The 62,017-nt window shown below is 36.3% G+C and overlaps 3 protein-coding genes across 7 annotated transcripts; 2 read left to right on the plus strand and 1 right to left on the minus strand.

Moving 5' to 3' along the window:
* Window positions 1-6,422: 6,422 nt before the first annotated feature.
* On the plus strand, window positions 6,423-9,135 carry PMCH (pro-melanin concentrating hormone). The gene is made up of 3 exons (XM_058190430.1): window positions 6,423-6,662; window positions 7,403-7,607; window positions 9,044-9,135. Exons 1-3 carry the CDS (start codon window positions 6,423-6,425, stop codon window positions 9,091-9,093), a joined length of 495 nt encoding a protein of 164 aa, XP_058046413.1. The 3' UTR covers window positions 9,094-9,135.
* Window positions 8,674-41,132, minus strand: PARPBP (PARP1 binding protein). 3 transcript variants are annotated; one of them, XM_058190429.1, is made up of 11 exons: window positions 41,068-41,132; window positions 34,646-34,799; window positions 30,950-31,174; window positions 30,111-30,221; window positions 29,086-29,256; window positions 26,610-26,764; window positions 18,516-18,699; window positions 17,554-17,723; window positions 15,243-15,321; window positions 13,271-13,433; window positions 8,674-9,723 (listed from the first exon to the last, which is right to left on the minus strand). In XM_058190429.1, exons 2-11 carry the CDS (start codon window positions 34,793-34,795, stop codon window positions 9,386-9,388), a joined length of 1,746 nt encoding a protein of 581 aa, XP_058046412.1. In that variant the 5' UTR covers window positions 34,796-34,799; window positions 41,068-41,132; the 3' UTR covers window positions 8,674-9,385. The 3 variants fall into 3 exon arrangements, with proteins under 3 accessions (XP_058046412.1, XP_058046411.1, XP_058046410.1); XM_058190428.1 differs by having other exon boundaries at window positions 40,999-41,113; XM_058190427.1 differs by lacking the exon at window positions 41,068-41,132 and adding an exon at window positions 35,720-35,798.
* A 57-nt stretch (window positions 41,133-41,189) lies between these two features.
* NUP37 (nucleoporin 37) lies at window positions 41,190-59,652 on the plus strand. 3 transcript variants are annotated; one of them, XM_058191224.1, is made up of 10 exons: window positions 41,190-41,258; window positions 42,846-43,031; window positions 43,760-43,884; window positions 46,574-46,646; window positions 48,602-48,693; window positions 51,982-52,072; window positions 53,517-53,698; window positions 54,448-54,498; window positions 56,853-56,946; window positions 58,633-59,652. In XM_058191224.1, exons 2-10 carry the CDS (start codon window positions 42,876-42,878, stop codon window positions 58,744-58,746), a joined length of 978 nt encoding a protein of 325 aa, XP_058047207.1. In that variant the 5' UTR covers window positions 41,190-41,258; window positions 42,846-42,875; the 3' UTR covers window positions 58,747-59,652. The 3 variants fall into 3 exon arrangements, with proteins under 3 accessions (XP_058047207.1, XP_058047209.1, XP_058047208.1); XM_058191226.1 differs by having other exon boundaries at window positions 41,240-41,379; XM_058191225.1 differs by lacking the exon at window positions 41,190-41,258 and adding an exon at window positions 41,365-41,504.
* Window positions 59,653-62,017: the final 2,365 nt, after the last annotated feature.

The raw sequence follows: 62,017 nt of genomic DNA on the forward strand, positions 1-62,017 counted from the left end.
ACAAGTTTTGCCAAAATCGGCATTTACTTCTAGTTTTTGGCAAAACTGTGCACACAGTGAACCAAATCATTGGTTCACTTAACAATCATGATGTTTGCTTAATGACCACGGAATTTGTTTTACAACCATGTTCACTTAACAACTATCACAAAAAGGTCACAAAATCAGGTTTTATCATAAATGGGCAGGCTCCATTTATAAATCGAGGACTACCTGTAAAGAATCAAATCCAAAGAAGGAGATCTGATTTTAGAAGTCCCTCCTAACACAGAAGCCTCTGATGCCAGAATTCTGCCACAGAGAAATGAAGGGTTTGGAAATTTCCTGGAAGTGTCCTTGTTGTTGCATAGTTGTACAGAATTAAAATAGTTTTCCCAGTCCTCAGATAGCCCTCCATTGGCACCAGATTTACACCAGCTCTAGAACTGGTATAGATGCCAGCAGGTGATTCCTAATAAAGAGAAGATGAAGGTAAGTACAAATATGCAGTTTTTCCCTTATTTACATTCTGCTGCTCTGTATAAAATGAATCCACCCCTTTGGATCCATTTTCTAAATGTTGGCCGGATTGTTTTATATTCACAATATACAGTGGTACCTTGGTACTTGACTGCTTTGTCAGGGTATGAAGAGTTAATAGCTGTAAGCTGATGAGAGGTTTGTAAGCAGAGGCAACCGGAAGCTGATGCAATGGAATGAGGCAGCAGCATTACTGCCACTTTAAGAAGCTGGTTAAGAAGCTGCCTATATAAGGGAAGCCATTAGAGGGCATTTCCTTCTCATGCATTCTCCTCATGTTCTCTCTCTGTGGTGTTATTATTGCTCTCCGTGTATCAGTAGCTGTATGATAAGATATTGAACCATGCATAAGTTTGTAAATATGTAACTTGATAAAACTACTGTTATTTATCTAAAGGCTCTGTGTGCTGTGTGTTGTGTTTTGCTCCTGTATTATCTCATAATACTAGTCACACTGCCTAAACTCTGACAGGTTGTGGGTCCAGCATGCTTCCGCTGAGCTTCAAAACTCGTCAAATTTGGTACTTGGTGCATTTTGACATAAAAATGTTATCCTGGTGCTCATGATTTCATTGGTACTCAACGGGCTGCAAAAGGAAGTGGGATACAGCTACAGAAGGCGGACAGTAAGTCAGCCATGCTGGAAAGTTTGCTGACATAGGAAAAGGGACAGATAGGAAGTCCTTCTTGGTTGAAACCAAGAGTTACATGATAAGTCACATGGTTTGTTTGGTACTTCTTTTTAGTACTCGTTTCACCTCCTGGAACCAATTAAGGATGAGTACCAAGATACCACTATACATTCAGTTGGTATCAGTGTTTCCTGATACTACATAAATAAAGCAGGGGTGAAATTTACTTACTTTCCTTACCGGCTCGGGAGTACACGAGCCACACGTGCAGGCTCCCCTGTTCCTCTGCCTCTCTGATGTCCTCTGGAGGCTCCGGAGTCCGCACATAACTCCCAGATGGCCCTGGCCCCATCTCTGCCTCTGACGCAGACCCCCACTTCTGAGCCTTCCCCAGCCTCCTCACTGTCCAACTCTGCTGCCAGCTCCGCAGGCTGCTGGCGGACCACAACAGCCTGTTTTGCCAAGTTCCTTCCAGACTGTGGCTTTCTGTTCTATATATTGATTTTATATGAAGATGATATTTTCTGAGATTCCAGAGCCATTCCATGGCTTTACATGGTTATACAATGAAAGGTCTCTTTATAATCAATGAGATATCTATCAACATCTTTTTACTTACATTTGGCTTTCTAAACCAGGGGTCACCAACCTTTCAGACCTCAGGGACCACTAAATTCATAATCTTAAATCCTGCGGACCACTAATATGAATTTTCTAGAAAGATAAATAGTATTTAGTGCAATATAAAAATGCAAATAAGTTTTCTATGGACCACCAAAATTTTCTCGTGGACCACCAGTGGTCCACGGACCACTAGTGGTGACCACTGTTCTAAACTATCTAGCGTGCATTAGCAATAATGTCTTTTGCCTTTCTAAAACTAGCTTGAACATCTAGAATTTTCTTTTCCATATAGGATTCCAATCTGTGTTGACTGATCCTGAGCATTATTTTGCTAGCATGTGAAATTAAGAATTTTGTACAATAATTTGCACACTCTACAACATAAATTCCCTTTCTTTGTGATTTATATGTAGACCGAACCCTTCCAATCTCTTGGCACATGTGTCAAGTAGCTTTCCAGCCTGGTAATGACCACAGTAGTAGTACTTGTATTTATAGGTAGTCTTTGACTTACGATCACAATTGAGCCTGGAATTATGATTATAAATTGTGCCGATCATTAAGCAAGTCATCACATGACCAACTTGGTTTTACATATTTTTAATGTTAAGTGGATGCAGTGGTTGTAAAGTGAACCCATCATTCGCAATTGGCAGTTTTTGGTGGGAACTGAAACGCCAATTTCCACCAAAGAAATTATAAATCACTGTCATGTAAATGTGATCTGGTTGCTAAGCATCCAAAATGCAATCACATGACTAAGGGGAAGAACGCATAAAAACTTCAGATCTAGGTCATAAGTAGCTTTCTTGGAATCCATCTTAACTTTTCATGGTCACGAAGCAATGATTTCCTATAGAGAATATCCCATTGAATCTTAGATCTTAGATGGTGACATCTTTAATATATAGAATTTCAGTATACTCCTTCCATCCTTGTTGGCTTTTTAAATCAGTGACCATCTTTCCATTATCATTCTTTAGCATATCAATTCAAGGTTGCAAGATATGAGCTCTTTTAGAAGACTTTCCTAGTTTTTCTGTGTATGCTGCCAGTTTCAGTGTCTTTATAGATGTTGTTAGATAACTGCTTCTCATCTAACAGCTGTCTGAAATTCTTTAAGTTCCTTCCTGAAACCTTTGTCATTCTTGGCTTTGATTTCTCTTTTCTTCTTGGCAATTTTTACCATTTGTTCTGACATCCAATTTGCTATCTTTGTATCTAGGTTTTTGGCAGTCCAAAAACCCTAACCCTTTTCATCCTCAACAATTTATTTGATTTCATTCCACAGTTTCTGTCCTATCACTGAGGTTCAGGACTTCAAAGAGATTCTGAAAGTCCTCTCTAAAATTAGTAAGGTATATGTTCAAAATGTTATCGTGGTAAATGGTCAGCATTCTTCTTTTGCTTTAGCTTATCTAGAGCATGGGTGTCAAACTCAAGGAGGCCTGGGGGCCAGATCTGGCCCACAGGGTACTTAGATCTTATGTGTGGCCCTCCCGAGCTCCGTTTTCACTGGCAGAGGGTTGAAGGATGCCGTGGAAGCTGAAAATGGAGCTTGGGAGCCTGTTTTCACTGGCAGAGCACTCGGGCCACCATAGGCACCTCCGATGCGAGTGACGTCGAGCTGGCTACAACCACCCTGACCCCCAAGGTGAAACACAACCCTGATTTGGCTTCAATTAAATAAAGTTTGACACCCCTGATCTAGAGCATGCACATGAACAGTTGGTAATCTATTTCACAATCCAGGTTCAGGCTTAAAATGTTTTATGATCCTTGTTTGTTGATTATGTGACATCAATTCAATGTTAACTCTTAGTGACCACATAAATATCCTCCATGATGATCTGTCACTAATCTGATCTTCTAAAGGCGCATCCATTGCCAATATGAGTCCTTCCACCAGCTTGTTTGGCAGCCTCTTCATTTTCTCCCCCCCCCCCCAGCCTCATTGAATAAGACCTTAAATATCTAATTTAATTACTAATCCTCTTTTGTTTTGATTCATTATTTGTGCAAACTGATGTGTACATTCATTGCCGAATATTTGATCGAAGCTTAGTGCAATTAATTCAAATGCCATTACTTTAATTACTCCTATATTCCTTGGCTTATTTTATTGTTTGATATCTTCTAATCTGTGACTAGTAGTTGTCCAAGGAGGAACTTGTAAAACAAACAATATCTTTGTCATATTTAAATATTGTACTCTCCAAACATCGGCAACAGTCAATGCAAAAAAAGAACACAACCAACTGAATAATAATGTGCCATCAAGTTGGTACTGACTCTTAGTGATCATAGAATAGAATAGAATAGAATAGAATAGAATAGAATAGAATAGAATAGAATAGAATAGAATAGAATTTTTATTGGCCAAGTGTGATTGGACACACGAATCATGTAGATAAATTCTAAATTTAGACTTATTCTAAATTTAGACTAAATTCTAAATTTAGACAAAGGACAATAAATAATCAAGACCTCAAAGGTATATCAAACATACCATAAACTTAAAAAGTCCAAAAGACAAACTTATGGGGGAAAGGCTAGATTATGAAAATACGTTTTTACGTCTTTCTTGAAGCAAACCAGAGAGGCAGTTATGCTAAGGAAATTTCACAATGCAGTCATTGCTACTGAAAATATCCAAGTGAGTTGCAGCCAAGCTTCCGAAATAAAAACTATGTGTTGCATAAAACGGGGTATTCTAAATGAAGATCAATATTTTTTAATTCTGTCCCAGAAATTCTCCTTCATGCTACCTTTTCTCATATTTATATCTTTGTGGAGCAAGGGGGGAACAATTCAACTCAGTCGAAGCTGCTTGAGAAAAAACATTACAAGCACAAAGCCAAGTTATTCCTCACTCGTGTCATTATTTCTATATTAAATCTGTCTCCTCTGAACACTTATGAGACAAAGACAGGCTTTGCAACTCCTGTTTGTTTAAATAATATTCTCTCCTAAGGAAGCAGGAATCATGGCATCTACTTCAAAATTAAAGCACAAGTGTGGCATATTTAAAATTATATCCGTGACCCCTTATTTTATGCACACCTATGAAACATTCGTAACTGGCTGACTAACCGCACTCAACGTGTAGTCCTCAAAGGAATTACATCCACATGGAGGGAAGTATGCAGTGGAATATCCCAAGGCTCTGTTTTAGGCCCAATACTCTTCAACATCTTCATCAATGACTTGGCCGAGGGGATAGATGGGGAACTCATCAAATTTGCAGATGACACCAAGCTGGCAGGAATAGCCAACATTCCAGAAGATAGGCTCAAGATACAGAAGGATCTTGACAGACTAGAACATTGGGCGCTATCTAACAAAATGAAATTCAACAGTGAAAAAAGTAAGGTTCTACATTTAGGCCAAAAAAACAAAATGCACAGGTACCATATATGTGGTACCTTGCTCAATAGTAGTAACTGTGAGAGGGATCTTGGAGCCCTAGTGGACAACCATTTAGTGTGTGTGCAGTGTGCAGCAGCTGCTAAAAAAGCCAACACAGTTCTGGGCTGCATAAACAGAGGGATAGAATCAAGATCACGTGAAGTGTTAATACCACTCTATAATGCCTTGGTAAGGCCACACTTGGAATATTGCATTCAGTTTTGGTCGCCACGATGTAAAAAAGATTTGGAGACTCTAGAAAGAGTGCAGAGAAGAGCAACAAAGATGATTAGAGGACTGGAGGCTAAAACATATGAAGAACGGTTGCAGGAACTGGGTATGCCTAATTTAATAAAAAGAAGGACTAGGGGAGACATGATAGCAGTGTTTCAATATCCCAGGGGTTGCCACAAAGAAGAGGGAGTCGGGCTGTTCTCCAAAGCACCTGAGGGTAGAACAAGAAGCAATGGGTGGAAACTGATCAAGGAAAGAAGCAACTTAGAACTAAGGAGAAATTTCCTGACAGTTAGAACAATTAATAAGTGGAACGACTTGCCTGCAGAAGTTGTGAATGCTCCAACACTGGAAATTTTTAAGAAGATGTTGGATAACCATCCGTCTGAGATGGTATAGGGTTTCCTGCCTGGGCAAGGGGTTGGACTAGAAGGCCTCCAAGGTCCCTTCCAACTCTGTTGTTGTTGTTGTCCCTTCCAACTAAGTTGTTGTTGTTGTTATTTTGTCTGGATAAGTAGGAAGAGGTTTGAATTAAATAAGAATTAATTGCTTAAGACTTTTCCTCACAGAGGCTTTTTCTCTTACTTCTCAAGAAGCCTTAGTTTTTAAAGCATGAATAATGAAGTTTTTCTGCCTTTCTTTTTCCACACATCCACAAACTAATTCTTTCCTGAGGCTGTGTGAAGTGGAATTTAAAGATTAACTTAGAACTCAGAGGAAAATGAACCCGTGGTACTTGATAAAGTAATCCAAATTATATAATGAATGTATTGAAAAGCAGCTCATCACCTATGGTTTGGAACAAAAGACATGTAATGATATACAAAAGGTCATCCTCTTTACTCATAGTTCTTTGAAAACTGTGTAAGTCATTGAAGTGGTATCTATTCACTTCGCAAGCTATATAATATCCTTTTCCCCGTCCATGTGCTATTTTCAAATTAGCCTCATTTAAGTAACGTTTAAAGTTTGTTCACCTCCATGCAAACATCTAAATGCTGGAGAATGTGTATCTCATCCCATGTATTACTATTGATTTTTTCTCTTTTGTCTCAAGGGCCTTTGCTTTCTGTTTCAAAGTCTATGAGAAAAGCAGAAGATAATATGCTGCTAAGCACATTCAGCCTTGGAAAGATAACACAGAAAGGTGACAAAGCTGGAAAGTCTCTGCCGGCATCTTCTTTTGAGCATTATAAAATGGAGGACAGCAGTTTTCTGGATGAAGACCATAATCCACATTTCTCAGTGAGTTTTCTCTTTAGCTATCATGTAACACAAATTAGCATGATGGACCATAAATTTAGAATATGCCAATATATAGAACCAGGGTGGTACATTGGTTAGAATGCAGTATTGCAGGCTAACTTTGCCGATTGCCAGCAGTTCAATCCTGACCAGCTCAAGGTTCACTCAGCCTTCCATCCTTCTGAGATCGGTAAAATGAGGACCCAAATTACTGTGGGCAATATGCTGGCTCTGTAAACTGCTGGTATATATGTCTAAGTGCTATTGCTATATAATTAAGTATGAAATGTGATTTGAAGTGGCTATCATCCTAAAATGAAGTGAACAGAATGCTGTGTTTTGAGTTATATTTGAAAATGTTAATATTGTATTTTCAATCTTAAGAGCTTAAATGAAATACATGTCTTTCAGCTTTAATTTAAAAACAAATCCTAATGTTGCGCTTACTAATTTCATTAATACTTAAATTTACAAAGAAAAAAAAATTTAAGGGAACCTTGGCATCATTACATTTAATTAAACAAATCAATGTTATTTAGCATTAGCATCCCTTGGATATGTATTAAGATGCCTTGCCTTGAAAAACCTCTTGATTTTAAACTAAAAATTAAACTTCAAGATAGCTTATGCTGCAATCAGAATATAACTCTTTTCTGAAAATGGCTCATTAGTGGGTTAAGGGTATTTTTATTTTGGAAATTTTGCATTATTTTCATCTCTACTTTTTCTTTGGAGTGCAGAATATAGGTTACAAACATCATGTCATAAACTACGGCCAGCCACAGAGCTTAAATGTTAACAAGCTTCCTTATTTTGAATTGGAGGGACCTATGACTTTTCCATCAAATGCTGAGGTTGAAAATATTGAATCAATACAAGAACGGCGTGAGACAGGAAGTGATGAAAACTCAGCTAACTTGCCTATCGGAAGAAGAGATTTTGATAGTAAGTTATATTTTGATGTTGTTGCAAAGCAGTAATATCACCTTAATTTGCTGAAATAATACTGTGGTAATTGTTGAAATGAATAAATGTAGCCACAAGTGATAAGCAGGAGCAATCTAGGTAGAGCTCCAGGCAAATTCTCAAATTTCTCAGCTGGTTATACTTCCTGATGTATGTGATTAGCTAATCTGCAGTGCAGGTAGTTCTTGACTTACAACAATTCATTTAGTGACCTTTCAAAGTTACAAAGGCTAACAATGTTACATATGACTGTTTTTCAGAGTTACGACCTTTGCAGCATCCCCATGATTGTGTGATCAAAATTCAGATGCTGGGCAATTGGTTCATATTTATGGCCATTGGTGTGTTCCAAAGTCACATGGTCACCTTTTCAGACTTTCTGACAAGCAAAGTCAATGGGGAAGCCTGATTCACTTAACAATCGGGTTACTAACTTATCAACTGCAGGAATTCACTGCAGTTAATTCGTAGCAAGAAAAGTCATAAAATGAGACAAAACTCACCAAATGTCTCTCTTAATAACAGAAATTTTGGGCTCAATTGTGGTCATCAATCAAGGACTACCTGTACTCCCAACTTTCACTTGCACATTGCAGTGGAGGCTCAAGAAGAGCCACATGGCTAGCCCTCCAGTTTTGCTTTCCACCTGCCTAACTTCTGTGGCACATGTTGCCCACCATTTCCTTTTGGGCAACTGTCCATAAGCTACAATAGCAGCTGAAACCCACTTTAATTTGCCAGCAATCCTCATGCTGCTGGGCCAGTTGTAAAAGTTGCAAGGAGCATCCAGCCAGAGAGAAAGAGAATTGGCAAACTGATGCCTCCAGGGTAGTTCTATTGTCCAGAAGTCTAAATATAACAGTTTTCCTAACTTGGTTTAGCAGGAGGGACCCAATCACTTCTCTCTCCTCTCCTGTGAGCTGCCTTTTTTCATCATCTTTTTCAATGCATTCACATAAAAGGTAGTCAAGTTACTCTACCAAACTCCTGAAGATTTGGAGTGCCTTAGAAACCAGCCAATTTTTTAATTCAAGCCTGCCTCGCCCATGTATATTCGATTGCATCTCTATGTAAGTACACAGATAAAACTATACTGAGCTACTGCTACCTTTTTATTATCAAAGGACAAATGTAGCACTCAATCATCAGAATATGCTTCTCTGAAAAAAGAAAGGTTATTTGTTTTCCTCAGTCTTTAAAAATTGTAGGTTTCACTCAGTCTTTTAAAGAGTGACTGGTTAAATGTAAGATATAAAAGATAGTATGTGTTCTAAATATTTATTAGAAAAAATGAGTTAAAATTTCAAATGAGTTAAAATTTACAACATGCCACTACAGATGACAATGTGGTTAAACTTGTTTATAAAAATACGTACTTGACAGTCAAAACCACAAATTTTTGGTGTTTTCTTTAGTGCTCAGATGTATGCTGGGAAGAGTGTATCGACCTTGTTGGCAAGCCTAAAACGACCCTGAAGTGCATTACTTGGAAGAGACAAACCCTTTCCTTGATAAGTCACAAAAATTGTAATTGTGGTTAAAATATTGCTATGTGTTTGTAAAGATTCTAAATATTTCTATGTCAAAATGCCACATGTTGAAACAAGTATAAAGTTACAGTGCATTATTAAACTGAGAATTCTGCATAAAACTTGATTTAATTTTGTAAGTATTGTATATATAAAACTTCTGCATAATCAGAATTGCAATGGGAATCTTAATATAGTCAATTTTTTGTCTTTTCAAGCCACTAACATTTACAACCTAAAGAACTGAGTCAGTTTCGCTTGTCCAGTAATAAGCTTATTTTTGCGTATAGCCTTTTTGGATTTACTGGTTTCTTTTAGTTTGCTGTCCAAACTATTTTGGCATTTCACTGCAGTCTTTGGTTTCTTATGGTATATATGCTGTGGTGTTTCATTTTCATTAGTAAATATGACATTTTCATTAGTTCTGTCCACCAGCTTCCTCTTTGGGTTCTTCTTCTCTGGATGGCAACTTAATTTTCCTATTTCTTTTCTTGTCCTTCCATTCTGACAAACACTTCCAGAACCAGTTCCGAGTGTAGTATTTTCAAGTGATGAAGTCAGGCTTTCTGGTGGTTAAGAAAACAAAACGTTTCATAAGGGGAAAAGAATACACTATTTTTAAATTTGTTTTTGCTGTACACTAGCCACCGCTGGTAATTTTCAAAAGAAAAAGTTCTTGTAAATTGAGTTAACAGTCTAATTAGTAGAGCTAATTAATTGAAAACAACATTATACAATCTGAGTCATCACCCTTGATATAAAAAATACTTCAGCAACCACTTTAGATAATAAACACAGATAGGTACAAGAAACCATTCATTTTAAAAGCACATGCAAATTATTGCAAAATATGAATAGGATTTTGATGCCGGGTCCAATCACCGAAAGGTATTATGTTTTACTGTTAAGGAGTCCCAAATGTACTTCATCAGCCACTTTGCTGGACAAATACAAAAAGTCAATCTCATAATGACGCAGGTGGCAGCAGATATTAATTCAGGAGAAAACAACAGCAAAGAGCCTTGGATACGTTCAAGATAAATGAACTGATAACTGCACAAGCTTTTATGATCATGGGAACTGCTACAGTGTATTGATGATCACTAAGTTCATATCCCAGATACTTTTTGCAGCACTTTCAATGAGGTTTCAGTCATTTACCTCTAAAAGCAAACACAGAAAATGACCTAAATACAACAAGCAATGTTATTTTCAAATCTTAAAAGTTTGATTGCCTCAGTGTTTCATGCTCTAGGTCAAGTACCGTATTTTTCAGAGTATAAGACGCACCGGACTATAAGATGCATCTACCTTTTTTGGTGAGAAAAACAAGAAAAAAAACAAGAAAACAGCAATTTTGCCTCATTGCAGCAAACAAGCAGCAGCCTGCTTTACTTTCATTTTCGTTTTCAGCATAGCTTAATTAGCGCAAGAAAAAAAAAATCTGCTCCCAGAAATTTACCTCCTTGCAGCAAGCAGCAGAGGCGCTCGCATCAATAGGCAATGGCAATCCCTGCAGCCCGGAACAGCTGAGAGTCGGGGACAATCAACTTGTGTTAATTAGGCTGTGCTGAACCTGAAATGGGCTGTTTCTTCTTGCTGCTTGCTGCAAGGAGGTAAATTGCTGGGAGGCAGAGGCCAAAGGGTGGGGTCCAGTGGGTGGGAGGGGCTACATTTGGTGTATAAGTTGTACCCAAATTTTCATCCCCTTTTAGGTGGGAAAAAGGTGCATCTTATACTCTGAAAAATATGGTAGTTGGATCTGCTTACAGTCTGTTTTAAAAGTAGTGCTACTTTATGTGCTCAGAGATGATTCTGCGTCAGGAAAGAATAGAGCAGGAAAACCTGTGAGTGACACAAGGATAAGTAGGCATACTTAGATCCAAAGTGAGCAAAGGTGCTTCAGGGCTGGTACTGACAACCTGACTGCATCTGTCAGTAACATCTTCCCTATGCTTACTTGGTAGCCATAAAAGTTCAGGAAAATACAAGTTTTGAGTTCTGGAGGCATTAAGGAGTCATGTAGTCAAAATCTGTCAGTGCTTCCTTAACTAAAACAAATTTTCTTGACCCAACATGGCTACCATGCAAAGTCTGGAAAAGATAAGAGTTCCAGGAAAAAACAGCCAACAGGTACAAGTGAGGTCATCATGTCAAACTCCAACTCCTCTTTCCTGTTTTGGATCCTAATATATAACACACAAGTTACTCAAGATAAAAGTAATGTTAACTGCAAAGAGTTTGAAAAAAGATCTGTCAACACAGGGTGTAATGGGGGGAGGGACTAACATATTTGACATTATACATTAGGAGAAAAAGATTAATTTTATATACACTTCTATATGTGTATAAAAAGGGGTTGCAGCCTGAACTGGATTTAATTAAAAAGAAATAGCGGACATGATGAACAACACAGAAGACGCTTCCATGATCACGTGGCTGACATGCTTATATGCCGAAGGCAAATGGAACACCATCCCACCAAAGTGGTACCTATTCTCTACTTGCATTTACATGCTTTCAAACGGCTAGGTTGGCAGCATGCACTTGCTGTATTGTCTTAAAGAAGATCAGGTGGTTTTTTTTTTCATGACAGCCACTTGATTCCCAGGAAAAAATTCATAGTTCCATCACTCTGGAGTTCCTCAACTCTACCTTGATGACCTAGATCATGAAGAATGATTCACTAGAAATACTATGCTCTATCTCTTTGCTCCTACATCAGTTACATGAACTCAAAGCAGATATTAAATTATGAGTTAGCATAATGGCCAAAAACATATCCAGCCCTCCAATCTAGGTTGATACAGAATGTAATCAGATCAAGTTCACCTGGTCCATCTATGTAAGAAGTTGTAATAACCCCATTGGCTTTCTCATTGTGCATGAAGATTTATTATGGCCCAACTTAATATTGACATGCACTACTACAAGACTAGAAGGAGATTGGTCAGTTGGCCTTAGTCAAAATAACTTAGAAGCACCTAACTAAAGTTCTTCTTAATTGACCTTAGTCTTTCCTGCAATGACATACTTCCACCTATCCTACATTACTCTCATTCTCTCTCTCTACTCTTGCCAAGGGCACATTGTGCTATCATCTACTGCCAATAATTAGCCCTTGAAAGACAACCAACCAACGAGCAAGTAACACTTCAGCAGCAATTAAAACAAAATGATCTGCCAGAGGTTTTGCCCTCTGGTGATCTCACCAACTATGTCCTTTCATTCCTGGAAAGTAAATCCTTTGTATTTTTTCTGCCTTATAATTGTTGAAGGTCAAAGAAAATGCCAGTGTCAACTCTCTAGAATAGCAGCAAGGTCTCTGTGGTGTATCTAGTAGGTAGAATGTAACAATCCAAAAACCGCAAACTGCCCTGACAAGCAAAAATTATTTTTCACAAAGATGGCATGTTTTGTGTTGCAAAATGGTAGTAAAGACCTAAATTTTAGAACTATGGGCGATTTCAAGACAATATTGCGGTTGTAAAGAAAGTATAGGAAATGACCAGGCCGAGCCCAAGAGAGGGATTAAACACATCATCAGTCTTAAATCCCTTCCCAAAAGAGATCTAAGACCAGCCCACTTTGAATTCCATTAACAACCTCTACATCAACATGCTCTTTGCTTTGACATTAGTAGTTCAGATTCTTGTAGAGATCATAGGCTTGCAATAAATTTTTGTATTTATTTGAACTGCCTGGTCTTCCTGATTTTCCCATGTTTGACATTAAGTTAAGTTGACAGAAGAAAAGACTGCTTACAGTTTTGGAAAAGCAGGACTTTTTAAATAAATGCAACAAAATAAAAAAAAATAACTAGATAAGTGTATGCTGACTACAAAGAGCTAATAGATTCAGAGACAACATAACATTGAGCATCAACAGTAGAGAAACACTTGGCAGGGAAAAATTGTTGCCATCATACCTTGCTTAGGGCTTCCTTTGGCATCTAACTAGCCATTGCAGGTGCCAAGATATATCAATCGAACTACTTCTACATTTGTATAGCAATTATTTGGGGGCTGTTCAATGAACTGATAGTATAAACATTCAACCTGGTCAATAAATGAGGGGGCAGGGAAGTAGAGAGATATTGCTGACTGAATTTACCTGAAGTTGATCTGTCTTCAGTGTGAGAAGCTGCTGTTTTTTGGAGTGCTGGATATACATTTGTTAGGACCAGAGATGAACTGAAGGGTTGATTCTTTGGCTTGATTCTTTGGTCATCTTTATAAGTGCAAGCAAACTGAGATCTAATTAAAGGTTGCTTCAACTAAAAAGGAAGTAGAGCAATATCAATTATAATGTATAAGTGATGAAGACAGGATTTGTATCCCACTGTGATAGCAAATAGCAAAACCCTGGCATTTTTTTTTCTTTTTTTAGTTCGCTTGCGGGAATAACTAATTGTATGCCTAAAATTACTATATAATCACTTGTATTTCACTTGAAAAAAATAACCACATTAAATGTGTTTTAGAAAGCTGCAGCCTTGTTTGGTTTTTGAAAGGACTTTCATAAGTTCATTAAAAAGAATCTTTTTTCCACTGTACGTAAACATACATGTATGCAAACAAACATAGGCCAGATATAACTATATTCACATACTGCACTAAATCAAGACTTCTTTAGTCAAGATTTACTGAATCAGCCACACTTGACACAACATTTATAAAGCACCATGACTGTATTCACGTAACAAACTAACACAAATCCATATTCACGTTATGCAGTAATTTGGTGTGATGCATTAACAAAGTCACAGACAGACACTCTTTCAGAAAAAAAGCAGGTAGTGCCAAGAAGAAAGGGAGGGTCTAGAGACAGAAGGGACACATTCATGCAAGGTGAGCCATTCTTGACTTAATTTAACAGGCGGGGGATTAAAAAGACTTAAATATATGTAAAAATATTGCAAATGTATTTATATTGTATTTTTTGTTACTGGTGCAATAAATAGATGAACAATGGGTGTAGCCTCTTAGGCACCAGTAGTTGAAGTAACTAATGTTCACTAAGAGGTTATATTACAGAAGTTAGCAAAAAATGGAATCGGAGCATTTCTAAACTGTAATCTTACAGAACCCACTGTAGTAGCAATATGGGAAATAAAGTTTTCCAGTTTATGTTTATTTTGAAGCCAAAAACAAGGGGGAAGCAGTAAGAGAAAAGCTTCTTGGCACACAAAAGCAAGGTCCCCTCCTCCAGCCCAATTTTCTGGTTTTGTCATAACACCTCCCTGCATTACTTGAGGTGGTGAAGGCAAATGCTCACAAGCTTAGGGGGAAAAGGGACTGACACCAGACTAGTCTTTAGAATAAAATTCAAAGGTACCAAACACTCCTGCTGAGAAACAAAAGGCTCTCAAGCCATTGCAATGTAAAGGCAGAGAAAATGTAAAGGAGAAAAAATGTAAAGGTAGAGGTGATGTATTCCTACCTTTTAAAAACAAACAAACCCAGAAAATAGAACAATAGCATCAACTTGGATCAAGTTGGATCAAACAGGATACACAGCCAGATGAGCTCATTCTACTTTATGGTAAGATTATGTTAACAGGAAATCTTGCAAATCTACATTTTCTCCCTCCCCCTCCCAGTTTCTTTTAACAGCCAAGAAACTAGGGAGGGTCCCTTCTGAGCTGCATTCCTGCTGTAGGCTAAATTGCCTTTTATAGCACTAGCAATTGCATTTAGACTTATATACCACTTCACAGTGCTTTACAGCCCCATCTAAGCGGTTTACAAAGTCAGCATATTGCCCCAAACAATCTGGATCCTCATTTTACACCACCTTGGAAGGCTGAGTCAACCTTGAGCCAGATGAGATTTAAACTGCCAAATTTCAGGCAGCCGAAAGTCAGCAAAAGTAGCCTGCAGTAGTACATTCTAACCACTTGCCACCGTGATTCAATTTTATCTGCCCATTCCCTTGGCTGTGTCTCTTCTCCCTATATCCAAAGATCAATCCCACGTACCATTGCAGGTAGTACGCCAGAATGCATAAACAACAAAGTTTAGATTTAAATAAATGCTTCATCTTGGAGGGAGGGGCAGGCAAGAGAGGTTCATGGTTAATCTACCTTAATTTTTTCACATACTGCCATTTGAATCCGCTGTCTCAGAGCTTTGGGAGAAGATCCCCTGGACTGTGTTGGAGATCTGTATTAATATTTAAACAAAATACAAGCAACTGTGGTAAGCATGAAATATGTTGGTTAGCCTTATATGATATGCGTGTATAGATTTAGAATCCTTGTTAATACTGTACATTAAATGAAGTACATGACCCTTTTATAAAGCAAAACCAACCAACCAACCAAAGAATTCTGAAATTCAGAACCTTTTGTCTGTCTGGTGTTTAATCCATTTTTAAGAAAGCCCATTTACTTAGATAAGGGGTCCCACTACAAAATGAAAGAGTCTGTAGGTGCTTAACCTCCATATGTGCATAGGAATTACTTTAACTACTTGTGACACCTTGATTGGGTCAACTAAAAATTAGAAATCTGGTTATTCTTTCTTTATTTCACTTTTTATGCTGTTCACAATTCAAATATATCTCCTTGCTTCTTCTATTGAATTTGTGTCTTATGGTCACGCCTAAGTTCTAAACTCAGAAAGGAAGAATCAGTTGCATTATAACTTTGCAGCTGGAATCATCTATTCAGTTCTTAGTAATATAAGATTAATTTTGCTCGGTAATTATTTTTAACATTCTGGTCATATCCTGAGGTCCTAAGTACCATATCTCATCCAATTTTCCTTTTTTAACAGCCACAACAGAATACTGACTGAGAACTGAATTTTGACAGATAGCATTCCAAAAATCTGATGTTTCCGATGCAGAATAACCTACTATTCTAAAGGTTACAGACTTTTGGGTTCACTGGTGACCTTAGCTCTCCATGTCCTCTCTTCTAACTCTCTGCAAACTATTAATTCTGACAAATGCAATCTTTCCCCAATTTTTGGCAGCTACTAAGCAAAGCAAAAAAAAAAGGGGGGGGGCGGGGAGGGAAGAATGGAATGATCAAAAAGAGAATGAAAGCCTGCTGAGCAAGGCTTGTGCAACTCTTTCCAACTTCTTAATAGCTGCCTGCTCTGGTCATTGACTGGGAGGGAAAAAAGAGGGGAGAGGTTGGAATTGAAGTGGCAACATTCCAAAAGGATCCCAATTTCCTTCTTACTCTCTGTGGAAGTGCAGTGGAGAAATTTTTAAGATTTTCATATCATTACCTCCAAATTTGAGCCCGTATGGTTCAGTTTTCAGGAAGTTATTGTATTATACATAAATCTAAACCTTCTTATATAATTCTTTCAAACATTCCACTAGGCTGGATAAAATAAACAAGGTAAGGAGCCAGAACATAGCTTCTGGGATTTTTTTTACCAGCTGCTTTATCAACAATAGTCACAGAAGACATCTATATTTTCAGTAATATGTTGCATCTGTTTGTGTATGTTTCTGCTCTCCAACTGTCTTGTGTCTGGGTTTTGTGCACACTAGAAAACACAAAGTGGGCGGCATATACAGACAGTTCTTGACTTAAGTCTGGTTGTCTCGCAACTATTTGAAGTTACAACAGATTTGAAAAGGGTACTAACAATCCAGTTATGAATTTCTGATGATCATCCCCTCCCAGAGTCACATGATCACATTTTGGATGCTTGGCAACTAGTCCACTTTTATCACCATTTGCAGTCACGTAACTGAGTTTTACAGTTTTCCAGCAAAAATGCCCCAATAGTGAACAATGAGTTTGCTTCATGATGGCAGCATTCACATTGTCATGTTAACAATCGCTGTAAAAAGGGTTGTAAAATCAGGTGTGGTCACATGACTGCTTAACGACCATCATGACTTACAACCGCAATTACAGGTTGAATTATGATTGTAAGTTGAGAGCTACCTGTACTCTGCTCAGGGTCATGTGACTGGGAAAAATGGGGAGGGGGCCTAGAATGAAGCAGTTACCAGCATTCCAAGCTCCTTGTCAGTTATCTCCTTCATAGAGATGAGTTGGGGATTATTTTCACGAAACTTTTTTCAACAGATCTGGCCCTTTTTGAAGCTCAATATTTCTTTTGCTGGCTCAGAGACCAAATTTTGTGGGTTCAATTTTTGGAGCGTTATCCCGCTGACGGACAGACAGAACATGTAGCATCACACATTCTACATAATTTCTTCTAATATTCTAAAGGGTTGGAAAAAATAAAATGAATGGTAGAAAGAGACATCGAAAAAGTGGAGTTATTCACTTTTGGTTCTGGCTTTTATCATCACTAGCATTATTATATATATAGTTTCCCAGATATTTTCTGCAAAAGAAAACAGTTTTCTTCACAAAACAAAGATTGAATCTTCCACATCATCATTATCCTTGAACTTACTTGAACAATAACATGGTAGAAGGAAATCCAAATTCTTCACATCCATATAACAAGAGAGCTTTGTTGCTGAAAGGAGGATGACTAGCTGCTTCATCTAAAACAGCCAATAAGGACTTCACAGTATCTCTGCCACAGTAAACAGTGTCATGGTTTATAGAATGTAGTTTTGGCTAAAAAGTAAAATAACTTTATTAGCTGTACTATAATGATAAGTTTATTAACTACACTGGACCACACTGAAGGAGTTTGATCACAGAATTCATATTAATTACATCCAATCCAAGCTTTGTAATCACATTCACATGATCCAAATTTTATCTTAAACCCTGAATTGAAATATCTGAAATATTATTCATATCTATTTTGGTGGGGTTTTTTTTAATAGTAGGCACATTTCTGTAGAAAACTATCTAATGCGGATTTATCAAATAAAACTTCCTCATGATAGAAATCTTCATTAATCATCTGGTTCTGTATACCTGAAAGCAAGGTGTATACAAACAGGGTAGAAGAAATAGTAAGGTGCACAGGCTAGTGTTTATACAAACAAAGAGGCAAAAAACTGACGTGAGATTCAAGCAAGGCAATAACATTTTCCCTAGGAAGAGTTAGCCAATCCTGTCAAGAAGAAATCAGCAGATAAATCACTTAACACAAGATAGGGAAGTCAAAATAAAAATGACCACTGCCAAAATATACTTGGAAGGGAAGGTGGGGAGCAAAAGAAGAATTTCCCAAAAATTAAACTAATTGTCAGCACTACATTAGAGGAGAAAGCTTTTTCTTCTCGTAGAAAATATTTGCTGATTTAAAATAAGAACGTTTTTAAAACACATTACCATTTCCAAGGTCATTCAAAGCAACTATTTTCTTCAACTAATGTACAAGAAATAATCAGGCCATTTAGAAAAAAAATCTCTGTTATATCAAGCCATTTAGAAGAACAAAAGGAGGCCCCTTACTCGGGCTGGACTGATTCCAGTAGCGCTGGCTGCCACAGCCTCATGCGGAAAACTGATAATACTTCTAATCCTCAAATCCAAATCTTGTACAACTTCGTCTGCTGCTTGACAGAAAGGATCCCTGCTGTTTCGGCCTTTTATCAACTGCATCTTGATTGTTGATAGGATTCGGCCTCCTGCATGTCTGAAAAACAGACCTAGGGGTCATTTCCATATTCATTTTGGCACTATCTTAAGATATTTAGTAAATTGAAAACAGAGAATATTCAGAGTTAATCAAAATTGCTCAGCAAACAGCTTTGATCTGTTAAATTGCACAGCATCTTTCAATGAGTAATCTGGTATTATGAATTGGGAGATTACAGAAGGAAGAAGTAAGGACAACAGACTCATACCTTGTTAACGCATTGTTCAAATAGCAAGGAAAATAGCCTGTTAAGGTTTTAATTACATTATCATAGATTAGCTCACATTATCCAAATCCTTAACCACTAAGATTTTGAAATCCTCTGCCTTGCTACATATCTGTTTCCCATCTATTTAGGAGCATATTAACTTATGAATAGTGTTTTCATAAAGACTGATAAACAGCATTTTAGACAGAATTGCAAGCACTTGGAAAGACAAAGTTTTGTAACTAATTACTTTCATAACATAAAATGCACCCTCCTAGAGATACATAAATTTCCAACAACCAGAAAACAGAAATCCAGTTGAAGTTACATAATAGCGTATTTGACTTTAAGTTGGAGTAATTAAAGGCGAAGAGATTTCATCTCCTTTCAATATATATTTTTGAAATTAGATAGTACATATACCGAATGAAAAAAAAAAGCCAAATCTCCTCTCCCATTTGTTAAAGGTGACAGGCTTTTGGCTAACATATTAGAAATTAGATATGTATTCTGAAAGCTTATTTCCACATTCTGGAAAACTTCCTTCCATTAGTCTAAGTCTGTTTCAAGTAAGAATAAAGGGAGAAGCCTTCCAAATTGTTAGTATTTTATCCCATTTGTGCCTTTTTATACGGTGGAAAAATTTAAACATAAGATATAAAATTGCCCCATTTTCTGAATCCTATGGTAATTCTTTGGAGATAACTACGTATAGATTTTTCTAGGCTACGTGGAAGCATCTTATAACCTTTATGTTGCCTGTTTCAAGGGAGACTTGTTACAGACCTAGTTTTCAGACTTTCTTGAACTGTACCAAATCTGTGCCCACTGTTCCAAGATCTCTATGACTTCATTCTCATTTCACTGTTTATTGTGTAAAGAGGGTAAGGTAGTGTACTTGGTCTCTCCATAGATTTTTATACGGTTTTATAAGTGTGACTATGAAGTCCCTAGGAATAAAGCCTGAGGTAAACAAACTGATGATGAAAATGGAATTTCCTCCCCAGAACAAATTCATTACCAACTTTTTCAAGAGGGGCACCAGTAATTTCAAATGGCTGCTTAGCACCTTATCATGGGTATGCTTCTCTAGGTAAGCCAAAAGCTAAATTAAACACTTCTCTTGGCAATCACAGAAAATATGATTATCAAATTTGCAGATGTCCCAAACATGGGGGATAGCAAACTCCACAGAGACACTAACAAGATTCAGGAGGACCCGAAAGCTAGTAAAATGGGCAAAGATTAGCAAAATAAATTTCAAGAATGACAAATGCAAAGTCCTACAGTAGGGTAGAAAAAAATTCAATAACACGAGTATTTTATTTATGAAGTTTATTTGTTGCCCGTCTCATATCCAATGACTATGGGTAGTTTATAGCATAAGTAAAAGTATAGATAAGAGGGACCATATTGGACAGCAATATGTGCCCAAAAGATCTGAGTATCTTGGTGAACCATAATCACAAGTGAATATAAGCCACAAACCAGCTAACCAACCAAGCAAACAACCCATTTGTAGACTGCATCAGCAAAAGTACACAGGTATTTTTGACTATTTTTCAGCACCATTCAAAATTATGATAGTTTGGGGGGAGGAAATCTACAGCATATTTAAAACCATTTATGGCCTTCAGAGCATCTATCCGTCACATAATCATCATTACAGTCAGTACTCATCTTCCAGTGTCTGACATATGGAGCTTTCCCCCCCTTTTTACAGAGCAGATTGATTGGAGAGAAAGGGGTTTCAAAAGAGTGAGCTGTTTGTTCTTCTACACATAGAGAGCAATGTGATTGTACCAGAGGTGGAAAAGGGCTAGGCAAATGAGAGATTGACTGCAAAAATCTCTTGCTTTTTTCCTCCTCTCCACCTGCTCCCTTACAGAGCAGAGGAATTGGAAAGAGATTTCATGAGAGCATTTTGGGGTGTTTTAACAGAGGATGTCTAGCTAAAACCATGGAGATGCTGCAGTAGTGGATACCTATATTGGAAAAGAGGTTGGATCTCCAAATTTGCCTTCCAATTCTTATATTTGATATTCCAAAAAAATAAAATGGTTATAAAAATATTAGATTTTTAAAAATCTGTCTTTTGTGTACACACAGTACCAGCAACATCAGTAAGCATATGGGCATCACTCTTGGCATCTGCCAGCTTCTTGATCCATCTGACTTTTTATCTAAAAATATTCATATTTTAAAAATAGGGAGGGACACCTGGGATGATAGGAACCATCCTGCAGGAATAGATCTAGACAGCATGCTGGTTCATCTGTCCTTTGTTAAGTCATTGTGTTCTTTAGGGCTATTGTTTTGTATATGGAAAAGCTGGCCAACTGTCATTTTGCAAGGTCACCTATTATGTGTTCTCCAGATTCCAAATAATGACCACAAAGCCCAAAAAGGACGAGGAGCCCTAATAGTCAAAGTAGAAGTCTTTTACTGAGTACGCTTTAATGATTAACTATGTTTTTGCACCATATAATCCAGTAAAGCCAAGATTTGACATCCTTGCCTTGAACGAATATGCCTGCTGTGAGCAGTTAATGTCTCAATTCTTATTTAATCTTTCTTCCCACAGTCTTCATTTCCAAGAAAAAAGTTCCCATTCCCCATCAGATATACATAACTTTAGCTGGACCAAAGAAAGGAAAACTTCATTCATTTTTTATATGAAGAAGCCAAAATAAAGTGCTGATCTACTATGTGAGGGATTAGTTTAGGACATTATGCCATGTCTTACTTCATTTTGCATTAAGGTATGCTATTAACAGGCAATCCTTCTAATACAGAACTACCTATGATTGTTAAATCCTACCAAGCTCAACAGGATTTGTTCCCAAGTAAGTATGCATTATACCGTGGCTGGAGACTGCTTTTATTAAGTGTTGAAATACTTTACCCAGTGTATTAAATGTGCTGCCTGTACGTTACATGAATGATTTAATCTGAAAAAAAAAAAAAGATTCCAAGGAGTTAACATTTGGGATTTTTTTCAATTCTTCCTCTCATCTGTACCATTTTAAGTTAAACTGCAAGTATCAGAGGAGAATGCTCCAAAATGGTATTTATGTTTCTGATCCAACCTTGGATGGGAATGATATATAGGAGCAATTCAATCCAGTTGTTCAGCATTCCAACCTGTGTAGCTATTATCCATCAAAGCAGGAAATAACCAAGTGTGGCATTTCACCACTCAATTCAAAACAGAGGGAAAAGAAAGGAGGAAAGGAAGTTTTAAAAAAGACTTATTCCTTCCTGGGAAGGCAGCTCCTCTGAAAGTCAGATCAATTTTTCAATTGCTGGATGCAAAAAAAAAAACCCGAAAGCCCCTTCACCCTCCTCATAGGACAATTTTCAGAGATCAGCTGTTTTAAAGCTTGTACTAGGAATACATTATTTAATAGTGGTGTGACAAAATTCCCTAAACAAACAAAACAGTTTAATGTTTGGGATCATTTTTAGTTTTTTGCCCTTGTTTGTACCAAGTCTATACAATATTCTTTTTTCTTCATTGAGTCAAAATTGACAACTGTTTGTTTATTATAGTAAAAAGTTAAAACAAACAGGGATTCCTGAGAAATTCTATAATGGCCTTGTAGAAGACACAGGGAATCCCCAAAATAATCCAATCTTTGAAGAATACAAATGTTTACTTGCCTCTGGCATACACATTTTATTTATGTATTTGAGAGAAAAGTAATTATTTTTCATTATTCAGTGAAAATGTTCATCAGCATGAACATTTTCCCCAGGAAAATTTCATAGATCCTTAATGAATTCAATAATTGGCTTTTAAATGTTATGTTGTAGATTTATATCCCTTTACAGATTACAGATTAACAGAATTGGAAGGGATCTTGTAGGTCATCTAGTCCAACCGCCCAAGCAGGAGACTCTACACCATTTCTGACAAATGGGAGTCCAATCTCTTCTTGAAAGTCTCCAGTGATGAAGCTCCCACAACTTCCGAAGGCAAGCTGTTCCACTGGTTGATTGTTCTCACTGTCAGAAAGTTCCTCCTCATTTCTAAGTTGAATCTCTCCTTGTTCAGTTTCCATCCATTATTCCTTGTCTGGTCTTCAGATGCTTTAGAAAATAGCTTGACCCCTTCCTCTCTGTGGCAGCCCCTCAAATATTCTCTTCACTAACTAGCCATGCCCAGTTCTTGTAACCGTTCTTCATATGTTTTAGTCTCAGACCCTCCCCATGCTCCCTCCGCTTTGGCACGGTGGGCCCAGTAGGCCAGCCAATTGGTGACCGTTGCTATAAACTGCAGGTATCTGGCTTGCCTATTTGTAGGCTTCTGACTTATGAAGAGCCCCACAACTTTTTTCCTGCCAAGTAGGTAATCACTCACTAAGTGGATAGCAAGGGAAACAGTTGCTTCTGTACTACACTACTATGATTAGAATTGCTGAATGGGGAAGAAGTAGCTCTTCCCTCACTTTGTCCTTTCTATAATTCAATAATATATATATATAGAATTTCTATAATTCTATATATATATGACTACTCAAATGTTGCTCAAATGATAACATTACGAGGCATTTAATCCATTTTCAGTCTAAACCCACGCATCTCTTTTGAACGTTATAAATTTAAAAAGTTAACTTTGTACAAACTACTAAGAAAAACTGTAAGTAGTAAATACACTGTTGCAATACTATAAATTACACAATATAAAATCCCGAGCTTTAGAAATCAAATTTTAGATGCCAAACAATTCCATGTGTTCAAATTATAATTTGAATTAAATTCTGTGACAAATTTACTTTTTAAAAAATATTTTACAAGTACAAAGGCAAATATGCATGTTCGAGGATAATGATGCAATATTGAATTTGGGTCTGCCACTGGGACCAGAGATTTTACTCTTTCGAGCTTTTTGGAGTGCATCTTCAGGGAATTTCTCTACTGGAATATGTGTTTTGGGCTGTTCTGTGAGTCGTGTTTATGTGGTGCCTTCCTATTGGCTGATTGGTGGGTTGAAGGCCGGTGATTAGCTGTCATTTCCTTGTGTTGCCAAATCCACAGCTCCTAAGTATTTGATATGTTGGTGTTAATTCAGCACTCCTGTTAACTGACAAGGGGCCCGTTTCCCAGGCTTCAATTATTTCCCTATCTTTGTGCCTGCATGGCCAACGATCTTTAGTTGCTGCAAAATTAAATGTGTGTCCTTGTTCATTGCAATGTGAGGCTATCAATGAGAGCGGGTCTCCTCGTCTGACCGCTCATTTGTATTCTTCTTCTTCTTCATGAGTCCAAAAGCTTAGAAGAGTAAATCTTTGATCCCAGTGACTGACCCAAATTCGATTTCGCCTAGTCCTTTTAGATAACTTAGACTTTATATATTTTAGATATAATAACCATAGTTTAATTAACCATTCTTCAAAAGGTGGAATCAAACGTATTTTTCCAATAAAAAGCATACAGAGTCCTTGCAGGTAGCAACAAATACAATGCCAGTGCAGTTCATTTTGAAGGGGTGTCTAAATTGGTAGCATTTAATAAAGGTATCTCTGGTTGCAGTTTTCAAAATTTGTTCCATTCTAGAGTGAATCATTTTCCAATATTTCAGGGTTTTACTATATTGTCATAACATATGAAAGGAGGATTCTCTCAGCTTGCTACATTTCCAATATTTTTTAAGGAAAATACTCATTTTAGCTATCAAAATCAGAATGGTACACTTTACAGTCAAACATCTTATACCATTTCTGATTATTATGTTCAAAGTAAATTTTATAGTGTTCTTCCATTAAAATTCATATTGTCGCATCAAGTATAACTTGAGTTATACTCACTAATAATTTATACATAACAGCAATAGCACTTAGACTTATATATCGCTTCACAGTGCTTTATAGCCCTCTCTAAGCACTTGGCAGAGTCAGCATATTGCCCCCAACAAGCTGGGTCCTCATTTTACTGACCTAGAAAGGATGGAAGGCTGAGTCAACCTTCACCTGGTGAGATTTGAACTGCCGAACAGCTGGTAGCCAGCAGTTAGCAGAAGTAGCCTGCAGTACTGCACTGTAACCACTGTACCACCACGGCTCTCTTATAATGCTTAGCATAAGTCAATAATATGTGTTATTAGGCTGTAAAATTGGACAGACTTCTCAATAGCCTTTCTTTTTACTGTCACACTGTTTATTTAGAGGCACTGAAACCAATTAAATGTGGCAGTATGCTGCATACTAACAGACTTGAAAGCATTTATCTTTGTCCTATTCTTAATAAAATCTTGAAATTCATACAAACTATTTTTCCACTGAGCAAATTTATTAGAGGCTTTGTCTTCATAAAAGCAAACATTTAGAACACAGCAGGAGGGGGAAAGCCCAGATTTATTATTCTCCTGTATATCCCAGGCATTCAGTAGTTTACTTAGTCTTTTTGCATAACAACTTCTAATTTGTGGATCCAGATACATATGAACAGTCTCTTGAAGATTGGAAGAGTAATTCATTACTTGTCTGTGCCAAGTAATAGCTTATCTTCAATAAATACAGGAATCATATGAAAAAGGGAAGTTTAGTCATGGTGAGAAATTCATTTCGACAGCTGTGATTATTCTTAACCATGAGAGATTTAACTTTTCCCATCTAGAAATATCTGTTGATATATTTTTCCAACTTTGTAAATAATTAATCTTAAATAAATATTTTTTTAAATATTTTATCTTTTTACCAAGAAAATTAAAGTCTGTTGTTTGATAGGAACATTGCTTTTCATCCTGTCAAATTCCATTCCAATGCATGGGTTTTTTTCTTTATAAATTCCACAACCTAAGGGTGAACCATTTTGCCATATCTGCATTGTTGGCTGAAGAATTCTGGGAGTTGAAGTTCACAAGCCAAGGTTGGAGACCCCTGTTCTAGAGCAACTGCACTTCACTAAATCTTACTGTATCAAGTGAGCAGATGCTACAAGATTCAGTTACAGTAACAATTTTTCCAGTTATTATCACCTTTTTTCTTACATTGGTTTTTGTATCTATAATATTAGAAGCATCACTTTTAACCTCCTATTGAATCCCAAAATCTCGTTTTCTTCATCTTCCATTTATCTGTTCTTACTTCCTGCACAAGGATCATCTATTTTGCCTAACTTCTTTCTACTAACAATATTACCTCTTATTCTACTAAGCTTTTCCCTCAAGTAATTAATTCTTGTTTAGCAATTTTTTCAGAATTAACGTTCACTTAATCTGCTTTCTACTGCCACATTACCACTTTTATCGTCTTAATTGTGCTTTATCAGTCTTTATTTTTCAACATTCCAAATATTCCAAACTATAAAATTATTAATCCCAGCATGGACTATTAACTATTAAACAATCTGATGATAGACTACTGTATGTTGAATCAATAACTACCTATAAGATAACATTAAGTTTGTAGCTGTTGCAATAATAGCTACTGTACTCTCTCTTACGCAGACAGTTTTAATAAGAACAATAATAAATTATAGAAAGAAAAACAAATAGTTGAAAGAGACCGAAACAATGAAAGCTTGATAGAAGTAAAAATAAAGTGCTGTTTTCCACATGAATTATTTCAATTGCATTAAAAAGGGCATCATATTGTGAGAATCAGATTTGCTTGATTTTTTAAAAGCTAATGAATAAAGATACATTTTAAGCTTTTTTAAAAATAATAGGTAAGTCTATGTATGAGAAAAGAATTACCTTGGATCCAGATCTTCACCAATAATTTCTTCTAATTTATCAATAAAGTGAATAAACTGAGAAAGCCCCTTCACATGAGTTCTTAAAGGATCAGTTGGTAAAGGAGCATATCCTTTTCCTCCAAGTTCTATGACACGTATAAATGAAGTTGCCATCTAACAAGAAACACATAATTTAGTTACAGTATGTAAAATGATAATAGAATAGTTTTTTAAAGGAATTCTTTACAAAAAGGCATAAAAACTTTTACTTAATAAAAATGCATTCATTCTATGTTAGAAATTTAAATAATGTTTTATTTTCTGTATGTAATCATAATATATCAAAGGTATGCCTTCTTTTGCTTTTAGGTTCTTAGATTTCAGTACAATGTTCTAGTTTTGCTGTGGCTCTGACAACAACAAGCAAAGATCAATGTTTCTAGGACTATATTAAAAGCAGTGGTCAAAGATGATATGAACACCAGCATTTTCTGACCCATTTTTTCCCCTTGTAACCTGCTGGGAAAAACCAGTGCATATGGAAGACATTTCCTTTCACATGGCAAATCTCAGCATGTATAAGTCTCCAGTTGGGACTACCCACAAGACTGTTGAATATCCGGCTCTGGGAATGAGTACTTTTTTAGCCTTGTTTCTTTTACTATTAAAACAATCCAGAGAGTTCTAGTGTATCCCAGCACACATACCCAATTTTTTTCTTCTTTCAATAGCAGTGCCCATACACATTGTACCAAATTGTTCAGAAATCCCCAGATTTCAAAAGGGGCCTACTGTACAATAGAAATTACTGTTGGAAAATAAAACATTCTACAAAATGTGGCTTGAATAGAGGATGCTCTGTATTACAGCCAAACAGCACAATCATATACAACTCAAAAATAACCACTAATTATGTTATTTTAGACTGTAACCTTATATTATTTTAAAATAATTGTGAAAAGCATGGCATTTCAGCTCATACTGAAAACTTGTAAGCATATTTGGTTATTAACTGATAGTTATATTTTGATCCCGAAATCACATGAGAAATTGAAGCTGGGGTACAATTAAATTCAAAAAATAGCAGGAAAGATTTCTTTTGGAATGTCTGGGGTGGGCAAGGAATTACTATTTTAAATCAGTTGATTTCTAATGGCTGCTTTAAAGTTCTTGAAAAATAATGCTTTAAGTCAATACTCTGACCAACCTCGAATATATACTTGGCCAAATGAATAACAAAAACACATATTAATTACAGAACAAGGATTTGTTGCTTTAGCAGTCACCAAGAGGCCTGCATCTTAGCTTCTTCAAGAGATGCAGCCACCAAGTTGGAAACCAGCAGTACTATTTTAAAAGCTACTAAAATGAAAGTTAGTATGAGTTATAAATTTGAATTGTGAAATGAAGAATTGGAATATCCACCTTTGAAGAAATAATGGGTCCAGATGTTAAAATAAGTAGCATAGTTCCTATCATTTAAAAATGAAATTAATTCATTGGAAAACATTATTACATTTTCATTGGAGACCTCAAAGGAATATTTAAAAAGGATTAGAACTTAAATTTCTTACACTGGCGAGAGAAGAAATGTGAGGATTCTTTAACTCATATTATTTTATTTCTATTCAGTTATAGATATAGTGGCTTCAAACCACTACATATGTTAATATAATTTAAGGAAGTAATGTTATAATTAGGTATCTCAGTGCAATGTTGAATTATATCCCTAAAACATGTCTCATTTATAGCTTTGGTTTATTTAGTCTCAAATGCAGCAAACATAGTAATTTCAAGTCACTTTAAAGAAAATCGAGAGAGTTGTTTGGTGTAGTGGTTTAAAGGGATCAGGCTAGAAATGGGGGAATGAATGATTTGTAGCCCTGCCTTAGGACCAAACCAGCTGGGTCATTCACTGTTTCTCCCAGGAAGCAGGCAATGGCCAACCATTTTCAAAATTCATGCCAAGAAAAAGGCAGGAACTTGTTCAGGCAGTTGCCAGCAATCAACACGGATTTGAAGGGACAGAACATTTGCACAGTATAAATATATCTATTTTTTAAAAAACCTCTATGTTCCAAAAATAAGATGACACAGTAAGCTATTAAATGGATTGGATTTAATTAAAGCTCAAGAATTGAATTAATTACGTAGTAAATTATAGTTATTATATACAATTACGTAATTTTAATTAATTTTTGTTATATGTTTTTATTTCAATCATTAGAGTAATATAGTATTTTCTTCATACTATCATCAATAAAATGTTGTTGGCAATGTAAATATTGATAGAGATAATACTATGAATAATACTATCAATTGTTTACTAAACTAATCTTTATATCTGCCTAAAATAATACTTTCTGTACATTTGCTTAATGTAGAAAAAGAATCCCAAATTAACTTCTGAGTGAAGGAATCAACTATCTAAGACTATTTTGTTACATGTCTTCAATGTCATCCCAAAGCAAAGCAAAGCAATATCTCATACATACCGGAAATATAGACATTTGTTTCTTCTGGGCAGCATGCTTTAGGTCAGTAAAAGCCTCTCTTCCAAGTCCTCTATCAGGAATGTTTAAAATGTGAGCAAAAGCCAAATCGTTTTTGGAATTAACCAGTAAAGTTAAATATGCAAACAAAGTTTTCTTCACCATCAATGGCAGCTATAATTAAAACACAATCCTATCATTTTTCTTCTAAAAAAATATCATGTAGCAATGTATTAGGAAACTTTCTTAATACAGTAAAATGTGATCCATATATTTTTCAAATTACTGACACTATTTTGAAAAAATGTATTTACATAATTGTTTATATTTCATATTTGTTAACTGCCCATCTTCCTTGGAGAAGCTCTCTGTGCAGAGCACAATATAATCAATAAAATTAAACATTAAAATCGAATAATTTAAGATTAAGGTTAAAAACTTTAAAATTATAAAACATAAATTTTTTTATAAAAGAATTCCAAGATGGGGGATTAGCAGTTGATAATATAGGCAGGGTGGGTCTCATGGGGCCAGCCAGCCCCACAGTTGTGTGGGCCCAGTGTCTCCCTCTCCCCCACATTTCTTCACAAACAAGTTTTTCGATAAGAATTAGCATAATAAGCATGCACTGACCACAGTTTTATATTATTCGTATACTTTTTTTTTACCTTTATCAATCTGGCATTTAGAACATTTGTATGGATCAATAGATAATGGATACTATTTCATTGCTAAATTGTTACTGATTCAAATGCCAGCAGATGTTCTGAAAACACTCCATTTTATTTCTGAACAAACTTTTAAAAACCATGTAATACAGAGTTTAAAGCAGGACCCCAAACAAGACTTGGGAGTTCAACAAGTCAAAAGAATAGGGCTTTGACACTAACCATTAAAATGGGAAAAATAGCTAGCATAATAATTAGCAAATTAAATATTTATTATAGTCATAGACCAGTATAATGTAATTATATTTCATAAGAAATTTTACAGTACTTAGGAAATAAAATAGAAGACACAAGTCTTACCTCTTCCTCATCGTGGTTTATTTTTCTCGTTGGTGTGGAGAGTGCGGAATTAGTAGAATTGTTCTCAGTTGTTAAATCTGCTGTTCCAGAAATAAATTCCAAAAATTGTACCTTTGGCAAAGAAGAGATTTCAGAATTATAGGTAGCTTGATAGTTACTTTTTAAAGGAAAGCAAGTTAGAAAACTTCACTTTCACATTTTTAAAATAGTGATAGGTGAATGTTTTTAAAAAAGTGTTGTCCATTTATATAAAAAATGAGAAAGAAATGCACTGTGCTTTGGGAAGGTTCTTGAAATCTACATAGCAGAACCAATGAACCCAATATAGGTAAAACTAGCATAGACTTTGCCTTTCCTCCTACATAATGTAACAGAATTTAAGAAGAGAGATTGTAACATTTATATATTACTCTGTGGATGTTCAAACATATATTAAATAAATAATAAATAAGTATTGATAAAAAAATAAATGATAAATAAATCCTTTGTTTATATAAGGCATCAGCATTAGTAACACTACAAAAATGCGGAGAATGGTCTAAATCACATAATCTGTAGTTTTGCAATTTCAAGATCATTGTGCTGGTAATTTAGCATCTTTTAAATATCTTTGTTCTGGCTACATTTCCTATCAGTCTTTTACATAAAATCACAAAAGATGTTATTGCACTTTACAAAAATTCCTATTAACCCACACCTAATAAGTTAGACATTACTGCTTTGACTATGGTTTGTTGAAAGTATTTCTTTACTGAAAGCTATAAAATTTCCCTGATTTATATTAGAAATAATTTTTATTTGATACCTGTACATTCAAATCAATAATGGCACATACTTACAGAGGGTATAGATTCAATTTGAAGTCCTAGTGTCTCACATTTTCTATATATATCTACAAGATCCATCATATTGCAGTGCTTTAAAAAGCTAGCATAGGTATTTCTGATGTCTGCATAATTTTCAGGAGCTTTTGCATTTTCAGGTAATATACCTAACTTGTCAGGAACAAAGTAATTCCAAGATAGTATCACTTCACTAAGAGATGCTTGAAACTCACCACAAAGCTATAAAAAAAGAAGAGTTATTCAGAATAACTGTGTACTGATGCTTAAAGTATCATCAGTCAAGATATAAAAATGTTTTACAAACTTAACTGGGTTGAAATTACAAAGCTATTGTATCAGGAAAATTTAACTGTAACTGATCACATTCTTATCATTTTATGACTTTTATAAAAGTGTTCTTCATTGTGAGATCAGCTAGCAATGACAATGAACCAAGCCACCCAGGTACACCTTCACGTGTATAATTTCTTTCTCTCTTTTGCTTTATTCTTGTGATATTCATGATAATTCATCATGATTCCTGCATCCACTGTATATTGCATCAATTTGACTGGATACATTTAATTATTGCAATGTTTCACATTCACTGTCTGTGAATAAAATATGCAGGAAATAGAAAACAAGGGAGCAAAAAAGCAGAGAAGATAATGGTTGTCATTTGTTATTCCTGTTGCTCTGATAAGTGGGTAGCCTCGGCTTTGCTCATCTTCTCATGCTTTCCACCAAGCAACTAAGGGTAAATAATTGAATTGTTAGGCAACTAAGCCATGGTTGTTGTGAGAAAGGTAAAGCAGGGAGATTTTTCCTGAAGGAAAAAGTTAGAAAGGAAATGTGACAGGTGAACATATGAAAGGATCAAATGTTTTTACACTATACTGGTTGTTGAATTACATTTATACGGTGTACTAATTGAATGATAATGACATTTACTAGGAACAGTAATACTACCTTTGAAAGTTACTGTGTGCTTATATTGTATTATCAAACAATAACTATGTTTCTCTGTTTGCTTCTTTAGCCCAACAGCACTTGGAGGAATTTTTGTCTAACAAAACATTCAACTTGTTTCAAGTTTTGCTCTGAAGTTGTATTTTTCCCATTAAAATAAAAACAACCTAAATGTAAGTTAGTCTGATTTATTATAAATTTCTGGATATTAAAGTGATTTGTTCCATATGGTATAAGATTGCAGATTAAAGATAGCGGAATGTATTTTTTCACTAATATTTCTGAAACCAGTTCTTCAAAATGCAACAGCTAGTTAAGTTCGAATATAATTCAGTCAAAATCTTTTCTCACAAGATGAGGAATTTTCAGGGCTTAACTTTGTTTATACTGGTATTATAAAAACAATTTAAATCCAAATAAAAATGCTGTCCAAATATCAGTTTTCATGATCAGGTGCCCACCATGACAGCATATTATTCATAGAAAGGACTATAAGAGTTTGTGGTAGAACTCAGAAAATATTTTGCTAGGACCAAATGCCAGCTGGCTAATTCATAAAGGAAGTTCATAAAGTTCAACAGCTTAAGACTGTGATAGACAACAAGAATATTGCATTTCACAAGGGTAAAATGAAGAAAAATCTACAATTCTTAAAGCTTTGCAGTTCTGACATTATTTTGTAGTAATCATATTTTTGTATCAAAGTTTAAAAATGAGTTTTTCCATAAAAGTAATATTATTATTTTTTGCATGACACTGATGAATGCCTTTTAAAAATGTAACTATGGAAAAATGATTAAATGCTTCTTTTACAGTTTTTCTTCCCAGCCCTTTTAACATTTGCAAAATCTGAATGTATTTTCTATATTAGTATTCTTTAGTGTTATCTTTCATAACATTTTCAATGCAGGTGCCTTTTTACAGTTGTAAAAGCTAGAGTTCTCTGCAGCTATATCTGTCCAATGGAACAGGACCTCCCCAGAAAAACGGATAGCATCAATCTTGTTAGACTTTCACAAGGCTAACAAGACCTAGATTTTCCCTCAGGCATTTGGGCCAACAGTTATATGATGTGTTTTTATGATATCGTTTTTTCTGGGGATTACTTTTTAACAAAGACTTCATGCATTTATATTGTTATGGTGGTTTTAATTTTTGTACACTGCTGTGAGATTTCCAGTTCTATAAACCATACATTTTTAAAAAATTCTTTTTTAAGTAAATTACCAGGTGATATTCTTTATTTGGAGTCTTTGGGACTTTTACTGAATATTTTAGATATATTTTGTGCATCACTTAGAGCAGGCATGTCCAGCCCACAATCTGTGGGCTGTATGTGGCCCGCGACTGCTAGAAATGTGGCTCCACAATATCATAAACTTTTTAACATTATTATACGATTTAGATACTTTTGCTATATTATATATTTTATACAGGGCCCAAGACAATTCCTCTTCACTCAATGAACCCCAGGCAAGCTATAATATTGGATACCCATAACCCAGAGTGTTTGTTATTCTTTAACAGATAAAATAAGCCAAAGATAGTTGAACATTTCTGTAACTGCACATGGTTAACTCCTATAATAGTCATATCATATTTTGTGAGGTAAAAGTAATGTTTATACTTGATTTTACAAACCCTGTAGTCAGATTAACAAGTCTAGCTTTTCAGTTTAAAACATACAATATTTTATATACATTATGTTGCGAAAAGAGGTGTAAACAAAGATATTTAAGTTGCATTTTGGAATTATAGATAAAGCTGAAAATGATTTACTTCCTACAAAGGGAAATAAGTTCCCTTATTTTTCCTCTGCTTAAAATTTTAGAGCATAAATTCCTTTGAGCATAAAATTTCTGTGGTTAATCTCAACAGAAAAAGTAAGTTTTCTTGGAAATGTTTGATGAGATACTTCATCTTTCAACTACATGCAGTTGAAGAGAGATTAAAGAAAAAACAATTCCAGTGTTAATAACAATTGTTTAATATATCCCTTTTCCTTTCACAGTGCAGATCATCATATAATGATTAAACCATCCAATATAAATTTTAAAAACCAAGCAAGTTACTGGGAGCAATTTAAAAAGTATTCTCGTTCTTGTGCACTGGTTGCCTCCAATGCTATGGCAGTCATATTTCTATCTAAAATCTGGAGGTTAATTGTGTTTCCCTTGGGAAGGTATTTCATAATTAGAACGCAACCACTAAAACATTCCTACTTGGACTGAAAGTGAATGACCAACCTAAAACCTACTGAGTTTCTACTACTTGCTTTGGGTCTCCCAGACATACTGTACATCTTAACTACCATATAACACCATCCCTCTATGTAACAGAAAACATGTTGTTCATTCAGATATTTGTGAGGTTTGAATGTGCATACTCACATTCTCTTATTTAAACAAAGAACTTATTATAGCAAATTTAGGAACTAGGGTTTGTTTGAAGCCTAAGTGATGCACAAGCTAAGATATTAAATTAACTCTTTATGAGGCAGCTAATCAAAGAAAATAACAAGATTTTGATGAATCCTTTAGTAGTTTTTCAGAAGTAAAATACTTTTCTATTCCCAAACATCAGAATAATGAACAAAATATTATTAAGATGCTCTTCAAACATGTTTCAGTGCAACAATACAACAATTTTATTATTACAGTCTTAGACTAGAGACCCATGTTTGGGTGATTTATGGACCCATTGACCTATTTTAAAAAGTCCCTGAAATCAATATATATTAACCTTTTTATTAATTTCAGCAACAGATAAGTGCAAAGCCATCAGCATACAATCTGCCCCACACACTGTAGTCCTTTCTGAATCTGAAAATAAGCGCCAATTTCTCCGGAAACATTTAATCATATTCCAAATGCTTTGCTGAAGAGGAGTCATTATCCTAAATGATAAAAAAAAATATGTTAAATCGTACAGGACAACTTGCAAATATTAAGAATTTACAGTGGCTTCTATAAGGAAGATAGCAGGAATGAAAGAAAATGCAAAAGTTCAAAATACAAAATTGGACAGGAAGCAAAACTAAAGACAACCTAAAATTGGTTATCAAGGTAACTATGTGGCAAAAAGATATCCTGGAAAAAAATACAAAATAGAATCCAGTCTGGGCACTGCAGTTCAAGATTTTTGAAAAACTGGCTTTGAAGTTAAATATTAAAGATGATAAAGTAGGATCTCTCACTTGGGTCTCTTCATATGCTTGGCCTATAATTCCCATCAATTGTAGTTAAAATAACCATTAGTCAGTCATCACTATGTTTAATATTCAGAAAATGAATCATAAGCAGAAAACAATGTAACTGAGAACAGGAAGCTTAATGATAAGACAGCACAGGGGAAAATAGTTTATACTTGACATATGATAAATAGAATCAGCATAGGAATTCAAAAAATTATAAACAAATTATTCCCTGCAAACTTATTTTATCATCTAAATTTATTATTTAAATAGGGCTCACTTTTAAAGTCTTAAGTGTTTAATTTATTTCTACTTATATATTGCAAGAGTCAGAAGAATTTCAGATAGTTTATTTCATAAAAGCATAAAAATAGCATAACCTAAAATTAATATAAAAACAGAGTTCTGCAATAATAAAATCTGTACAGCAGTAACCATTAATTTCCAATACCTAGTTTTCCAGGCATTTTCTTTACTTAATTTATATACCTCCCATTCTTAAAAGCTCTGGACAGTCAACAATTAAGATCAACATAAAAAGCACTCTCTCAAAAATAAGAAACCCACCTACACTATAAACAAAACTGACATTAAATTAAAAATATACAAAATCATGTGGTCACCATATTCCAGTCTTCGTTGATAACATTCCCTCTTTCTGTCTTAATTGTTCTTCTGAAAACTAGGAAGGCAGCAGCTGACTGGACCTTCCAAAATTCCAAATGGGACAGCAATTGAAAAAGCATACTTCTGAAGCCCATTAAATGACAATCTCATATTACCTCATAAAATTACAAGATCATGTTTTGTGAGATCATTAAGATTCTTTCAAATTTATGACATCTGAGGATGTGGACAGCAACCTCTATGAAAAGAGGTCAACCACTTATGGATTAAATAGATGCCTTTTTTGTCTTGTAAACATGGCCGAAGAGGGCATGAACTCGGCACGGAAGGTAAACATCTCCTTGAGAGAGAAAATAATGCCACAGGCCTTAAAGGAAGCAGTAGTTTCATCCAGAAGTCATCACTTGAACCTGTCCGTCTTAATTATACTTTAATTTTTTGAAGTGTGGCACAAGCATAAGATCTTATTTCAGCTTCCTTTTGCTTTACAAAGCTATGAAGGTCATACAGTTACTCTTTCATTATTGGCATAACTACAAATGGTCACTAAATGAGACAGTCACTAAACAAGGACTACCTGTAATGCATGCTATTGAAATGCTCACAAACATGTTGCTTTGTAATCTAATCTTCTCCAATCTTTTCATCTTTTTGATCCAAAATGGCGCTCTCTAATGGTTTCTTTACTTTTAATTATTCTCTGCTACTCACTACAGATTTCTTACTCACAAGACTATCTGCTGAGAATTAAGCAATGTTTCTTAAAGGAGCAGCTTTCTGTGATCTCACCCCACCCCTGTCTTTACAAACGCGGAGGAAATTCTAACACAGGAAGAGCCAATTTCCCTGGAGCTATGGATTACCAAGAAAACCAAATGGAGGAAACAGAGACAAGGTAAAAAGGCGGGAATTTTAAACAAGCTAAGGAATAGGGGAAATAGAACTGCTCTGCTTTTGATCTTCCTGACAAATTTACATTCACTTGCTAACAAGATGGATGAAATACTCCTTTTAAACAGATGCAACTCTGATTTTCACAGCGCAGCTGCCCTATGCTTTACTGAAACCTGGTTACATGATGATATTGATGACAACAGCATGCAAATTCCAGGGTTTCAGATACATAGAGCAGACAGAATTGCAGAATCATCAGGTAAAAAGAAGGGAGGAGGCTTATGCTTATATATCAACAGCTGGTCTCAGGATATAACTATAATATATAAATTCTGTGATGAAAACTTAAAGAGTCTTTACTTATCTACTGTAAACCATTTTACTGTCAATGCGAGTTCTCCTCATTTCTACTAATTGCTGTTTATGTCCCCCCACAAGCCTGTGTAAACAAGGCATTACGAATTTTAGCTGACCAGATTATGGAGGCAGAAGCCAAATACCCCAATTCACTGGCCATTATTATGGGAGATCTAAGCAAAGCAAGCTTAAGGAAAGAGCTACCAAAATACTTTCAGCATGTCAATTGTCTCACTAGAGGCAAAAATACTTTAGACCATTGCTACACAACATTAAAAGATGCTTATCGGTCCTTGCCACAAGCAGCTGTGGGACACTCTGATCATTGCATGATTCACCTTGTACTTGCTTACAGGCAAAGACTTAAAACCACAAAATCAACAATTAAATCAGTGAAGACCTGGACTGTGGAGGCAAAGTTAAAGCTACAGGCCTGCCTTGACTACACTGATTGGAAGTATCTGTGCCTGCCTTGACTGCACTGATTACAGTATCAGTGAGTTCATCTAAGTCTGCAGAGGTACTTAGAGTTTCTAAAGTACCTCTGCAGACTTAGATGAACTCACAGATACTGTAACATCATATGTCAGCTTCTGTGAAGACCTATGTGTACCGACCAGGAACTTGTGAATATACAGTAACAACAAACCTTGGTTCACAGCTAAACTTAAGCAACTACATCATTCCAAAGAGGAAGCTACAGAAAAGGTGATAAAATGCTGTACAATCAGGCCAGAAATGTATTAACAAGGGAGATCAGAGCAGCAAAAAGAAGCTACTCTGAAAAGCTAAAGAATCAGTTCTCAAAAAATGAACCAGCAAACATGTGGAAAACTCTTAAAAATATCACCAGTTATGGCAAACCTCCTTTCCAGGCTGAAGGAAATCAACAACTGGCAGATGACCTAAACACATTTTATTGCAGGTTTGAAAGGAAACTACAGCCACCTATCTCTACAACCCCCATCTCAGACACACCAACAGCAGCCAAACCTCCTACAACTGACCCCATCCCATTGGGTTCACAACCCCTAGTGATCACAGAAAAGGAAGTGCAGGACCTATTTCATAGACAAAAGCCAGGAAAAGCCTCAGGCCCAGACAAGATAACTCCTTCTTGCTTAAAAGGCTGTGCTGACCAATTGGCCTCCATCTTCACCCGTATCTTAAATAAATTGCTAGAGATGTGCTATGTTCCTTCTTGCTTCAAATGCTCTACTATCATCCCAGTTGTCGTGTCCCACTCCCACTCCGACGAACGAGTCAAGGAAGTCCATAACAAACTTGGCAACAAAGCCTTTGCAGCTTGCCAAGTTCCTTCGAGGTTTATCAGGGCAGGCAGGAGTCCAAGTTGTGACTTCAGCGATAGAGTCCGATATCAGCAAACTAGATAAGACTTTGCTTGACTCAAAGTTGGAATGCCAAAAGCAGGTCCTTTATATAGGCTGTGGGGTGTGGCTCCATGACTCAGCATTTATCCAGGCCTGCTCCACCCCTCCTTCTGCTGGCGTCGCCTCTCAGATCTCCGGAAGCGAGGGTCCTCCTACTCTGAATTGTCTTCAGCTGGATCTGCTGTCAGCATCTGGGAAAGGGAGGGGTCAGAGGGAGTAGGGCTGAGTAATTCCAGAACCTGGCTGGCTTCCTGCTCTGAAGGCTGAGCCAAAGGAACACATGCTATATGAATGAGGTTTATCGGGCTTGACCTTTCACTCCTGGAATCCTCTCTGGGCATGGGGCCAGGGCCGGGGGCTGGAGGCATGACAGGCCGTTCATCTTCATTATCAGACTCGGAGTCTGATAAAAGGCCCGGTTGGAGACGGGAGGGGCCCGGCTGAGGAGAGTAGGGAGGACGAGTCACAACACCAGTGCCAAAGAAACCCTCCATCAAGGAACTGAATGACTACAGACCAGTTGCTCTAACATATGTAGTTATGAAAACCTTTGAAAGGCTAGTGCTGTCTCACTTGAAAACCATCACGGATCTGCTGTTAGACCCCCTGCAATTTGCATACCGAGCAAATAGATCAACAGATGATGCTGTTAATATGGCTCTGCACTACATCCTATATCTTGAATCTCCAAAGACCTACGCAAGGGTCCCTTTGTAGACTTTAGTTCAGCATTCAACATCATCATTCCAAACGTTCTTCTAACTAAGCTAAACCAGCTAGTGGTACTTGAACGCACTTGTAAGTGGATCATAAGCTTCCTAACAGAAAGGAAGCAGCAGGTGAAACTAAGCAGAATCATATCAGATACCTGTACAATTAGCACAGGGCCCCCACAAGGCTGTGTGCTCTCTTCACTTCTCTTCTCTCTGTATACCAGTGACTGCATCTCAAACGATCCATCTATTAAACTACTGAAGTTCGGAGATGACACAACAGTGATCAGTCCAATTCGAGACAATGATGAATCCACATACAAACGGGAAGTTAAACAACTAGCCTCATGGTGCAACAAGAACAATCTGGAATTGAACATACTCAAAACGGTAGAAATGGTGGTGGACTTTAGGAGAAACCCTCCCATACTACCACCTCTTACAATACTAGACAACAGTATCAACAGTAGAAACCGTCAAATTTCTAGGTTCTACCATATCTCACAGCCTAAAATGGACACCCAACATCAAAAAAGCACAACAAAGAATGTGCCAAGTCAGAAAGTTCAAACTGCCCAAGGAGCTGCAGATACAATTCTATGGTGGAATTATTGAGTCTGTCATCTGCACTCTATAACTGTCTGGTTTGATTCTGCAACCCAGCAGACAGTTTTTATCCCCAGATCAAGATTATACCTTATCTGTTAATAGAGAGTAAAAAGCTGCTCTTTTATAAAGAACCATAAATAGGCCTATAACAATTAAGGGATTTTTTTTATCAATGATTTTATTTAGTATTGTTGCTGCTCATCAAATTCCTTGTGTGTCCAATCACACTTGGCCAATAAAAAAATTCTATTCTATTCTATTCTATTCTATTCTATTTTATCACTGTAAGCCACCTAGTTCTGTGAATAGACAACTTCCAAATGAATGGATAGCTTAAAAATCAGACAATAATCAAATAATTCATTACCTCTGGATCAATATGAACTTGGACTGAGACTTAAATGAAGGCATAAAGCTTACCAAATAGTTTTCGTTAATTAAATAATTGTCTACTATATTGAATGAAAGGCCAAAATAATGTCTTAGATAAGGAAGAACTGCCCCTAGCAAAACAGAGCAGCCTACTAAAGGAGAAAAATCCTTCTCAGCATGTCTATTACTCATCTCACATTAGTCTCTAATAAAGCACTAAAATTAAAAACTGAAACTGAACTAACAAGTGATAATGAAAACAATCCAAGTTTCCTTTTTTTTTTTAATTTTGCAAAGCTTCACCTATACTTGCTTGCTTGAATTTCAGCACTGACTTCAACCCAATTCCAACACAACACTGTAATTACATTTACACATTAAGCTAAACTGTTGTGTGCTTATGACAATGTGTTGGATAAGACCACACAGCAACAACATATCAAGGTAAAAGCATATTTTTCTTACTTTCAACCAGCCACTATAGCTGTACCCTGAAGACCCCTTTGCCAATTTAACCACAGGTGAATTAACCTGCAATTATCCAACGAACATAAATTGGCGATTCCGAACAGGCAAAAATAATTTTATACACAGTCGACGTTTTTGCATATAAGACATCGCAACAAGCACAGCCTAATTTTTTTAAATGTTAAGAAATATCTGGGAAGTAAATCTTTTAATGGCTCTTAGTTATGACGGTTATATAATTAGTGGAGGAGACTGCTACAGTCACGCTCTGCCTGCGAGCTTTTTCTCGGTTGCTCTATCAGGAGTCGGGTGTGTGTGTGTAGATGGATGGATGGATGGATGGATGGATAGAGGGAGGGGCGGCATCTAAATATATATATGCTATGCTTATACAGCCTTTTCGGATCCTTATCAAAAGGGTTAGTTAGATTCGGTGTAAGAGCAAAGCAGAACCCTCATCCCCTCCCTTACTTGCTGGCCACACACTTTAAGTCCCAAATGCGCTTTTCTCCCGGCGTCCCTCGCCTCCTTGAAACTCACCGCGCCGTCAAAAAAAATACAGAAACTTTTAACTCGAGCAGCCGCTCGTGGCGGTTTATTTTTAAACGCTCCGCCATCAGCCAATCGGAAAGCGGCAGCCTTTGGCGACCCGGAAGTGTTTTTTTTACTATGGGGTGGGAAGCTATCCGGAAGTCCTGCGCTCTGGCGAAGTAACCGCGGGAATTTAATGGGTAAATTTGTGGAGAAAGTTGTTCTTGGTTGTTTGGGGTGGGTGGGTGTGTGCGCGCACTCGACAGTTTATTTTTCCCGCGTAAATCTAGACCTGTGGGAGAAGAGGCTGGTTCTTCTGAGGTGAGGAATGAACTATTCGGGGCGAGGCTGTTTCATGCAGGAATACTCGCGTCAACCCGCTGTCTTTTAAGCCTGCCTCCGCCTGGGACTTTTGGGGTGATCTGTGCACCGCCCGGCCGAGCTCGGTATTCTATTTTTATTTATCTATTTATTTTTTCAAGCATTAGATAACAGATATAAGTATAAACATGATTATGGATACATGAAATGGATACGAATAAATGGGGACAGTTGGACAGGGACAGTAGGCACGTTGGGACGCTTATGCACGCCCCTTACAGACCTCTTAGGAATGGGGTGAGGTCAACATAGACAGTCTAAGGTTAAAGTTATGGGGGTTTGAGGATGTAACAACAGAGTCAGGTAGTGCATTCCAGGCATTGACGACTCTATTGCTGAAGTCATATTTTCTGCAGTCTACTTTGGATTGGTTTACCTTAAGTTTGTATCTATTGTGTGCTGGTGTATTGTTGTGGTTGAAGCTGAAGTAGTCATTGACAGGTAGGACGTTGTAGTGGATAATTTTGTGTACTACGCTTAGTTTAGGCCGAAGGTGGCACAGTTTTAAGTTGTCTAAGTCCAAAATTTCAAGTCTGGTGGCATAAGATATTCTGTTGCGAGGGGATGAGTGGAGGACTCTTCTCCTGAAATATCTCTGGATTCTCTCATTTGTATTAATGTCTGATATGCAGTGCGGGTTTCAGACAGATGAGCTGTATTCGAGAATTGCTCTAGCAAAGGTTTTATATGCTCTAGTTAACAATACAATATTACCAGAGAAGAAGCTATGCAAGATTAGGTTAACAGCTCTTAATGCCTTTTTGGCAATGTTGTTACAGTGGGCTTTGGCACTTAGATCATTCGAGATGAGTACTCCAAAGTCTGGCAGAGTAAGGGTCGTCTAGAAGGTCGTGTCCCTCCAGCTTGTATTTTATGTTCTGATTTTTTTTGCCAATATGTAAGACAGAGCATTTGTTGATTGAGATTTGAAGTTGCCACTTGTCTGTTCATTCTGACACATAGTCAAGATCTTTTTGAAGGGTAGCAGCATTGTCAGTGGTGTTAAATAGTTTTATATCATCAGTGAAGAGAAGTAGGTGCTGGTGAACAGCTAACCAAGAGGTTAGCTAATGCAAACCGTCTCAAAACGCCTGATTTTGCCATCTCTTATTATTTCTTTATTATGCATTGGTTGCACTGGTTTAAAGGTAGTTTTAAATATTTAAGGACTTAAGTAGTATATGTAGTGTATATTGGAGGCAGTGACCCTTTTTAAAGCTGTATGCAACGAGATTTCATTTTTAAGGTATGCCAATCAGTGTACGTTGAAAGTGACAATAAAGTTATTCTGAGTTCTAAAATGGAAGAATTAAGCTACCAAAACTAGTTTTTCAGATTGAAGTTCTTAGTGGAAAAATGTGTCTGTAGAATTAGGCGTTAAGAATGCCATTCTTATCCAACTACAGAAAGTATTCTTCTGGTTCCTTCAACATAAGATGAAGCAGGAGGCTTTCCGAAGAGCAGCCTATACTGTGGAATGTAAGGATTATGTTCATGTAGTAGAATTCAATCCATTTGACTGTGGCACTGCAGAATCACTCATTGCATATGGCGGCAATAATTACGTAGTTGTTGGGACTTGCAGATTCCAGGTTAGTATACTCTATCATTCTTAAATTTATGTGGAAGCCTTAATTTGGAAATAAAGACTACATTTTGAGTTACATCTGAAATTTGAAGAAAGTGTTTTAGAAACTCAATGGACAAGATATACATAAAACCTTATACACTGTAAGCCGCCCTGAGTCTTCGGAGAAGGGCGGGGTATAAATGTAAACAAAACAAAAAACAAAAAAAAACAGAAGTTTCCAAAGGATAATTGGTGACTCCATTGCAGAAGCAGCAGCCAAGTATTGTGCTGTTTAAATACTATAATAAGGCTTCCTTTTTTGTAATACCTCTTGTATTTATTTGCTCATTTACTTATTTTGCCTTCCATTCCTGAAAGCTTTGGGCAGAAAACGATCAATAACAGCATCAATAAAAAAGCACCTAACATGCAGTAAACCTATCCATAATACCAAGCTGTCCTGTAATCCTGGAAACATTCGGTTCCCAACACTTTTGTAGAGAAACATGCGTAGTTTTTAAACCCAGCAATTAGTTTTCTTTCAGATTCACTGTGTACATGCTTACAAAAATACAATATTGCTTCCGTAAAATATTACGTATGTCTTCTTAGAATGGTATCCTTTTTTTCACTTAATTTTGTGTGCAAGGGAAAAGAATATGCAAGGGGCTCATGGCAAGGAAGTAGGTTTTATTTTAACAGCCTATTCATTTGTTATGAAGCATATCAAAATATTACATGCATCTTTAGGAAGAAGATGCAGCAGTGGAAGGAATACAATATAAAACTCTCAGGACTTTTCAGCATGAAAGCAGAGTTGATGCCATTGTGTGGAGCCCAGAAACTAGACTTGATGCTTTACCTCCCCATATAAGGTAATATGCTTAATAAAAACTTAAAGATAGCAGGATTTTATTTGGGTTTTTTAATATTAATTACATACCTTGCCTTTTGTCTGGGAATTCAAGACCAATGCATAGTGAACCACTCCTAATTATATCTCCCCCTCCTCCCCCAGCAATTTTTTAAGGTAGATTGGGCTGAGAAAATGACAACTCAAAGTCATATAGGGAGTTCAGTACAGACAGTCTTCAACTTACAACCATTTGTTTAGTGATCATTCAAAGTTACACTGAAAAAAAGTGACTTATGACCATTTTCACACAACCGTTGCACCATTTCTATGATCACGTGACTGATATTCGGAAGCTTGGCAGCTAGTATCCTCGTGTCCTGTGATCCCCTTTTGTACTCTTCTGACAACAAAGTAAATGGGGAAACCAGCTTCACTTAGCAACCCTACAGGGACTTGCCTAAAATGGTTTTCGTGCCTAAATCAGGACTACAATCTCCTGGTTTCTAGCCTGGTGCCTTAACCACTAAACCAGAGTAGCTCTAGTTAGTGGTTCTTGAAGTTCTAGATATTCCAATAACGCCACAGTGTCCATTTAATTTCACTGATGTGTAAATATCAATATTGGTTTGTTTTGTATCCCACCTTTATTATTTTTTACAAACAACTGGTGATTGATTCAATCTGTTATTGTGTTGATTTTTTCCATGTTTATATAATTTATATTCCAAAGTCTCACTGTAATTCTGGCTTTGAAACTTTGGATTTTCTTATCCGCCATAGCGACATCACAATTAGACACTACAAAGGCATGTTTAGTGGTGATCTTATGATCCAGCCTCATCATAAGTACTACTAATACTCATAAAGATCCTCACGTCTTCTTCAGTAACATGTTGAGTGCTAGCTGACCTGAGGGCCCCATCATCTGGAACTATCCTATTAATCATTTTATAATGTCTATCCAATACAAGGAATTGCTTATCCCAAAGGTGCTTTTTCAAGAGATAACTGGACTTTCTGGCTTTTCTTTGAAGATATTTCGCTTCTTATCCAAGAAGCTTCTTCAGTTGAAAAACCACCTTTGGAACACCCATGACCTGGATGACGGAGAATCTCCGTAGACAAGGAATGGTTTACCATTGTCTTATCCCATGCAGTATGAAGTTATGCCTTTACCATTGTCTATACAGTGATCATATGCCTCCATCATCTTTCTGTACTGCTGCCTCCTTGCTTTAGCAAGACAGTTGGATGGCCTTCAAGTCTTGTGATCCTCTGTCTGGAAGAGCCCTCATCGTGATAAAGCATGAACTTAGGAGAGATAGCAGTACAATAGCATATTTATACTTGTCTGTTCAAGCAACTGGCATTAATATGACAAAACAGGAAATTTAAAAAGTATTTATATCATACAAGAAATATTGAAAAATATAGTTTAATGCTACTTTATCTCAGTCACTGACTGTCTTAGAAATCTGCTCAGAAACCTTGAAGCATTAATTGTGGCAATAAAACAGATTTGATAGAGGGATTCTAAGAAAATACCTTATTTTCATAAGCCTCTTAGTTCATCACTGACACTAAACGCCTGCTGCTGCAAGTTTAAAAGGGCAGAAGCTGTTGTTCCTTCTATGCTATGTGCACAGACAGTCCAGAAATGCAAAGCTGTGACTCTAGGATTATCACTTTTTCTAATTAATAGAAAACAATGAAACTTTTAAGAAAACAAATACATAATAGCAATGAAACCCAAAGTAAGAACCAGTGTCAGTGTCCTCTTACATAAAGCTTGTTTTTCAAATAATAAACTCCTATGAACTTTTCCATTTTTTAACTTATCAGTTGCCTGAGAAATAGAAAACAAAATTAGCTCTAACTAAAACTCAGATACAGCAGCAAAATGCAATGCCACGTGGAACATATAAACAGCTCTCTTTTGCCTCATATGGCTATAAAATATGTATGTTAGTCCTAAATAATGATTTCAGATTTCCTAATTTGTATTTCCAAATCAAATTGTTGTTTACACAATTGTTTTGTGTCAGAATTTGTTTTTATATCATCCCCGTGTATTTTTCTTGTATGTATCATTTATATCACGTATGTATCATTTATATCATATACCTTCAGCAGGAAAGAAAATATATTTTCTTTATAGATGATAAATGTTATGCTATATGCTTTTTTCACTGAAGAACAAATAAAAACTCTTTATATAAATAATTACAGACTACCTGCTTTGCTTTGATCTGTTATGCATATATACAGGTGGCCTCTGTTTACCAACTGTCTCATTTAGCAACCATTCAAAGTAACATTGATGTAACAAATACATTTTATGGCCAATCCTCACATTTATGACAATTACAACATGTTACAGTCATGTGATCATTAATCACACGCTTCCCAATCATCTTATCAGTTAATGTAGAACGTGGAAGTCAAATTGCAAGTTTTGGTCACATGTTTAATGATTACAGTGACTTACTCAATGACCAAAGGGCAAGTGATCATAAGCCCATCGTCACATATTTTTCTGTATAGCAACATAGAGTTGCCCAATTGTGGTTGCTAAACGAGGACTACCTATATTGCAGAAGTTTAATAAATGATGTACTTTTTCATGATAAGATAAAACTAATTTGAGGAAATAACATGTGAACTGTTACACAAAATTACAATACTTATGAACTGTTTCATTACATTAGATTTTGTACTGCTGCTGCTGATAGGAAGTTAAGGTTATTCACATCGGACCTCAAAGATACGAATGAATATAAGGTGAGAAGGAAAAATGAATTATAACAACAAAAATGGCTTTTAATATTTATTTATATACAGATCAATTTAAATTGCAAATTAAATTGCATTACAAATGCCTTGCAATCAGTAATTTCAAATAGACATAAACTATTGCATTATATCTTGTATTTTAAAAGATTCTAGATGACATTTTTGAAGCACATTTGGATTAATAAGCATGACAGTATTTATTTCAGCAATTCAGAACTAAGTTCCATTTTATACTTCTGAAGAATGAAGGTGAAATTAATTTATGACATTTAAGTAGCTGCTCAGAGTTGCCTTGAACTGTGAGATGGGTGGCATATAAATTTAATGAATAAATAAAAGGTGAACATAAAGTACAACTGCATATTCTGTTATATCTTTGGGTGATGTGCAAGGATTTCTTACTCTAGTTGTTTAGTAATAGCATGGACAAAATGTATTTTCTCTCTTCCTTAGTTTTATATATAGTAGTTGAAGGAGATAAGCTTTGAATGGATTTCAGTGTTGATAAAGTGAATTATTTCAGTTCTGATATTGTAATTTCTCATTTCAGAATTTTTAGATTTTCAGTGTGTGTGTTTTTGACTCAAGCTTAGGGTGACAAGTCTTTGGATTTGAAATGATTCCTTATACAGAAGCAATATAACCGTTCAGATTTGATTGGACAAATAAAAATGAACAAAACAGTGGAATTAATACTGTTTTATACAGTATTATAAGACAATACAGAGAGTCTCCAAGATACGATAGCAATTGGGACCAGGATTGCCATTGCTAAGGGAAGTGGTCAGAAAGCACAATGACATATGACCATATCGCTTAGTGATGGCAATTCAGGCAATCTTAGTTGACATCGTAATCCCTAGACATTATTAAAACAGGGAGCAATAAGAGTCCAAGGTAAGCAGTGTGGGATACCACAGGAAGGTGAGGGAGGCCCTGGGCAGGCCTTGCATGAGTTGGTGAAGGGCAGTTCTGCAGAATAGCGTGACTGCAGAAGGAGCCAAAGGGAGGAGAGCACAGTGCATACAAGCAAAGAAAGGCCAGAAAACTTGCAATCTTCCCTGCTCGCTTCCTTGACTTTGCTTGTGGGAAACCAACAGGAAAAGTTGCAAATGGCAATTGTGATTGAGAAGTTGCAGTTAGACGTATGTGTGAGCACCTGAATTTTGTTCAGGTGATTATGGGAGATGTTGCAACAGCCAGGACTTTGAGGACCAGCTATAAGTTTTTTGTTCAGCACCATTCTAAGTTTGGACAGGCACTGAATGAATGGATCTTAAGCAAAGACGACTTCTATGTCTCATTAACATTTGAAGCTTACTTGTAAAATTAGATACAATGTAACAAATTAACCCAGAGTGCAAAAGCATAAGTGCACCCAGATTCTGCATTTATGATGTGTTGATATACTGGCTCTTTAGCATGTGCTATGAAATCAATTAAGAGATCCAAGCAAAAAATAAATAAATAATGGCAATTGTCAATTCCTGTGGATAGTAGGACAGAAACCTTAGATAAGCATTACTTAACCATTGTAATTACTTAGATTTCTTTATCATTGGGCCTGAAGCTTCTGATAACAAAGATGGCTTTAGAATGGAATTGGTGTTTGTGCAAGCTATTGCAGTGTAATTCATATTATACTACACTAATGCCAGTTTGAATAAACTAAATCTAAACATGCCAGATTGTCTATTTACAAAGCTTAAGTCATGTTGACTTTATTTCCCTCAAAGGTACAATTCAAAATATAGTTTCAACCAGCAAAATCCTCAGCCTAAATGAATTGAATCTTGGTCTTATATTTTGATCCTCATCTTGCTAGTCTCCTTACTATGCCTTAGAATGGTGCCTTCATTTTACCTTAGCTGATTTTACTTCTTTTAAAATGCCATCTTTGTCTTAATTCTATAATAGAAGATATTTCTCCTTTTTATTAACAGACTTTGGAAGGCCATTCAGATTACATTAATGATTTGGTATTTTCACCTAAAGGTCAAGAAATTGCAAGTGTGAGTGATGACCACACATGCAGGTGTGTATTCTATTAGCGAAATATTACTTTAGTTATTTATGTATATAAATGTGAAAAAAATTGAACATGTAGAAAATTGATATTTTTGTAGAATTTTTCTACATAAATATTTTAGTTAATATTTAAAAGCTACACACAAACAAACAGAATTCTAGTATTTGGATGATTATTGTAGCAAATAGATGGTCTTTTTGGCTTATTTGTTTGAGTGATGGGTTTTCAATGGATTTGAATGGATTCATGCTATAAGAATGAAGGACAAGAGTATTTCAAATTGCTCTTCTCCTTGCTCTTCCCATCCTGTGTCTTTATGAAGACACAGTCTTCTGAAAGTCATCTTGAACATTCAGAAATACTCATTGGCAGTGGGATATGCAGTATCTTCTGTTCCTATCTCTTAGCAGATTATCTCTGCCCTTGTCCCTTATTTTATATTATTTCAGTAATAGAATTATGCAGAACTATATTGTAACCACTGGTTTTTTAACTGCTTGAGTGAATACAATTTTTTTTTACTAATTTCATGATTCAGTACAAATGTACCAATTATTGTACAATTACTAATACTGGTATGAGGATGCATCCAAAATACTGTATTTTTTGGAGTATAAGACGTACCGGAGTATAAGACGCATCTTAGTTTTTGGGGATGAAAATAAGAAAAAAGATGATTGGCAGGTGGATTAGCCTCCTGGAATACCCCCTGTTCCCAGAGGTGAATTTTAGTAACAGGTTCCTTGGTTGTGAGCCTTGCTTTATTTGACTTTTTTTTCCTTGCCTCTGAAACTCTGTTTCAGAAAAACTTTTTTCTGCCTCTGAAAGCCTCCAAAACAGAACTTCAGAAAAAAAGCCTCTGAAGCTTTGTTTGGGAGCTTCTTTTCTGAAGCTCTATTTGGCGGCTTCTTTTCTGAAGCTCCGTTTGGAGCTTTTTCTAATCTCTGTGAAGCTCCATTTGGGGCTTTTTTTTCTAAGCTCCGTTTCTGATTCTTTTTTCAGCCTATGAAACCTCCGTTTGAGAAGCTGGGCGGGGCTACATTTGGAGTATAAGACGCACCCAGATTTTCACCCTCTTTTTTGGGGGGGAAAAGGTGCGTCTTATACTCTGAAAAATACGGTAATGTTTTAGTGATATCAGTAATACCAGAAATGGAATATTCTATTAATTAAAGGGTAGTACATAATGTTAGTAGATGCTTTAAAAACAAAAATAATGTAGTAATTCTGCCCTTTTCAGAAAATTTGCCAGTCATTTGACTACTTGAAGAATAAAATGATTTACAGATAAAAATAGCATGTAGAAATACATAGCTCATTTCAAATTCAGCTACCAAAAAAATCATCTAAGGATGGTCCACAAAGCATTATGAATTCTTGTGATTTAATGAGGAAAAATAGCAAAGCAATACTGTCATCACCATTTCTGGTTGTCTTGAAAACTGAGCTAATTAATGACTCTCATTCAGTTTAGAAAAATTATTCCCAAGTTAGTTTAGATATGCATGAAATATGTAACTAAAGATCTGGCCTTAATTATCTATTAGCATAATTTTAAGTTGCAAGTTAAAATATTGTGGATTTTCCAAATAAAACTGATAAAGTCTTGACACATAACACACCAGATTTAACTATGGTTGTAAAGAAGAAAGCGAGGATAATTGATGTGGCAGTACCTGGAGATAGTAGAATAGAAATCAGAGAATTGGAAAAGATCAGAAAGTATCAAGATCTAAAGTTGAAAAATTGAAGTTAAACAATTATGGCATAAACCAGCAGCAGTGGTCCTATTGGTTATCAGCACACTGGGTACCATACCAAAAAAGCTTTGCATAAAACTCAGAAACAAAATTTCCACCTTTCAGTTGTAGAAGGCCACACTGTTTATATACACACATACAGTGTATAATGCTGGTATATTACGAAAATCTAGGTTCTTAGGAATAACTAATGCATATGAAGGCCCATTCCAGATGAAGAACTGGCAGCTGTGATTTCATGTTGTGTATTTTATTTATTTATCTATCCATATCCCATCTTTATTATTTTCATAAATAATTCAAGGTGGAAAATATACCTAATACAGGTAGTCCTCACTTACAATAGTTCATTTAACCACTATTCAAAGTTACAACTGCACTGAAAAAAGTTACTTATGACCATTTTTCAGGTTTACAACCATTGCAACATCTCTATGGTCACATGATCAAAACTGAGCTCCTTGGCAACTGGTTCATATTTATGACAATTGCAGTGTCCTGGGGTCAAAGTCACCCTGAAACAATAGCATTAATAATGCTTTAAGTTTTCAGAGCATAGATGATATCATTCATCTGTGATGAGATCAATATTGTCTCCATAATTCATAAGGACTATGAATTTATAGCAATATTAGGACACTTCGTTTTATATCCATTTTTGTATGTTTATACATTAATTTATTTTTATTGCCTGCACATATTTGAGGTATAAAGCTGTTTTAGATGAATAACAGAGCATGTTGCAGTATAAAGGAGGCGGGAAAGTATTCTGTAACTGAATGTGATCTTTATATTGCAACAAAATTTAAAGCACATTAAAGCATTAAATCGTAAACTATAAAATTGATACAATTGTCTTTTGCTTCTTTGGCTCAGGAAGAGGACCTGATTCTTTTGCCAAATGATTCACTGTCTTGAATTATATTAAGTTCATTTTTGAATACATAAACACACAAAAAGTATTGATTTGGCTTGGAAAAATTAACAAGGCAAGATTTCTGGCACCACAAGAAAGGGCTTTGTCTGCAGATTATGTAATCAAATATTCTTTGTTTTCACAGATAACCCTTAGAAAAAAGGGTTGGAGCTCGTAGATTCTCTGTTTTTTGTTTTACAAATATACTTGGAACTCGTATTTTTAGAATATTCTAAATTTATATTTTTTTCTTCAATACTTTTCATATTGCTATTATATTTTAATCTGTGGTAATTGGCCAGCACACAAAACAAGGCATAAATTTGATATGTTAATTTTTCTGTGTATAAAGTGTGCACATTAAGAATGCATATAACTTCTTAGTTTAGAGAATACAAATAGAATATGATCTTAGCTGTAATGAGCACATATTAAAAATATTTTCGTTTCTCATTTTTTTCTATCATAAACATCATTGATATTAATCAGTTAAAATATACAGTATGTACATTCTATCTTCTGTCAACTGCATTTAGGTTGAAAAAACCAGATCTTTACTGTGCTAGGAAGGGGTAACAATGTATCGCCTCCTTAAACCCTAATCTTCTTTATGTTTAGGGTCTGGAATTTAGAAGGAAATTTAAGAGCTTATTTTGTTCTGCGTTCTCCTGGAATGAGTGTGGGCTGGCATCCTGAGGATGCATTCAAGGCAAGTATCAATCAAACTGGGAGCTATTTACAATAATTGTATATAAAACTGAAGCATTTCAGAATTTTCCAGTCTTCTCTCTCTGCAAAAGTGCAAACTTTGCAGTTAAAGGCACATTATATGTTGCTTTAGAAAAGGTAACCTACTTTTTAGTTTAAGCTATTGGAAAAAAGGTAAAGTGATTGGGAAATAATCACATATGCTTCCCTATGCATTTGAGAGGATTTTTTAAAAACGTATTATCATACTATAATAATTTAATTATTAAAATGGTCTAGCCTCATTATTTTCAAAGGAACTTGAACCTGGCATTTATTGTCAGGTAAAATAATTTCCTGCCATGCTCTTTACTTATTTACTGTCTAGACAGTCTTTAAGCTTTCCAAAACTCTTATGTAAGAGAAATAAAACATAAATGAAATCAGTTTTAAAGCCAAATGGTATAAAAATTAAAATAGCTCTCCAAAATTATAAAATTGCAGTCCCAACTATGAGTAATAGCAGAGGTATTCAGAGGAAAAGCATGAGCTATAAATGGATCTTTGGGGCTGTTTAAAAGTAAGCATTGATAGCACTTGCTGAACCCTAGGTAATCAAAAAAGTCACCTTGATAACTCTTACTTCTGGCTTTTTGCAATGTCTAATGGGCATGAGAACAAATTTGGGTTGTCATGTTTTAATGTATTGCTGCATTTTAAAGCCAGTTGGAATTCACTAAATCTAAGTATGATCTGTTTTGGGGATTTATATTGCTGGATGACATCATGTGCTTTAATCTTCAGTTCTTCCCATATTTCTCATACTTTGTGTTTATGATATAATGAATTATTGAATTATGATAAATGATGGAGTTGGCCTCATACTAAGTTCTTTCTTCAGTTAGAATTCATTTTTGAATGTTAGAAATATAGAAAAACCAGAACTTAATTATAATGATTCTTGATTGCACTGTTGCTATAAGGAGTGTTGGCGAACCTTTTCGGCACTGAGTGCCGAAATGGGGATGCGCGTGCATGCGTGCCGAAAACCAGAAGAGCAGCTGCCTGGTGCGCATACATACACTGGGAAGATGATCTTCCGGTTTCTGCTGTGCGCATGCGCACCAGCCACCTGGTTTTCCTGTTTCTGATGCATGTGAGAAGATCAGCTGGCCGGTACACATGCACGTGCTGGAAACTGGAAGACCATCGTCCTGGCATGTGCACTGGGCGGCTGCTCTTCCAGTTTCCAGTGCTCCTGTGCACATGAAGACCAGCTGGCCAGTACGCCGGAACCTGGAAGAGCAACAGGTGATGGCTCGCATTCCCAGAGAGATGGCTCTGCGTGCCACTTCCGGCATGCGTGCCATAGATTTACCATCACGGCTATAAGGTGTACAGGATAAAGAAGTCTAAATAATGCCATATCCCAAGAACTGCAACTGACTGTTATCTTTCATTTGTAGTTGATGGTAGCAGAAAAGAATGGAACAATTCGATTCTATGATCTTGTGACACATCAGGCTATCTTGTCTCTCACAACTGATCAAACACCATTAATGTCAGCAAGCTGGTGCCTAAAAAATACTTTTAAAGTTGGAGCAGTTGCAGGAAATGACTGGTTTATCTGGGACATTACTCGATCTAGGTATCATAAAATATTCAATGCATTTTTTTGCTGAGACGTTTCAGTATAATAGATAACTATTTTAAAGGTTAGCTTTTTAAAAAAATGTGCACAAAATATTTATTATTAAGGCTGCGTGCCTATCGCGGCTATTTGGTTTAGAAATACAAAGAAAAAAAAGGAAATGCTTAGGAGATCTCATTTGCTATGACTATAGTCCTTAGTGTAAAAGACTTTAAATGTTGATTTGAATTTATAGAGAAATATTAACATAGTTAACATACTTTTTATGATGCAAAAAATAAATTGCACTGTACAATAATTTCTAGAAATTATTGGTTTAGAAAATAACTTTCTAAATTAGTATTTGCAATTAATATTGATATTAAAAGCCAAGAAAAGGAAAACATAGACAGAGAATAAAGAAAATATTTGCACTCCATTTCTTTGCTTTATGCATCATTTCCCTTGTATATGTGGGTTGAATAAAGAGAATTAAAAATATCTCTTTTTCTAGCAATTCTTTTTGTACAGTACTCAAATCTACATATTCTCAAAAGTAATTTCCATGTGAAATGCTTTTAAAATTATGTTGGAAAGGAACTGTTTTGTGGTTTTTAAGTGGCAGCATTTTTTACAAATAAAGTTGTTGGATAGCATGCATTTATGATTGTTATCTTAGAATGAAGTCATGAAGTCCAAATTGTGCATGACCTACTTCTCAGCAAGAATTAATGATTTTTATTATTAGAAATTATTCTCTCTTTTAGTTACCCTTTGGATAAAAGGCCTGTCCATGCAGATAGAGCCAGATTATTCAGGTAAGTTTTATTTAGGTACGTACTTAATTGATGCATTTGATTAACTGACTTCTTCATTAATCATTGATAAAGGACTACAAGATTTGGTTTTTGCCATTATTTATAGGTATACTTTGCATTTGAGAGATAATTGTATAATTTTTCTTCGAAGTTTTATTTTAAATTAATTGTTAATATTTTACTCTTTCTCTTAGTCTAACCTTTCTAACCTGATTTTTATGATTGGGAACTATGAAAATTGTAATCTTAAAACATTAAGAGACTACCCAGCTTTCAAAGAACTTAGTTAGAAAATGAAAGACTGTTAATAAAATAGGATGAAACAGGAAATAAGGGAGCATTGTAGGATAATAATAATTTTTACCTTAGTGAGAAAGGCCGTCATGTCCAAGCCCTTGCTCAGGGCAGGAATCCAACTTTAGGGCATGTTAGAAAAGTGCCATTCCAGCTTGAGCACATACAATTAAGTAGACTACATCACATCTTTGGATAATTGGTTTCACTTTTCAGCTGCATGTCTTTTTTCAAACATTCAATCAAAATTTGCATTCCTATAAATTAAATATATGATTTCATGTCCTGAAGGACAGATTTAGGATGTAAACTCTTGGAGATACCAGAGTAAATGGCATAAAAATGCTGGTAATAAAATAAACAAGACTTGCTTTCTAGTCCCTGAACTATTAATTGTCTTTCCTCGAAACTGTCACAGTTTTTTCTGAAACTCTCTTAAGGTATGGTACCTAGAACTACACACAGTAGGAGGTCTGACCACAGTATAATAGAATGAAATAATTACTTCCCATGGTTTTGGTATTATATATTTCTAATGTATTCTAAAACTGCATACCGTATTTTTCAGTCTATAAGACACACTGGACCATAAGACGCACATTAGCTTTAGAGGAGGAAAAGCACGTGGCTCGTCAGGGCTCCACTCCGTTGCTCCTACCACTGGTCAGCTAAGCGACAGCTGGATCGTGGCCTCCCATAGCCCTGCCGCTCAGTGGGCTGGCTGACCAGAAATGCTGCCATTGCTGCCTCCTCCATTTTTGCTGCCTCTGCTGGGAACCCTGGAGCCTTTGCTGCTGAGCAGCTGATTGGCCATTGGATCGGCCTCTTGGAATACTGTCGATCAGTTGTTCTAGGCGGCAGGGATTGCCACTGATTGCCGCTGCCTAGAACAGCAGATAGGCAGTATTCCGGGAGGCTGATTCAACTGCCAATCAGCTGCTCGGCAGCGAAGGCACCAGCGTTCCCCAGCGGCAGCAGACTGTGGATCATCTCCCTTCCGCAATATTCGCTCTATAAGACACACAGACTTTTCCACCCACTTTTGTGGAGAGGGGGAGTGCGTCTTCTAGTCCGAAAAATATGGTAGTTGTTTCACAGGAATGAAATACAATGCAAAATGTTCAGTACTTATGTAAGGAATTGATTACAGATAATCCTCGACTTATGACCAAAATTAATTGAACCCAAAATTTCTGTTGCTAAGAAGACAGTTGCTTTTTGCCCCATTTTATTACTTTTCTTGCCACAATAGTTAAGTGAATCACTGCAGTTAAGTTAGAAAAACGGTTGTTATGTGAATCTGCCTTCCCCATTGACTTTGCTTTGTCAGAAGGTCACAGAAGGTGATCACATAACCCCAGGACACTGCAACAGTTATAAATATGAGCCAGTTGCCAAATGTACAACTTTTGATCATGTGACTATGGGTATGCTACAGTGTTGTAAGTGTGAAAAATGGTCATAAGTCCCTTTTTTGAGAGCCATTGTAATTTCAAACAATCACTAAATCAGCTGTTGTATGTCGAGGACCACCTGTATTACTGTATTTTTTACACTGAGCAAAAAAATTTGTGCATGCATGTACATAAACATGCCTTAGCCCTATGCAAAGCATTCAGAAGGGCAAACCTAACATATCAATATGAAAAAGCATCCTACTTTAAAGTAGCTATTTCTTTGGAAAGATTCACTCAGATGCTTCAAAAAATGTGCATGATTGTGTATATGCATATTGTGTATATGCATAGATAACACTTCCCTGTATTCCCAACCAAAACTTAAAGCCACATCCATACACCGACAGCTGTGGGCAGTCTTCTTATCAGCTGCACAATCCTTCTAAAAGATGTGGTTCCTTTAATGTCTTGTCTACATTATATAAAATATTTTCAAGAGCTGAAGCATAGTCTTCTAAAATGATTCACTGGAAAATATCTATTATATACCTAACGTTCCCTTTGAAATGATGAAATTCAGAAGTGTTTAATTTTGACTGTTTCATAATTAGATTGAACATAATCTATTTTAAAATTTTGTTTAGATTCTCTTTTTGTGTTTAGATGGTCCCGAGTGAATGAAAACTTGTTTGCTACTACTGGCTATCCAGGAAAAACTATCAGTCAACTTCTGGTTCATCATTTAGGTCATCCTCAGGTAAATTTATGAAAAATCAAAGATGTAAAATCCATTTTTTTAAAATTGCTGTACAATTTTGTCCTTAAGCAACTTATGATTATATTACAAATCAAGTGTATGTGGGAAATTTTATTTTATTTACTTCTCACTTAGATTTCATATGCTTTGAATCTATTTTATCAGAACATCTCAAGGAAAACTGCATTTGTATGGTCAAAATGAAAAAAAAATTATAGGCTGCAATTCAGAAAGTTACTTTAGACATGTTCCCTTTAAAGTCTTAAGCATGCTTGTTAGGGTTTTTTTTCTTCTTTACTGCTTTTAAATATTGAATTCTCATGGTGTAGTGCACAGTGTTCTTGGTAATAGCTTCAGTTTTAAAAAACAATATATTAAATGCCATGGAAATTGGCAGCTTAAGAAACAAAATCCCTTTTAGATTCTGGTTGTTGGGGATTTGCTGAGGATAATTGGAGCATATGAAAATATATTCTAGATTCACCTGGCTTTAATTGCTTTAATAGGCAAGATGTTCAATCTAAGACATATAATATTACTAATAAACTTTGTGTCATTGTGATTGTGTCTTACTAAATTAATATTAAAATAATAAAATTTGGCCTCTTTGGCTTACCATATGAGTTGAAGTGATTATGAAACAGATTTGGAAAGTATACTGAATCTACTTGAAAAGACTTGACAAATTATTCTATCTCAATCCCCTGCACTCAAAAGGAACTTGAGGATTAAAAGAATTAAAATCATGTCTGTATATTTTGCATCTTGTATTGCCTCGTATACATGGTATGCATTGTACAAATTTAGTTCTGATGTCCAGTGGATTAGATTTCCAGAAAACAATAATGGGAACCAGTTAAAGGAATCATTTAAGGTAATGCCTTATAAGAGAGTTTTAATTTCATAAAATTCTTTATCTGAATTGTAATGAATTTTAGAAGCTACAAAAATAGCATTGTGCTTATACTTTGCTTTAATGTAAATCATACAATAGAAGAACTTCTATAGATCTCTAGGGTAGCTACATGCTGATTTAGCAAGATATTTCTGTCTGCCTCCTGATTTTCCAAGTTCTAAGGCTAAAAGAGTCAACATATAACAAGTGTATTTCTTAGATATCCATGATGTAATTATGACTGATTTTGCTGATTTTCATCTTTACCAGAGAAAATGAGCAGAAGTGTTAGTCACCAAGAGGGGCCAGAGCAAAATGTTTACAAGCATCATCTGTTAGTTCGTAATATTTAACTATCAGAGGAAACTATATCTGGAATGTGATATAAAGGGGATAGGCTATGCCAAAGGCAAATCTAGGTATTACTGTGGAAAAACAATAAAACAACTAAATGAAAGTGCTGGCTTTAAATGCAGTGTCAGATCTCTAAAAGATTGGGAGGGCTGTCTCAATTTATTTTGGACTTTACTCTCATGTACTAACAGTAGATTTTTTTTTACTTGTATAGCTTATTCTTTGCTAAAGCATTATTTTTTGGCTTTTAGTTTCAAATCTAGAAGCATGCTATCTTGAGATTTAAAAATTCTGAACTTCTATCCAATTCCAATGATGATTGCTAGGTCACATACAGTCAAACAGCTAAAGAGTATTTAGAAATTTCTTTTGAAGTTATCTTACTGTATGCTAGATCTTAAATAGAATAACTAAAGTAGTTTTTTTTTTCTTTATAGCCTATCCTTATTGGTTCTGCACCCTTAGGATCTGGTTTGACCTGGCACAGAACCCTTCCACTATGTGCCATGGGAGGAGATCATAAAGTATATTTTTGGATGACCGAAATGTAAAAAATTGTAGCTACTGGTTTAAAGTATCAAATAACGATTAAGGGAGGAAAGAGTTGAAGTAATATAATTGGCTTATTTTATACTTTTTTTTTACAGAAACATTGCTTTTGAATGAAATTCTGCAGATTTTAGACTTTCTAGTTATAGAAGTGCACCTGGATTTAACAGGGCATTGTAGTCAACGTTTTCTGTGCAAATCTTGTTGAAATAATCTCTTGCACAAATTTTCATTTGTTTAAAAGGAAGTGCAGTCAAGAGAAAGAGTTAAAATAGATTGCCTATATGGAAAGATATAAACCTTGATATAATTATCAGCAAAATAAGAATGGCTAAAAATGTTGGTTCAGATGCCATCTCAGTCTGGACAAAGCATAGCAGCATCTTCTAAAAGTGAATATTTCTTAATAAAAATTCATTGCTCATATGAATGTGTATATCTGTGATACCAAGAAGTGCTATGCTAACTGTAGATAGCAAGGCATGTGTGGTTGTAATAAATAACCTCACTTATTGGCTGCTAACTTTTACAACTGAATACCAGTATATTGAGAAAAAAGACAAATCTAAAACAGGAACAAACAGGTGGTCAATTTCTACAAAGAAATTAAATTGTATACGTAACAGATGTTAGAATCTTTTTTTAATCTTGATAAAGTAGAACTCAGTTTTTCCAGGTTGTTGGATAATGGGCAAAATCCATCCTTCAGTTGCTTGAAAATTAAAAATGTCCATAAGCTTTCAGTCTTCTGATTTGGACCTGCACAAGATAATGCTTTTGAAGATTGAACTGTGATAAAGACTGTACTTTTTATAACTGCAAAATTCAAATATTATTTATTTATTTCATATGAAAGTTTATAATATGTGATGGGAGGGGTTCTTGTAAACTGAGATGATACAAATCAGACACAAATGTTTTTAATGAAGCATGTTTTAAATAAAATTGCTTTTCTGAAACAGTGTCAATATTTTATTTCACATTAAAATTATGACTTTATTAGCTGTCTGATGTTGCACAAATATAATAAGGCTGCAAGAAGTGAAACAAATATTCAGTAAATATATACTGAGGGCACTTGTTTTATTCAAACAATGATTTGCTACAATGGATTGCCATCTGTCCTTTTATATATTCTCAGTCAAAAAACAAATAAATTGCACCTCAAAGCGTGAACAAATCTTAAAAATACAAAGGGTTTGTTCTTTCTAAAAGCTAGTGTGCTAACTGAAACTGAAAGTTTGTAAAAAAAATTCAACTGGAAAATAATGGCTTTGTAATCAATGGCTCTACATTAAAAATCCATTTTGTTTATCTGTTTTAATTAAATCATCAGCTTATCTATTAGAGTTTTTGAAGTATACTATCAAACTACCTGGGACATTTCTTTTTGCACAGTATTTCACCTTTGAATCATCCTTTTTCACAATTTTTGTAAAGATCAAAGCAGGCAAAATATTGTAAAAGATTACAAAGCTTAGCATGTATTACTAAGCTTCGGGATGGTCTGGATCAAAATTGGGTGGATCCAGGTGAGATGTCGGAGAGCTGTCTTGTTGAGACTGTTTGGGATGAGTTTGACCCTGTGGCTCCCGAGGACATGGACAGGTTACTGGGGAGGTTGAATGCCACCACATGTTTACTGGACCCGTGCCCCTCCTGGTTGGTACTGGCCACGCAGGAGGTGACACGAGGCTGGCTCCAGAGGATTACGAATGCTTCTTTGTTGGAGGGGATCTTTCCGGCCGCCTTGAAAGAGGCGGTGGTGAGACCTCTCCTCAAGAAGCCTTCCCTGGACCCAGCTGTATTAGGTAATTATCGTCCGGTCTCCAACCTTCGCTTTGTGGCGAAGGTTGTAGAGAGTGGTGGCATGTCAATTACCCCGGTACCTGGATGAAACTGTAGACCCATTCCAGTCCGGCTTTCTGCCCGGATACAGCACTGAGACGGCTTTGGTCGCGTTGGTTGATGATCTCTGGAGGGCCAGGGATAGGGGTTATTCCTCTGCCTTGGTCCTATTAGATCTCTCAGCGGCTTTTGATACCATCGACCATGGTATCTTGCTGCACCGGTTGGAGGGATTGGGAGTGGGAGGCACCGTTTATCGGTGGTTCTCCTCCTATCTCTCTGATTGGTCGCAGACGGTGTTGACGGGAGGGCAGAGGTCGGCCCTGAGGCGCCTCACTTATGGGGTACTGCAGGGCTCGATTCTCTCGCCCCTCCTGTTCAACATCTATATGAAGCCGCTGGGTGAGATCATCAGTGGTTTCGGTGTGAGGTACCAACTGTACGCTGATGATACTCAGCTGTACTTTTCCACACCGGGCCACCCCAACGAAGCTATCGAAGTGCTGTCCCAGTGTCTGGAGGCCGTACGGGTCTGGATGGGGAGAAACAGGCTCAAGCTCAATCCCTCCAAGACAGAGTGGCTGTGGATGCCGGCACCCCGGTACAGTCAGCTGCAGCCGCGGCTGACTGTTGGGGGCGAGTCATTGGCCCCAATGGAGAGGGTGCGCAACTTGGGCGTTCTCCTGGATGGACGGCTGTCTTTTGAAGACCATTTGACGGCCGTCTCCAGGAGAGCTTTTTACCAGGTTCGTCTGGTTCGCCAGTTGTGCCCCTTTCTAGACCGGGATGCCTTATGCACGGTCACTCATGCTCTCGTGACATCTCGTCTGGATTACTGCAATGCTCTCTACATGGGGCTCCCCTTGAAGAGCACCCGGAGACTCCAGTTGGTCCAGAATGCGGCTGCGCGGGTGATAGAGGGAGCCCCTCGTGGCTCCCATGTGACACATCTCCTGCGCAGACTGCACTGGCTACCTGTGGCCTTTCGGGTTGGCTTCAAGGTTTTGGTAACTATCTTCAAAGCACTCCATGGCATAGGGCCGGGTTACCTACGGGACCATCTGCTGCCACCGATTGCCTCCCACCGACCCGTGCACTCTCACAGGGAGGGACTCCTCAGGGTGCCGTCAGCCAGGCAGTGCCGACTGGCGACACCCAGGGGAAAGGCCTTTTCTGTGGGGGCTCCCACCCTCTGGAACGAACTTCCCCCAGGACTTTGCCAACTTCCTGACCTTCGAACCTTTCGCCGCGAGCTTAAGACACATCTATTTATTTGCGCAGGACTGGACTAGAATTTTAAATTTTAAATTTGGTTTTAACGGGGTTTTATTATTTTTATCGCAATTTTTTAATATTCGGCCTTATTTAATAAGTTTTTTAATTGGTGTTTTATTTTGTATTTATATGTATGTTTTTATTAGGCTG

Source organism: Ahaetulla prasina, chromosome 7, assembly GCF_028640845.1.
Source record: "Ahaetulla prasina isolate Xishuangbanna chromosome 7, ASM2864084v1, whole genome shotgun sequence".
Classification (NCBI taxonomy): Eukaryota; Metazoa; Chordata; class Lepidosauria; order Squamata; family Colubridae; genus Ahaetulla; species Ahaetulla prasina.

Excerpts from the sequence above, each read along its gene's own strand:
- PMCH (XM_058190430.1), top strand. The coding sequence starts at position 6,423 with ATGTGTATCTCATCCCATGTATTACTATTGATTTTTTCTCTTTTGTCT. Across the intron at positions 6,663-7,402 it reads ACCATAATCCACATTTCTCA|AATATAGGTTACAAACATCA; the intron begins GTGAGTTTTCTC and ends TTTGGAGTGCAG. Across the intron at positions 7,608-9,043 it reads CGGAAGAAGAGATTTTGATA|TGCTCAGATGTATGCTGGGA; the intron begins GTAAGTTATATT and ends TGTTTTCTTTAG.
- PARPBP (XM_058190427.1), bottom strand. The coding sequence starts at position 35,745 with ATGTTATCAACGAAGACTGGAATATG. Across the intron at positions 26,765-29,085 it reads AACAAATGTCTATATTTCCG|ATGGCAACTTCATTTATACG; the intron begins GTATGTATGAGA and ends GTTTCTTGTTAG. Across the intron at positions 15,322-17,553 it reads TCTACCATGTTATTGTTCAA|ATCTCCAACACAGTCCAGGG; the intron begins GTAAGTTCAAGG and ends ATATTAATACAG.
- NUP37 (XM_058191224.1), top strand. The coding sequence starts at position 42,876 with ATGAAGCAGGAGGCTTTCCGAAGAGCAGCCTATACTGTGGAATGTAAG. Across the intron at positions 43,032-43,759 it reads TTGGGACTTGCAGATTCCAG|GAAGAAGATGCAGCAGTGGA; the intron begins GTTAGTATACTC and ends ATGCATCTTTAG. Across the intron at positions 56,947-58,632 it reads ATCATTTAGGTCATCCTCAG|CCTATCCTTATTGGTTCTGC; the intron begins GTAAATTTATGA and ends TTTTCTTTATAG.